Source organism: Ruditapes philippinarum, unplaced genomic scaffold, assembly GCF_026571515.1.
Source record: "Ruditapes philippinarum isolate M1 unplaced genomic scaffold, ASM2657151v2 ctg527_1_1_1_1, whole genome shotgun sequence".
NCBI classification, from domain to species: Eukaryota; Metazoa; Mollusca; class Bivalvia; order Venerida; family Veneridae; genus Ruditapes; species Ruditapes philippinarum.
Window position 1 is genome coordinate 424,614 of NW_026865278.1, and position 72,089 is coordinate 496,702.

General features: G+C 33.1%; 3 protein-coding genes across 6 annotated transcripts; 1 reads left to right on the forward strand and 2 right to left on the reverse strand.

Annotated features, from left to right (window-relative positions):
* The first annotated feature begins 2,145 nt into the window (after nt 1-2,145).
* On the forward strand, nt 2,146-39,087 carry LOC132728489 (probable protein phosphatase 2C T23F11.1). 3 transcript variants are annotated; one of them, XR_009625491.1, is made up of 12 exons: nt 2,146-2,282; nt 12,230-12,448; nt 13,408-13,491; nt 14,758-14,799; nt 25,567-25,632; nt 26,618-26,683; nt 27,364-27,437; nt 28,924-29,065; nt 29,647-29,730; nt 31,187-31,332; nt 36,797-38,208; nt 38,251-39,087. XR_009625491.1 is itself a non-coding variant. In XM_060714120.1 (11 exons), the coding sequence occupies exons 2-11, from the start codon at nt 12,346-12,348 to the stop codon at nt 36,989-36,991; spliced, it is 1,002 nt and encodes a 333-aa protein (XP_060570103.1). In that variant the 5' UTR covers nt 2,146-2,282; nt 12,230-12,345; the 3' UTR covers nt 36,992-39,087. The 3 variants fall into 3 exon arrangements, 2 of the variants coding, with proteins under 2 accessions (XP_060570103.1, XP_060570104.1); XM_060714120.1 differs by having other exon boundaries at nt 36,797-39,087; XM_060714121.1 differs by lacking the exon at nt 14,758-14,799 and having other exon boundaries at nt 36,797-39,087.
* Nucleotides 39,088-48,944: 9,857 nt separating this feature from the next.
* On the reverse strand, nt 48,945-58,784 carry LOC132728495 (GH3 domain-containing protein-like). The gene is made up of 7 exons (XM_060714135.1): nt 58,636-58,784; nt 57,815-58,018; nt 55,599-56,505; nt 53,524-53,651; nt 52,340-52,485; nt 51,731-51,807; nt 48,945-50,646 (listed from the first exon to the last, which is right to left on the reverse strand). Exons 1-7 carry the CDS (start codon nt 58,641-58,643, stop codon nt 50,416-50,418), a joined length of 1,701 nt encoding a protein of 566 aa, XP_060570118.1. The 5' UTR covers nt 58,644-58,784; the 3' UTR covers nt 48,945-50,415.
* Nucleotides 58,785-63,760: 4,976 nt separating this feature from the next.
* Nucleotides 63,761-67,421, reverse strand: LOC132728488 (arylsulfatase B-like). 2 transcript variants are annotated; one of them, XM_060714117.1, is made up of 2 exons: nt 67,272-67,421; nt 63,761-65,439 (listed from the first exon to the last, which is right to left on the reverse strand). In XM_060714117.1, exon 2 carries the CDS (start codon nt 65,428-65,430, stop codon nt 63,895-63,897), a length of 1,536 nt encoding a protein of 511 aa, XP_060570100.1. In that variant the 5' UTR covers nt 65,431-65,439; nt 67,272-67,421; the 3' UTR covers nt 63,761-63,894. The 2 variants fall into 2 exon arrangements, with proteins under 2 accessions (XP_060570100.1, XP_060570101.1); XM_060714118.1 differs by lacking the exon at nt 67,272-67,421 and adding an exon at nt 65,839-65,866.
* Nucleotides 67,422-72,089: the final 4,668 nt, after the last annotated feature.

Genomic DNA, 72,089 nt, shown 5'->3' on the forward strand with positions numbered 1-72,089 from the left:
ACTGTGCCTGCGTACTCCAGGATTGGTCTAACATGGGTGTTGTAGGCCTGGGCCTTGATGTCTTGTGGTTTCTTCTAAGGAATGATAGAGAGTTGTTGGCCTTCTTGTTGATAGATTGTGTGTGTATGTTCCATGAGAGATTATTTGCGATGTTCAGTTGATACCAAGGTACTTTCCACTTTTGATTGACTGAAGAGTTTATTGGTGGACCTTGTAGGCATAAATGATGGGGCTTCTTTTCTTGGTGATGTGTATTACTTCGCAATTGCTGAGATTGAAAGCCATCTTCCACTTGCGCTCCCATTCCTGGAGTCGATCAAGATCTTCTTGGAGGGCTAACGCGTCAGCTTCTGATTTGATTTTCTTGTAGATCAGGCTGTCGTCAGCAAATAGGCGGCTGGTGGAAGTCACGCATCCTGGTAGGTCATCGATGTAAAGGAGAAATAGTAAAGGACATAGTACTGTCCCCTGGGGTATCCCGGATGTGACTGGGGAGGATGCAGACGAGTGGCCTTCAACGACAACCTGTTGGCTGCGATCAGACAGGAAGCTCTCGATGCAGCTTCTGACTGTCCCTCTGATGCCGTAGTGATCCACCTTGGAATGGAGTCGTTGGTGAGGCACAACGCCTTACTGAAGCCTGTAGTATGGCATCTACTTGTTCCCCTTGATCAAAGGCTGATGACAGGTCTTGAAGAGAGAGAAGAAGCTGACTTTCAGTTGAGCGTTGTTTTCTAAATCCATGTTGTTGATTTGACATGATGTTGTTGTGGTCAAGGTGTTTCATAATTTGGCTATGTACATGTAGGATGTGTTCTAGGAGTTTGCTGCATACTGATGTGAGGGAGTTTGGCCTGTAGTTGGCGGAGTTGCTGCGGTCACCTTTTTTGAAGATAGGTGATACATTTGCCTTCTTCCAGGCTGAAGGTACATGTATACCGTTCCTTGTTGAAGAGAGGCGTTGATCAAGAGGGTGAGAGCCCCCTAGCACCGGCTTTAGCAAAATTCAACATGCAATGGTAAAATTTTTGATTTAGAAACATCCGCAGATGAGTTCATACGGCGGTTATCATGGAACCTTCAATGTGACACTTTCATAAAAAGCGGCGTATGGTCCCCAAGTAATAGAAAGTGTGAAAACAAAAAATGTGCAGAACTAAACAAATTGGAATTTTGAAAGGGATTCAGAGGTTATGAAGCCTGTATATCACAGATAAGACGTCAAAAGACTACATGTAAGTGAAAAGGCAAGCAACATATCCTGATTCAACATTATCTAAGTAGGAATATAAAAACCACCCAACTTGAAAATGACAAATATTGAAATTTAAAAATACCTCAAACACAACAATAATGTCGTGCTGAACGATCCAAGCCTTAGTCTAGATAGCGTGTCCGAGTCGCAATTTTGTATATTTAACTTTTATCTAAATATAGAGAGATCAGGCGTACATATATATATACATAAAAAATGATATGATAAAATATTACACATATTTTTTAAACATTTATTTTTTTGTCTCATTTCAGAGCTTCAGTCTCATTTTGTCTTAATTTAGACTGATTATGTTTTAGGTTCTTACCTGAATTTTATTATTTATGTGGGTCTTTTTAACTTTTTTAAACTACATTTGATTTGAATTTGTGACTTGAGCAATATTGATGTTTTAATTTATTTTTTCTTTTAAATATTGTATCATTTATTTGGTTATATTGTACAGTACTTTTGAACGTGTCAATGTGCATGAAAAAAGTGCTTAAGAAGTTTGGTATATAATAATAATAATAATAATAATAATAATAATAATAATCTATCTACTCTGCAAAACCTCTCACGAGTACAGTTGGCACGTCAAGACGCTAAGGTGTGTGATAGATTTAGTAAAGAAAATCTTAGGGCGTTTGTATAATTAATAATGGGCAATGTGGCATTATCAAAGTGTGGAATGTTTCGGTTGAAAACGGTCTCCGTTGTTTTACACCTTTTTACTTATTAATTTTGCGTACTTTATCCGAAAGTAAATACATATATCGTATAGACATTTTGGAATGGAAGCCTTATATGTACTGTAAAAGGTTTGACGTCTCTGCCTAACGTATCTTAAATTGATTGCTTAAAATTAGTCTTTTACAACCCATCAAATATTTAGTAATCCCACGACGTGTATATCTTACGATGAAATTTGAGGCGCCCCCTACTTCCTGTAACCATCGAAACATTTTCGCAAAATCTTTCTATTTGTGAAACTAGAAGTTATTCTTTGGATATCATTATTTTTATTGTAAGTAATTTAGTTAAATCCGATAACACAACTGTGCACCCGTAATGCATTGTCCTCCTTTCTCTATAAAAATGATAAATTATGTGTAAAAGAGGATCACTTTCTGTTTGAACCTTTCTGACTTTTGGATGAAAATTATGTTGAAATGAAAATATTTTTATCTAGACTAAAATAACTATCATTATGTCATTTATATCTTAGAAAATTCGAAAATTCTAATAATTGTAATTAAAGCAAAGCCACTTAATTCGTCATGCATGGAAGGGCAACGGAAAAGTAAATCACAACACGAGTTCTTGCTTGGTGCTAAGCCTAAGGTTTTTGATTTTTTCTGCATTCCCCTACTCTGCAAGACTCCAGGACCAGGTTTGAGACCTGTAGTAACCAAAAAGAAAAGATCTATTTTAATGGAATTGTAGAATCTAGATTAATTGTTATCAGGGCTTCTGTTAATGGGCGTACGGCTGTAAATTACGCCCGAGAATGGTATCTATACGCCGAAAATTAAGATCAGAGACGTGCCGCTGACTTCCAAAAATTAAGGAATATGGCGAAAATCGTAAGTTGCGACGTACGCCACGACTATTTTCCAACCTTTTCTCGCTTTCGGGGCGTACGATTGGATTATTCATTTAACTCCGCCCCTTGAATTGAATGGTTGACATGACAGCGATGGGTGAAATTATGCGAATGCACCTGGCGGGTGACGAATTAGCGAGTGTTGATTTATGACCTTGATAAGCGTGAAAACAAAGTGATTGGATTAATTGTTTGTTTTTTACGGATAATGGACAGGCAATTGACATAAACTGTGGTAGGTCATATCTGTTTTTACTTTAATTACCGGTAGATAAAATGATATTATTCAATGATGTGCATCGGCAAATTTTGCCGAGTCGGCAAAGTGTGTTTTTGTCATTTGATTTTTTTTCCGAAAGTTTGCCGAGTTGGCGAAGCGTGTTTTTGTCATTTGATGTTTTTTTTCCTTTTTGAAGTTAAAGACGTTTAATTTTCACACATTCTATTGATCATGATTTGATTGTTTAATTTATATTTTTTTCACTCGTTAATTATAAGAAGCAAAGTTACATTGATTCATTTGATACACTGAAATTGTATTGGGTAGAAAATAATTTTAAACACAAAAGATATTTAAAAAACAATTTTAGTTTACAAATAAAAATATAACGATGCTAAAAGATGTCATGTTTTTATGCCACCGCAGCATCTGCGATGCGGTGGCATATAGCGATTCACCTGTGTGTGTGTTTGTTTGTGTGTGTGTGTGTTATATAGATTATATAGTGAACTTAAAAAATCTTCTTGTGAAAAACCACTAGTCCAATTTCAACTAAACTTGGCAGGATTGATCCTTGGGGTGAAGGGCTTCCAAAGTTGTTCAAAGAATTTCATTCCATGCAGAAATCTGGTTGCCATGGCAACCAAAAGGAATTATAAGAATAAATTTAAAAAATCTTCTTGTAAAGACCCAAAGGCCTAGAGCTTAGATATTTGCATAAGGCATTGTCTGGTAGAACCTCTACCAAGATTGTTCAAATTATAGCCCTGGGGTCAAAATAGGCCCCGCCCCAGGGGTCATTGATTTTCACTATATGTACATATAGTAAAAAACTTTAAAATACCTTCTTGTAAAGACCCAAAAGGCCTAGAGCTTAGATATCTTGCATAAGGCATGTCTGGTTGACCTCTACCCAGATTGTTCAAATTATAGCCCTGGGGTCAAAATCTGCCCCGCCCCAGGGGTCATTGGTTTTCCTTATATGTATATAGTAAAAACTTATAGTAAAACTTAGAAAAAATTTCTTCTATCAGTTGACAAATGCTAAAGGGTTAGATATTTTGCATGAAACATTGAGAAGTGAACTTCTAGCAAAGTTGTTCAAATTATAGCCCTGGGGTCAAAATTGCCCGCGCCTCGGGGGGTCATTGATTTTCAATATATACATAATAGTAAAAAAGTCAAAAAATCTTATCATCTGAAAGTACCAAGGCTTAGAGCTTTAAATATTTGTTAAATGATATCATCTATAGGTACTCTACCAAAGTTGTTCAAATTTTGTCTCTAGTGTCAAAATTAGCCCCGCCCTGGGAGCCATAGGTTTTCCTTATATGTATATAGTAAAAACTTAAAAAATCATCTTCTCTTAATTTACAAATGCTAGAGTTAAGATATTTTGCATGAAACAATTGTGTAGTCGAACGCTCTATAATGATTGTACAAATTATAGCCCTGGGGTCAAAATTGCCCCATCCCAGGGGTCATTGATTTTCACTATGTACATATAGTAAAAAATTCTAAAATCTTCTTGTACTGAAGGTACAAGGCTTAGAGCTTTGATATTTATATATTATATCATCTATGGTCCTCTACAAAAGTTGTTTTAATTAGGCCCCTACGTGTTAAAATTGCCCTGCTCCAGAGGCGATAGTTTTTCCTTATATGATAAAGTAAAAACTTGAAAAATTTTCTTCTCTGAATTGAAAAATCTTCTTCTTTGAATGACATAGGCTAGAGGTTAAATATATGGCAATGAGACTTTGCGAAGTGAACCTTTTACCAAGATTGTTCAAATTATAGCCCTGGGTCAAAATTGGTTCCGCCCCGGGGTACATTGATTTTCATTATGTACATATAGTAAAAAATAAAAAAATATTTTTGTCTGAAGGTACAAGACATAGATTTGATGTTTGCTATGTAATATTATCTATAGGTCCTCTTCCAAAGTTGTTCAAATTTTTCCCCTGGTGTCAAAATTGGCCCTGCCCGGGGGCAGTGATTCTCAGTATGTACACATAGTAAAAACAGAAAAATAAAACAAATGTTTCTGAATGGGAGAAAGCTACAGCTTATATATTTGACTTGAAATGTTGTTTGGTGGACCTGTATCAAGATTGTTTTGAATTAAACCCTTGGGTCAAAATGTTTTGCCTTGCCCAAGGGGACAGTGACCTACTTTCTTGTCCTTTGATGTTTACAGCAATGAAATTTTGACCATGTGCACAGTTTTAGTTGTAAAATTGAACTTTATATCAGGTGACCTAGATTTTGATGATGTGACCTACTTTCTTGTCCTTTGATGTACAGCTATGAAATTTCGAACCATGTGCACAGATTAAGATGTAAAGTGAACTTTGATTTCAGCTGACCTAGATTTTGACAAAGTGTCTTACTGTGTTGTCCTTTGATGTAGTCATGAAATTTAGGCTGTGTGAAATATGACCTTCACCACCAAATTCACTAGACTCGCGTGCATTGATATATTCCTACTCTGATCTTTTATTGAGTTAACAACAGATTTAACCACTTATCTGATAATAAGAATTAGATTATTTATAAGGTCAGGGATCTATGCATTATGACAATCTTCAAAATTGTATAGAAACAAAAAAAACTGTTCCTACACCACTATTTAGTATTGTATTAATGCGGTGGCATAGCATTTTTCTCAAATGCAATCTTGTTTTTTATTTATGTCAGGAAATCTACAGAGATCCACAATGAATCCAAGGACCACAAACATGCTGTGCAGGCTGATCACATGGACAACAGCTGTATGGGTAGAAAAAGAAGAACCCTTGTACTATAATGTTTGAAAAATGTTTGATAATGTAGTTCTTCTCATTTATGATTGTTAAATTTGTAATTTGTATGCTATGTTTATATGTACTTGTACCATGATTGATAAAAGAATTAAAAGTATTTTGAAAATATTATTTTTTTTTGTTATACCACTTAGCAAATGTTTGAATGATATCACTAAGAGGTTCTACATGGTAACCACTGTCCTTAAAATTTAAATAAAACAATACAGTCCTTTTTCAGGGTAATGTTCTTAGTTATTTACCCAACAAACATGTGAAGGTATCTTGAACTTAATACTTAAGATAATTGCTGTTACCTGTATCATCCTATACTATAAATCAAACATTGAAACATGAAAATTATACGAGAAAGAACAACTGACTTCCAGAAATTATCCTCATGACTTCCAAAATTCCTTGACAGGAAGTCCTGACTTCCTAAAAAAAAGCCTAGTGGAAGCCCTGTGTCATAGGACCCCCAGATAAGCATGGTATGTGTGTAAACACAATTAAAAACAGCCCAATACTCAAACGGTATGACTTAATACTGGATAGGACATCTATCCGCAGATGGGACTAAATACTGGATAGGACTGATAGTTTCAAAGTAGTTGTTTTCTTGGTATTTTTTCTTGATATTTTGATTTTTAATGTTAAAATAATAATAAATGTTTTCAAAAGATCGTTAAATTTGACCCATAATTATTTTTTTTTTAGCAATTTACTTTGCGCTTACTGTAAAAGTCCTTTCCGTGGAAGAAAGAAGATATCGGATAGGACTGACAGTGAGCTTGGTCAACCTTGAAAATAAAACTCCATTATTGAAATTTTACTTGTCTACAAATGAATGAGATATATGCAACTCAGACAATTGATTTTGCAGGCCCTCTTTTACCCATTTTCATTGTGCCTCCAAGTCTCGATAAATTTTTTGAGGGCACTTGTCCTGTTGGGCGAGTGACCCTTTAAATTTACCTACCTGCATTTTGAAGGACAAAATTTGTTAAAATCAAACATAAGACTAATTCACTATTTACCGTTGCCTATATCGGTAAAATTGACTTTATTTATTTACAAATTGTAAAATATTGTTTATAATACTTCTCGTTCTTTTAATTTATGTAATCTGCAACATAACCTAAATACTTATTTCTTTTGAATTCTTATGCACGTGCCAACTCTGCTTAAATATTGACCTCATGGCTAAGTATAAAACATTACCGGACATGTATCACTATGTATAAAACATTGTCTAATGCTGCTGTCGCAACGGAATCAATTTATCATACCCGTTTGGTAAAGTTTTATACCTAGCCATGAGGTAAATTTCCGGTTTTCCTTGACAGTATTATGATTGAAGTGTTTGGTAAAGTTTTGTACCTTGTCATAAGGTAAATTTTGGTTTTCTTTGACAGTATAAGGTTGAAATGGTGTCTGCAGTTTGATTTTTTCACGGAAAAACTTCATTTTCATTAAATGGTTAAAGAAACATTATTTTGATCAGGAGAAACTTTCACTCACAGATGCGATCAGGCGAGTGGATTTGTTGAGGCTTGACCTCTGAAAGCTTATCTGGAGCTCTATTTAGGATCCAGTGTTCTTCCAAAGCTTGTTTTGTGGCTCTTTCTTTCCCTTAACCAACTGGTGCATTTTTGTTGCACAGAAATTATTTGTTGTCATTACAGTACTTGACTCACAAATTCACAATAAGTCTAAAGTGTGCTTCTGTGACAAACATGGCTTTAGCCACAAATCACTTCACATATCATTTTGTGATAAGTGTTGAATGTTAACTCTACTGTACAAAATTAGATAACTTAAACACTTCCCTGGAAAATATATTAAAAATTTAAAAAATATATTAAAATAAAATATTACTGTAAAATCATTATTATTCGTGGGGCACAAATTTTCGTGGTTTTCGTGGGTAGGTCAATCCACGAATTTAAGATCCGACGAAATTTTATCCCAGCAAATACTTCTTACCCTGTCTCTGTTCTATATTTTACAAACATGCGTCGGCTTTTTCAAACCGATTTGTTGTGAAATGGACGTATATACATACATCTAATCAGGTTAGTGACAGATTAAATCCGTTTGCAATATTTAAGAAACTTGAAAGAAAACTCGATTATATGTTCTCAATTTACTGTCACAAATGTCGGTCGCATATACACACTTGATTGTGTAAACAAGAATACTTGACATAATCGAGTACATATGGGAACCCAGGCAATGCAATAATTAGCGCTTAAAAAAATTTTCAGTTTGCTCTTGTTAATTAAAAAAGTCTGTAAGTACACAAAACTATAAAAAAAAAATACAATCGCTCTAACAAATGAATTGTACATTCTTTTGTCGTTTTTAAATGATCCAGTTTAATTTTTAGTTGAATTTTAATCTGTATTTGTGCGCATGCTATTCCATAAACATCAAAGACGCCACCGAGTTTTACTAGATCCACACAGTCATACTCTTGTTATTTACTCAGTTTAATTTATATGCATGTAAATTTACATAGTGGCTGTGACGTTACTGTCAAATGTAGTAAGACCAATTCAGGGTGTAAACTTTTTTTAACTGGCTGGTTAAAACGTGTCAGGTGTCGTATAATTATGCGATGTTTACATTGGCGAATTACAGGGGAAGTGTGTCCAATGGAGGTGCATATCATGTCACATAAATGTGTTAATTGCAACCAATTATCGGCATTAACTGTGGTATATAAGAGTTATGCCCAGAGGCAAGGATTAAATTTATTGACCAAGTGCTGTGTGACACATATAGATATGTACATGTTGTAAGTAAAAATGTTTGGCGATTAAGTTTAAGATTACTTTGCATTAGGTTACTGATTTTTTTACAAGAAACTGAAAATCCACGAATTTAAGAACCCATGAAAATGCCTGTTTTGATAAAACCACGAAATTTCATGCCCACGAATATAAGTGAATTCACAGTATTTTAGTTCCAAAATGTGTAAAAGTGTCGAAGAATTAAAAAAAACAACACCAAAATAAATCATAATGCAAACAAATGGCTAAACAGAAAGACAGTGAAAAGAAAAAGGCTAGTCTAAACATATAGATTTAGTACAGAATATTTCATACATGAGAATTATATTCTGATTAAAATTTTTTCATTCATTATTAATATTCAGTAATGCAATAATGCAGGTTTTGACACAAAAATACAAGTGTTGTACATTGTAAATAAACACAAGTATTAATTGAAGTAGGTCAATTTTAATACAGGGCATTGTTTCACAGGTAGTGGAAGGGACCAAATCCCTTTAAATTTTGCGTAAAATAACAGTAAACAGGGTACTTAAACAGAGACTAAAAAAAACAACAACTTCATATTGATATTATAATACGGGGAAGTCAAAGACCGGGCCCGCGAAGCAGGTCCGGGCTTTGGCTTGCCCGGCTATAGACTACACGTGTATATTTAAAAGAAAATCAAATAAAAAACATTTCAAAAATATATAGAATTCTATACCTATCAATGAAATTTTCAGTGTCAGTTCTACTCGGGCGCTGCCATTTACAATGTAACTCAATGATAAAAGGCGTGGTATTCCGATAACGGAACAAATCTCAACTTTTCGGATAAATAATAAACGTCGAGTGTTCCGAGTGAAAACGGAAGCGGTGCATGTAATACCGAATGACAATTTTAAAACGGAAAGAATGAAAGGAATTTTTTAACGACTTCCCCGTTCATAGGCTTTGCCTAATTTCATATTAGGAAGCAATGATAAATTTGCATGCCAGACACAGGCCATGCAGCTCTAAAACTGAAGGTACATGTAGGGTCAGATGTCAAATACATGTACATGTATTTGGTCAGCTTTACATGCTTTTTCAATGACTTTGTCATTCCAATGAAATTTACATGTTGGTTTTGTAATATTTGGCATGTTAAGGTGGTTTATACAAGAACCTGCAAGCCTTGATGCAATCAAAGGTAAAAAATGGGATACCTGGATCTTTTGTTTTAGGTCCTGTATTCCATAATTTTGTCATTCCATGAATGGACTTTGAAATTACTCAAAAAATGATCACAAGCAAGATTCAGGTCCATAGTTGATTAGTTCAAAGGTTATGTGTCTGTTCAAAATGCTGTCAATAAGATTGCTTTGTAATTGAACTGTTTATAAACGTTCATACAAACAATATTGTCCTCAGAGAGTAAGATATTGAGTTGTGCAGTCTTTGAACAGTACTGTAATTAACTTGAGGACAAACTTGTTATCATCATATAATCATGAAGCTTGCACATACATGCCAGGCTCTCATTAACTACATTTATTGTGGACATTTCCATCCAGTTGACAGTGCTGTCATTCATTTTATAACAAATCAGATACTGATAGTAATTTATAGGTTTTGTACATATACAGTATTGTCACAGACAAACTGTTTAATCTGTTGTAAACAAAGTGCATTTTGTTTTTCTTTGGCCTTTTGTGCAAACAATAAATTGAAATTTTTTTATATCTATAATGATTTTATTAATGTGAAAGTATGTACATGTATTAATTTTTATATGCATTGTAAATGAGGAAGATAATACTTAATTAAATATAGATCACTGAGAGTAAGATCTTCAGTATGTTAGTAAATGTGTATTGGAAATATGTACATGTTTCTGAATGCCTTTTTATACAAACGAAGATTCTGGTATGCTACATTTTATATTATGTTTTGAATATAAATCAAATGAAATAAAAAAAAGAAATTATTAGATATATGAATTTATTTTAGAGCAGAATTGTAAGCTGCACCAATGAGTTATTTATCTATATTATATGTGACAGTGAAACTGATGGCATTTTCTTATTTACAATGTACAAGATACATGTACCTCTAATAAAAACTATAAACCTACAGTACATGTATTGTGCATTAACTTTGATACATTGACTCATAATGTTTATATAGTGTTAATTCTTAAGTCATAAACAACTCATTGTTTAATATTTTATTAATTACAACAATCATATTGATATATCAAACTTATGTGGGACTGTTGCGGGGACAAATATTTAAATACAATGTACATTTACAATATAAAACATATTATTGTCACAGTATAATATTACATTTATTTGTAAAACAGTAATGATGCTTACCAGTTAACTATAATAACTAAAGTAGATACCATCTCTGGGCCGGAGTCCTGATAATGTTGTTGTTACATTTCTGGCTTTAGTGACTATATAAGTGTGAATTTTCTTAGGTGTTATTTTAAAGATAGCTATTTAGTTTGCCTCACAATTATAGTTTTGCCAGAAATTGTGCAATTTTAGTATAATTGTTTCAGTGAGACATGTAATGTTAATGTATGTGAATGGCTTGATACTTGAATACATGATTGTGAACTCGGGGGAAATATGCTCTTTTTGAAAACAGGCCCTAGATAGTCTTGTTGCGGAAAGGGGATTATAGGAATGACCTCTGTCAGTCCGTCCATCTGTCGGTCCGTTTGTAACACTTTCGTGTCTGCTCCATAACTTTTAAACCGCTGAATTTTTTTTAAAATAACTTGGCACAAGTGATCATTAAAAGTCTTCATTTCATAATAAAAAGTCTTCATTTCGTGTCCGCTCCATAACTTTTAAACCACAGAATTTTTTTTTAAAATAACTTGGCACAAGTGATCACCATAATGAGACGATGTGCAAAGCGCAAGAATTGGGTTGCTGTCCCCAAGGTCAAGGTCACACTTAAAGGTCAAATGTTAAAAAGTCTTCATTTCATGTCTGTCCCAAACATTAAACCGCTGCAATGATTTTAAGATAACTTGACAAAAATGATCACAATTATGACGCCATTGGCAGAGCACAATAATCAAGTCACAACCCTGAAGGTCAGGGTCACACACAAAGGTACAATGTAAAAACATCTATTTTTCATGTCCACTCAATAACTTATTGACAATTCAAAGGTTTTAAAATTACTTGACACAAATGATCCCTACCATAACACAACCTGCAGAGCTCAACATCCAAGTTGCTTCCCCCAAGGTCAAGGTTATATGTTCTCCATAACTTTTTGACTTTGTGGAAGATTTTAAATAGCTTGGCACAAAGGCACAACATCAAGGTCATGGTTGGCAAAAGGTCAAGAAGTACACATTCATGTTCACTGCGGAAGGAGATTTAGCTGTTCTTCAGACTGCCTTGTTATCAATACATACATGTAATGTCAATTATATGCAATACTAACATTAAAACTTTTTGCTCTTAGAATAAAAATACTGCGCTTTAGCATAGTTGTTGAGCAGGAATTAAGACTGTTGTTATATTGGCATTGTATATTTTATTATTTCCATTACAGGTAAAAAACACTTCATTGCCATCACCATGTATTTGCACTAGAAGTTTAGAGAATAGAAAAGCAGAGAAATCCTTGCAACTGGTTCACTGTGAAAGTATTTCAACAACAAATGAGGAATGGGTCAGACATTATCAGAACCAGTTACCACAAAGGAGACATCATGCTGCCAGAACAATCAAGTGAAAGTTGGTGTTTCATGCATGCAGGGATGGAGAATAAGTATCCTTTAACCTGTTTGTTGTTGCTCTATTGTCATATTTCAGACAGCCAAGGATGCGGCACTGTGAAAATATCAATCTGTTTTACTTGGACATGATTCCTTTATATTTGCATTGGGCATCCGTGGCTGAGTCGTTATGGTCATTGACTTCCAACCACTTGCCCCTCACCTCTGTGAGTTCCAATTCCAACAGGGATTTTGGATTCTATTAAGAGAAAAAGTTATCAAGTTAGTTTATGGAACATAAGTGATTCTACTCAAGTGCCCATTAGTGCCTGAAAAAATGCACAGTAGGACACCCATGGTATTCCTCCATCAGTAAAAGCTTGGAAGTTGCCGTATGACCTATACTGTGTTGGTGTGTCGAAAAAACCCAACAAAATAAAAAAGAAAAAAAAACATCTTTTATCTCCACTGTGGTCAAAAAGCATAAAAACATAAATAAAATTTTTTACTGCATGTAAGATCAACTGGGATAAAAATGGGAAAATATGTTAAAACAGATAAAGAAATACACCCTGAAATAATTTAGAAATTTATTTAGTGCCTCTTAGTAGGATTTTAAATTAAAAAAGTTTCATTTTCAACTCTTTATTTTCTGGTCATTTTGCAAAACAAGGTAAGTGAATGATCTAAAATTTTGCACACAGTGTATGGTTCATGCCTACAGCAAATGGTTTGAGATTTTTAAAAAGATTTTTCCATGTCTATTATGTAAAAAAAGCCTGCTATTTGAGTCCTTTTAATACTTTCAATTAAACTCATTAATGAGGTAATGTTCATAATATTGTACTAGTTAAAAGCAATCTAAAATTAATTAATTTTGTTACTGGGAAATTGAACTCCTTTGAATCCTTACTTAACATGAAGGCATAACCATAATTAAAGGGAAGTGAATGTGCACTTTGTTTTACTTGTACTATTTCATGAGAAGTTTTTTGCCTTAACTTACTGTAAGATATGGAGGATGCTCACTGTCAGCTGTTGTCATTACCTGGAGACAAAGATGCCATGTTTTTTGCAGTATTTGATGGGCACGGAGGTAATTTTATTTCTAATACTTATGGATAGAACTCTATATGACCCGAACCAGTCTGATTCAAAATATCATATTAGTGCATTATGATTAGAATTTCACCACAAAGTGTTTGTTAACAAAAGAGCACTTGTCAATGTTTGTGGTTAGATTTATTGATAATTCAAAGAAATGGTCAGAGTAGGGATCTATCAATTGAACATCATGCTTTTTCAAGCTTTTACAAAATGGGTGGACTTAACAGGCACCTGTAGGTTTCCTCCACAAGAAAGTGGGAAAGTCACCATATGACCTGAACAGTGTCTTCTTTGTTTATAAACCATACCAAAAATAAACATGATACATAAATCATTCGAAATGAGCCCAGTGTTTAATAAATTTATTCATAAATTTGGCCAATAAGTGATATTGACATTCATTGTAAAATTTTCTTGATTCAGGAAATTTCTCATTTATTTTGTTATGTATTTACAGAGATTTGCTTTAAACCCAGCTATATCTAACTTCTCTACAAAAGCTTTATTTTCTCATGTTAAATTTATGGAGTATGTTTTCAGCCTCATAATCAATAATTAGTTACCGGGTAGATGTTCAAAATTCAGGAAAATTGACCATAACATACATGTAGGGATCCTTGTAATACAAACACATTTGGATAGAATCAAGTCTAGTGGACCCTAGAAATAATCAAATGTGAACTTTTATTGTAATTTTATAAATAAATATGTAAAAAAGCAAGTTTGTTAACATTGTTTATCTTCTAGGTCCACTAAACTTAAGATTTGTTCAAACATTTATCTTTGTTAATATTTGCCTTAAAACAGGTATTTGATGCTTGATGTAAAAACACTAAATTTATGATATTGTTATCTGTAGTAGGGAGCCCTTGCCATATATTGTTGGATATTTTGTTGTAGAAAACTTTTGACTTTTTTTAATTCAATGGTCAGCAGTACTCTTTTATCTTATTCATTGTATATATGAGCCATGCCATGACAAAACCAACAAAGTGTGTTTGCGACCAGCATGGATCCAGACCAGCCTCCGCATCCGCGCAGTCTGTTCAGGGTCCATGCTGTTCGCTAGCAGTTGCTCTAATCTAATAGGGTTTGTAAGCGAACAGCAGAGATCCTGATCAGACTGGGCGGATGCGCAGGCTGGTCTGGATCCATGCTGGTTGCAAACGCATTATGTTGGTTTTGTTATGACACGGCTCATATTATCTTATTCATTGTATATGTTATACATGTATGTATGTCTGTATATGTTTAGAAGACCAACAAACAAATCCCAAAGATGTGAAAAACACTCGTGGTATGTATACAGAATTAATGAAAACTGTCCCATTAGTCAGAACATTTCTGGGGGTGGGGGTCTTTTTCATTTGTACATAATTATAGTGTACTTTAGGGTTTTTTTTAGAAATAAAAATAAAGTTAATGTTAATATTATAATTATGTTAAAGGCCAATTATGCCTCAGAAATGCTTATTTTTATTTCTTAAAAGCTATTTAATTTTGGTGTACTTACATTAAGTATCCAAAAAGATACTCATTGGATAATTACCGGAACCATCTTTTTCATCTACATGTATTTCTTTTTAGCAATAAGTAAAATTCAGTAAATAAGTTTTTTGTATGGAAGTCAAAATACTACTTTGTTTACATTTTGATACTTTTATGACAAATTATTTCTCATTTACCGCTAATTATAACAAGAGAACATCATTTCTCTAAAATCATTATTTAAGTTTTATAAAATCCATGTTTGCGTAAAATTGATTTGCTTCTGACGCACAATGTGCCTTGAATATTTAAAAAAATGTATCTCAAGCTGAAAGCCAGAAACTAAATTTATGTCACGTCAAACTCAGATTTTAATTTATTCAGTAGTGCATTCATTATGTTAATAGAAATTTTATGAAATGATGTAAAATTAAATTTTTGAAGTATTAAGGATTTTGGAAATAGACCACATTAATTAGTTTAAACATATTTTATTGTATATAAATTTTCACAATTATACATAAGTACATTAATGTAAATATACAAAAGGGTTGTGCCCAAAGTTATAAAAACATTATTGGGGGCCATCCTATAAATACATTATTACATAAATAATTAAAGTATATAAAATGGTTATTGTAACAAAAATAAAGAAATTAAGAAAAAATCAAGTACCTGTAAGTGTAATTGGGAAGTTACTTTGTTGAAATGTGTGCCTAGAAATTCACACTGCTATTTCAGAAGATTATGTTATGGTTTTTATATGCCCAAAAGAATTTTGGTCATATTATGTTATATCCCCTGGCGTCCTTCTGTCTGTCCGTCTGTTAGCAATTTGGTTTCCGGAGTATAACTTAAGTTCCATTTGGCCCAAAGTGTTACAAACTATATAGGATAATTATCCATATTGGGTAGAAGACTTTAGGGTAACAAGGTCAAAGGTCAAGGTCACTATTACTATCGAACTGAAAACAGTTTCCGGAGCTTACTTTAGTTCTATTTGGCCCACAGTGTTCAAACTTCATAGGATAATTGTCCATATTAGATAGAACACCCTTATTGATTTTGGGGTCACAAGGTCAAAGGTCAAGGTCATATATCTTTCAAACTGAAAACAGTTACTGGAGCATAACTTAAGTTCCATTTGGCCCACAATATTCAAACTTCATAGGAGGATTGCTATTTGAATGAGGTAATACTTTATTTAATTCCCATGTCTTACAAATGCTAAAACAAAAACAAAAAAACTTTCGGGCATATAATGCTCCGCCTAGCGGTGCTCTTGTTTTTGTTATATTTTTTTTATTGCTGTAGTGTGTAGTACTATGTTTTATATTAATGTTTTATAACTTTATTTTAATACTTATTTACATGAACTTTAGTGTGGGTTCGAATCCCTACAGGGACTTTGTGTTCATTCATGTGAGGAAGCTATTCAGAATATTAGTGGTTCTACTCGGGTGCCAATGCGTGCATGAAATGATGTCTTCCTTCACAAGTAAAGCTGGAATGTCGTCATATGACCTTTACTGTGTTGGTGTGATGTAAAACCCAATCAAACAAACAAACATGAAGTTTGGATAAAAATTGAACTAAAAATCACAGAGTCAATCATTTAACCCTTCTTCAGCTACAATTTTTAGTCCAACTTTTCAACTTTGATTTTTATAAGAATGAACCTCTACATTGGTTTCCCAAAAGCCTAACTTTATTAATAACTCTTATGATTATTAAAAAAAATAAGTGTGAATATGAATGTTTTTATTTACATTTGCACTGCCTATGACATTCACCCTATGTGCTGTGCCCCTCTTAGACTACATGTAACTGTTAGAAAATCAAAAATATCCTTTAACTTTAATAACAAATCACACATTTCATGTATTTTTGCTTAATTTCAAATTATACTTGCATTGTACTAGGCAGACAATATTTTCAGCTTTTATACAAAAATCTGTTTTCTGCTATTTATAAACTGTTTGGCACTTTATCATTTTGTAGGTCAATGTACAAACATTATTTCACTCTCAATGGAACACAATTCAAGTTGGATTTTTTTTTAGCTCACCTGTCACAAAGTGACAGGGTGATCTTTTGTGATAGCTTTTCATCCGCCGTCCATCCGTCCGTCGTTCGTCCGTCCGTCCGTAAACTTTTGCTTTAAATGACATCTCCTCATAAACCACTGAGCCAATTTCATCCAAACTTCACAGGAATGTTCCTTTGGTGGTCACCTTTAAAAATTCTTCAAAGAATTTAATTCCATGCAGAACTCTGGTGCCATGGCAACCAAAAGAAAAAACTTTAAATATCTTCTTTTAAAAAACCATAAGAGCTAAAGCTTAGATATTTGGCATGAAACATCTTCTAGTGAGTGTCTACCAAGTTTGTTCAAATAAAAGCCCTGGGGTCAAAATTGGCCCCGCCCCTGGGGGTCATTGATTTTCCCTATATGCATATAGTAAAAACTTAAAAAATCTTCTTTTAAAGAACCGTAAGAGCTAGAGCTTAGATATTTGGCATGAAACATCTTCTAGTGAATGTCTACCAAGTTTGTTCAAATAAAAGCCCTGGGGTCAAAATTGGCCCCGACCCAGGGGGTCATTGATTTTCCCTATATGCATATAGTAAAAGCTTAAAAATCTTCTTTTCAAGAACCCAAAGAGCTAGAGCTAAGATATTAAGCATGAAACATCTTCTAGTGAATGTCTACCAAGTTTGTTCAAATTAAAGCCCTGGGGTCAAAATTGGCCCCGCCCCGGGGGTCATTGATTTTCCCTATATGCATATAGTAAAAACTTAAAAAATCTTCTTTTAAAGAACCATAAGAGCTAGAGCTTAGATATTTGGCATGAAACATCTTCTAGTGAATGTCTACCAAGTTTGTTCAAATAAAAGCCCTGGGGTCAAAATTGACCCCGCCCCAGGGGGTCATAGATTTTCCCTATATGCATATAGTAAAAACTTAAAAAATTTTCTTTTAAAGAACCCAAAGAGCTAGAGCTAAGATATTTGGCATGAAACATCTTCTAGTGAGTGTCTACCAAGTTTGTTCAAATTAAAGCCCTGGGGTCAAAATTGGCCCCGCCCCGGGGGTCATTGATTTTCCCTATATGCATATAGTAAAAACTTAAAAAATCTTCTTTTAAAGAACCGTAAGAGCTAGAGCTTAGATATTTGGCATGAAACATCTTCTAGTGAATGTCTACCAAGTTTGTTCAAATAAAAGCCCTGGGGTCAAAATTGGCCCCGACCCAGGGGGTCATTGATTTTCCCTATATGCATATAGTAAAAGCTTAAAAATCTCCTTTTCAAGAACCCAAAGAGCTAGAGCTAAGATATTAAGCATGAAACATCTTCTAGTGAATGTCTACCAAGTTTGTTCAAATTAAAGCCCTGGGGTCAAAATTGGCCCCGCCCCGGGGGTCATTGATTTTCCCTATATGCATATAGTAAAAACTTAAAAAATCTTCTTTTAAAGAACCATAAGAGCTAGAGCTTAGATATTTGGCATGAAACATCTTCTAGTGAATGTCTACCAAGTTTGTTCAAATAAAAGCCCTGGGGTCAAAATTGACCCCGCCCCAGGGGGTCATAGATTTTCCCTATATGCATATAGTAAAAACTTAAAAAATTTTTTCTTTTAAAGAACCCAAAGAGCTAGAGCTAAGATATTAAACATGAAACATCTTCTAGTGAGTGTCTACCAAGTTTGTTCAAATTAAAGCCCTGGGGTCAAAATTGGCCCCGCCCCGGGGGTCATTGATTTTCCCTATATGCATATAGTAAAAACTTAAAAAATCTTCTTTTAAAGAACTGTAAGAGCTAGAGCTTAGATATTTGGCATGAAACATCTTCTAGTGAATGTCTACCAAGTTTGTTCAAATAAAAGCCCTGGGGTCAAAATTGGCCCCGACCCAGGGGGTCATTGATTTTCCCTATATGCATATAGTAAAAGCTTAAAAATCTTCTTTTCAAGAACCCAAAGAGCTAGAGCTAAGATATTAAGCATGAAACATCTTCTAGTGAATGTCTACCAAGTTTGTTCAAATTAAAGCCCTGGGGTCAAAATTGGCCCCGCCCCGGGGGTCATTGATTTTCCCTATATGCATATAGTAAAAACTAAAAAAATCTTCTTTTAAAGAACCATAAGAGCTAGAGCTTAGATATTTGGCATGAAACATCTTCTAGTGAATGTCTACCAAGTTTGTTCAAATAAAAGCCCTGGGGTCAAAATTGACCCTGCCCCAGGGGGTCATAGATTTTCCCTATATGCATATAGTAAAAACTTAAAAAATCTTCTTTTAAAGAACCCAAAGAGCTAGAGCTAAGATATTTAGCATGAAACATGCTCAAATGGGTGTCTACCAAGTATGTTCAAATAAAAGCCCTGGGGTCAAAACTGGCCCCGCTCGGGGGGGGGGGGGTCATTGATTTTCCTTATATGTGTATAGCAAAAACTTAAAAATCTTCTTTGGAAAAACCCAAATAGCTAGAGTTTAGATATTAAGCATGAAACATCTTTTAGTAAATATCTACAAAGTTTGTTAAAATAAACGCCCGGGGGTCAAAACTGGCCCTGCCCCAGGGGTGACATTGTTTTTAACTATATGTGTATAGTAAAAACTTTAAAAATCTTCTTTTAAAAAAGCCAATGAGCTAGAACTTAGATGTATGGCATGAAACATCTTCTTATGGGTGTCTACCAAGTCTGTTCAAATAAACAAATAAAAGCCCTTGGGTAAAAATTGGCCCGGGGGTGGGGGCCTATATACAGGTGAGCGACCTCAGGGCTATCATGGCCCTCTTGTTATTTTTTTTTTTAGAAAATGGGACTTTAATATGTTAATTAAATAATTAATCTGTTACTAACTCAAATTGTCAAATGCTGTTGTATATTATCATAATCAAGTGATTTAGAAAAAAAAGTTAGCCATTTAAAACTCCTACTTACGGTATAAAAATACTTGAGATAAGTAGAGATATAACAATATAAACAATTGATACATACTTGAAAATTACCCTGAACATTGAAGAATCACATGCCCACCATAGACTAAGTCTCTCTCGGTCAAAGTTTTAATGTCAATGTACATGTATATTAAAATTTCTTTAAAAAAACTTTGCCTTTATTTTAGTTTCCATATCTAGTCAACTGGAAAACAGAATGTTATGGTAACATGGTGAAATAACATAGATTACCTACCGGCTCTTTTGTTAAAAGCGATCTAGTAAATCACTTACCGACTGCTTAACAGGTCTGCAAATATATACCGACCTGTTTTTGTTCTATTGTTCTCTATATAATAGAAAATATGTGAAGTCGAGTAACTTGTGTATAACAGTACATAATATTCACCGTAAAATAACGCTGAATTGTGGGGGGGGGGGTTGTTATGACCACTTTGAATAGGAAAAAGGGTTGATATATATTTTAAAGATTAATAGAAATAAATTAGCGCATACGGCGGTAAGGACCCTCATATATTCCAGATTTGTGAGACAAACGAACTGGCTACTGTTCTGGCGTTGAAGTTTGTGTTTCGCCGATATTAATGAGTAAAACAACGCTCATTTAGCCTTTCTTTATAGTACCTAACACATTTGTCGAACTATATAGCTTCATAAGATACTAGTTTTCGGCATTTATTTCCACAACTATGTATGAATTTGCACAATCCTGCATTATTTAACAATTCTGCATTATGGGATATATACGACGATTATATTATTGGTGCATATCGAATCAAAGTCAACTTCTGCTTCTTTCTCTCCCAAAATATAACTTTCAGTGAGAGTATAGTTCATCAAGTATAACACCGTTTTTAGCTCGACTTTTCTATGAAAAGGGGAGCTATCCTACTCGCCCCGGCGTCGGCGTTGGCGTCACACCTTGGTTAAGTTTTTCGTACCACCCCACTTTATTTCAGAAGTATTACAAGTATGGCTTTGAAACTTACCATACTTGTTCACCATCATAACCTCCATCTACAGACAAGAGTACATAACTCTGTCAAGGTTTTTGACAGAATTATGGCCCTTTTTTGACTTAGAAAGTGTATTGAGCTTGTTTAAGTTTTTTGTACCACCTCACTTTATTTCAAAACCATTGGAGGTATTGCTTTGAAACTGACCATACTTGTTTACCATCACGACCTTCATCAACAGACAAGAGGACATAACTCTGTCAAGGTTTTTGACAGAATTATGCCCCTTTTTGACTTAGAAAATACATTGAATATGGGTAAAATCCACTTATTGCCTTAACCCTTTGAGATATTGCTTTGAAACTTTGAATGCTATTTCACATCATTACCCCCATCTGTACGCAAGAGAAGGTAACTCTGTCAAGGATTTGTTTTAAAAATTAAGGCCTTTTATCGACTTAGAATCTTGGTTAAGTTTTTAGTACCAGTCCACTTTTTGACTGAACTGTTTGAGATATTAATTTGAAAGTTGGAATACTTGTTTACAATCATGATTCCCAAACATGTCCAGGAGAAGGTAATTCTGTCAAAGATTTTATTTGAATTATGGCCCTTAACTGTCAATGTTTTGTATTATAGGCAAGCACTAAAAAACTTAAAAAATCTAAAAAAATTCATTCCTATCCACTTGTTCACTTTACCATAAATTATGTCATATAAACATTGCTGTAATATTCAAGGGTATCAAACAACTAGTTCACTTTAAAAATACAGAGATTCTTGTATTGCCTTTTACTGCAAAAACATTTTTTATTGGCAAGCAATAAAAAAGTCGAGCGCGCTGTCTTACGGACAGCTCTTGTTATCATTTTTTTTCAGTTATTTTTACATTACAATTTTAATTTTGTATACCAGGACTCGCTTGTTCTTCGCAAGAATACAACTTGCGCTTCCATTCTAGACCGCGTGCTTGCATGCGGTCTTATCAAACATATGAATAACGGATGATGCTTATTAAGAATACATCGAAAGAAAATTCTTCCAAACATGGATGAAATTCTAAGAACATTTAAAATCAGCTAACATAAAAAAACAACTACAAAACCCAACTCACATGACGGTGTAACTACATACATAACTAATATTTATTCATAAAACCTCGTCTTTTACTTTCCTTTGAAAAAAATCGTATATTTTAATTATATAAGAAATAGCCTGATCATCTATTTAGGTATATGTACCATGAAATTTATTATATATAAAATTAAAGTGTTCCGTTTTTATGATAAGAAAACATTTTTATCTTCCTCAATATTTGTTTATATTATTAATATGTTATTTATTCACATATCAAAGTAATGATCTTACCTTTCCCTACTCGACAAGTTCTGTTTTCATTTTCTGTGACTCATCTCAACAAGTACATTACCTGACCTTATTACATAATGAAACCCCACGAAAATCACGAACACTTGATTTGTGAACAAATGAATTACAAGAGCGCAGCGAATGGTATCTTTGCTTGGCTTTGGAATGCTTTCTTAAACATGATAAAGTACATACCGGTAAATAATATGTTTCTTGTGAGTAATATTAATAAATACTTAGTTAAAAACTGATTTATGGATAGAAAGACAAAAGAGTATGTAGGTAAGATAGTTACCGCACTCGGAATATTATAGGTCTGCATAGTATTTACAGACCCAGTGGCCTTTTAAAAACCTTGATCGCTATGCTCTCTCGGTCTTCAAATCGCCACCCGGGTTTGTAAAAACTATGCAGACCTATTCCTCATACGGTAACTATTACCTACTATATAATATTAATCAAGTAATCAAGTGATCCCTGAGTTGTTTGGTTTACTGGCTCTTAGTCATTACTGGATTTAGAGAAATATTAGTCTAGAGTTTAGACAGGTTGTTGTTTTCACAAAATATACATATACATCCATATGCAACAGTGCTAAATATTTGAAAGAATTTTCAGTTCATTTTCTTTTTATGAAAACATCACTCAGTATTGGTAGGTAAACAAAAGGTAAAACAAAAGATGAAATGATCTGGCAAATGTGGCAAGGGGCTCTTTAATGTGCTGTTTTTCTGACTTTCTTCACCTTGATAATTAATGTTAAATGTATATGCTGTGATATGGTAATAATAACTTACCTGAAGAGTGTCTTCATATTGTGTATCTAATCTGTGTTTACAATTTCAATGAGTATTTTAAACAATACACACATTCAATCTGACTAAAGTTCTGATCTACCTATTTCTGTTATGTAGGTCTGATTATGACCGTATATGTTTCGCCTTCTTTATAATTTGGATTTCCAGAGAAAGCTATTTTAGTCATGCAATCAAACAGGTTTTTACATATGTCATAGGCATCAAAATACTGTTATCCGTGGAAGTTAAACAAGTTGTTGATTTTTGTTAGTAAAAAATTGTTTGAAGTAATTTTTAACAAATTATCTTGAAATAAAAGAGTCAATATTAATTGGCAAGATTGTTTTGCCAGTTTACCTGTTGGCTATATATGAACAACAGCAAGTTTGTTCTCAAATCCTGACAATATCCTATAATCCTACTCAGTATTTGTTTTCCCAGGGTTAAAATTTGGAAACCGCATCGCTTTCAAAATTATGAAAGCTCACCGATGATTGGCTATGTGAAAGATCACAAGAAATAACTTTGTAATTGGTCACTGGTAGATCTAAAAGCGAGTGTTATTTAGACCTTATTTTAATCAGATTGTACACACATTGTAGAAAAAAATAAAAAATGAAAAAAATATATACTGTAACTATATCATCTCACAAGAAATTTTCATTGTGTTAAGATTTATTTTTAAACAAAGTGTTCAGGAAATACCTTCATTTAATTTTTGATAAACACTTTACATTTGTATTTAAGCATACCTCATAGTTTAATGTCGCTATTTCTCATGTTTTTGAGCCATTTAACAACTTGATTGCAATTTGTGACGATTTTCAAAGAAAAGATAATTTTTGGCTTAATGAATATCAGATTCAAAACTGTGTAAAAATAAAGAATCGAAATGTTAGCAACTCTATGTGATAAAATACATATAAAGCCATTTCTGAAAATGGTACTTAAAATTTCGATAATTTTTGAAAGTGCCTCTTTATAATTCTGAATTTTTTTTTTTTGAAGCAGCAGTTCATGTTGTATAATGCTCGGAGTATCTAGTTATTCCAGAAATAATAATCTATGGGTGTAACATCTGTTGATTGTAGAAGGAAAATCACCAAAAAACCAACGTAATGGGTTTGCGACCAACATGGATCCAGCCTGCACGGCCGTGCAGTCTGATTAGGATCCATGCTGTTCGCATACAAACCCTATTACAAGTAGAGAAACTGATAGGGAACAGCATGGATCCTGATCAGATTGTGCGGCTGCGCAGACTGGTCTGGATCCATGCTGGTCGCAAACGCATTACGTTGGTTTTGTCGTGACGCGGCTCATATATTATATTCTTGATATCATATGCTGTAAATTAATCAGTATTAAACATTGTAGTCTATCACAACTCTAAGTTTGTACTATCATCATTGTGTGACTGTCACATTTCAATTAACCTTTAACCTGCTGGAACCAAGAGTGATAAAACATTTTCCAAGCCAGGTACATGTACTATACCACTTAAATTTTCATCTTGATTAATGAATAGATGGAAGCTGGACAAGTCCATTTAAGATTTTTTTATTCTGCAGGTTTAGGGTTTAATATCTCACTATAATCAGACTATTGTAATATATTTCACTGTTTATAATAAAAGGGATGGATCTGAGTGACATTAATACTGTATGTCTCTGCTATTACATGTATTTATGAACGGTCACTGACATTCTGTTGGTTTATTGAGAATTTTAATTTACAGTTAAGAAGATGATTTGTCTGTAGGTGAGATTTGTAAGGGAAAAAACTAATTTATTAACCTCCAACTAAGCTAAGGAAGGTTGCTAGATCTACCCAGGGGTGACAAAACTAAACAAAATCAATAAAAATTGTGACTTTTGTGTGAAGATTGGGAACATTAGTTTTGAATATAAGAATAACATTGGTTGAACTTGAGTATATATGAGCGGTGTCACGACAAAACCAACATAGTGGGTTTGCGACTAGCATGGATCCAGACCAGCCTGTGCATCTGCGCAGTCTGATCAGGATCCATGCTGTTCGCTAACCAACTCTATTACAAGTAGAGGAACTGATAGCGAACAGCATGGATCCTGATCAGACTGCGCGGATGCGCAGGCTGGTCTGGATCCATGCTGGTCTCAAAGGCACTATGTTGGTTTTGTCGTGACACGGCTCATATATTCTTTTTATTATTTGCTTGAAGTGTGAGCTTATGCTTAGTACCATTTTAGTCGTAAAACTCCTGGTGTGACCTAAATTTTAAGTTTTTAGTTTGGAATTTTGTATTTTTCAGAACAATGTCAATGGTTTGTTTAACATTCAGATCCAGGCATGATAATCTTTATCTTATATACATTACCGATGGATTAAAGCATACAGCAGCAACAAGACCATTCAGTTTAGTTGTTATATTGCCAATTTGATTTTATTATGATACAGTAATATACAAATATATATTGTATATTATGTACTTTATATTTTCAGGAGCAAAGGTGGCACAGTATGCTAGCAATAATCTTTACAAGAAAATTATTATGCAACCAGGTTATGGTAAGTTATGGATGTGACAAATTTTGAAAAATTGTATCCGCTAGAAAGGAAAAGAAAAAAAAGAGAAAAAAGAATCATTACTATATGGTTTGAAATTAATATGGCAGGAAATGACGGCCTTCCTTACAAAGAAAAAATGCAGTATGTTGTTTTTCACATGTCATTTGGTCAGTGCATGTATGTGGATAGGCTTAAGACCTCTAATTTTCATGTAAAAATTATAAGTAAAGAATGATTTCACAAACTGCAGGCTGATGGCTGTTGTTGGTAAGGAAACCATGTGTGGCTGAGGGGTTGCCTTTAAGGGTTAAGGCATCAAAATTGTAGTCACCATGTACCCCTGTGTAATCGTAAGAGGCGACTAAATGGGTCCGAGTTACTGGAGTCTATCCATCTCTTAACTGCAGGTGTTGTGGTTTTGACTCCTAATGCTGCTTTATGTTTGTAACACCTGAGGTTAGCCAAAGTCATCTTAAAATTGAACTGTGTTGGTGCACCATAAAACCAAACAAAACAAACAAGTAAGGAAACATTCTTTAAAAATACAGAAAGTCTTTGTGTGTAAAGTCCTTGTATGTTAAATGAACTGCAAATGCACATCTTTTGAACAGACTTTAAATGGATATTACATGTGGTCATCCTAAGTTGCATATTATTTATTGTAGTCTTAGGTTAGGATAATGACTTTCACATAGAAAGTAGAAAATAGTGTCAGTGGTGAACAGTTTAGTCAAGGGTTGTTAAACCTTTAATTATGATTGCCATTGGTTAGTAGATGATCCAAATATTTTGAGGCTCATTTATCCATGGTAAAAATTGCAAATGATTATTCATGCTATTGTGTTTTTGGTCCTTTAGTTTGACGGAAGGGGATTGTCTAAATTGAAGAAATGATTATAATTATCTGTCAAACAATTTGTGTTGATTGAATTATTTATTGATTATTTTAAGGCTCACTCTTGTGTTTTGTTTGTTTATTTCATAGCACAAAACCGTATTGCAGAGGCTCTCAAGGGAGGATTCCTACAGTTGGATCATGATATGACCCAAGGTAAGTAGTGAGCATAATAAAAATATATTTATTATCCAGAGAGGCACAAAAAGAGTATAGTTGGGTTTGTCATTTCATGACTGTTTTACCTTTTTAAGTGTAAGGGCTTTTTTCCATAAATTCTAGATAATTCCCTTTCTGAATTGTGAATGACTATTTTGTTAAAATTGTGATGTTTATTTTCCTTTTAATTGTGAAAGAAGAAGTGCAATATTGACAATGATTTTAAAAAGTTAATTTACAGCCCACATATTTATTTATTTAATAAAAGACTCATTTACTTAAGATATTTCAATATGAAATTTTTATGTAGCTCTGATTTCATCAAGTAGTAAATACATGCCACCCTATAATAACGCTAACTTCAGTATAATGCTCAGGCCTTGGCTCCCCCCAAAAAATGTATTTTTTGCTGATTATAATTTTTCCATTTTCATTTATAATATAATTTTTCCATTTAACATTTACAACGTGCAGTATCTGCTTTAACATTTGTTTAATGTGACGGTCATGTACTCATTTGATATTCTCTTTTATTCTTAAGCAATTTTCTTTATACTTCATGATGTTGTTTTTTTTCTCCCCTATCTCATATATAATATGATTGAGCTAAGTTAACTTTGTTGCTTTTTCTACTCTCATTTGAAACTAGATTAATTTATATATATTTTTTATTTCAGATGAAACAATGAAAGATGAACTGGCAGGGACTACAGCTATTTCAGTGCTCATAAAAAACAAGAGATTATATTGTGTAAGGGTATTGTATATAAAGTAATACATGTAATTATCTTAATTATCGCAATTGTAATACATGCAAAACCTTATTTGTTACACTTCTATAAGCAGAAATATCTCTTCTTTTATTGATTCCCTGCTGTGTAACACTGAAGTGGATAATAGGATAGGCATCCGTCTGTCAGTATGTCTGTTCATTACATTTAAAGTTCAAATAATGGTCACCTAAAGGTCAAATATAAAAGTCCTTATTTTTTGCCTGCTCCATGTCTTTGAATTGTGAAAAAGTTTTAAGAATAACTTGACACAAGTGATAACAATTAAGAGACAATGTGCAGAACTCAAAAGCCAAGTTGCTACTACTTATATCAAGGTCAGTCCAAGGTTAAAAAAAATGTATCGCAATAGGAGATCTCAACTTGTTAATATGATTTGTGCTTAAAGTTAAGATTATCATTTCTAAGATATTATGGTAAAAGAATTCCTGCCTTTCCTGTTATGTTTTATAAACATAAGTCAATTACAAAAGGAGATATTACTATAAAGTTTAAAACATTACTGGTTTTTAGGAATTTTAACAAAAATAGCAAAAAAGCAACAGCTAGCTTATAGGGATTAAGCGATGATCGAGTATAATCGAAAATTGATCGTTTATAGAACCGATCGGCGATGATCGATTACAAAGTTTAATAATCGATTATCGTTTTTTTTTTCTTGCTTGTAACTTAATGGACTCACTGTATTATAACAACACTTTAAATTAAAGCCAGCTTTGGTTGGAACAATAATTTTCACTCAAATCAATATGAAAGCATACTGGTGACCATGGAGTTAATAGTTGACAGTGAGGCATTCTAGTTTAAAGATATACTATGCTCAAATTTGACATCAGAAAATATTTAGAATTGCTACACAGTCTATTTGTAAATTTAAAATAAACATGTTTTGACTTCCCACAAAGAAGATATGTTATGTATGAAATTGTTTTACACACTAAAGATGGTTGCAATATCAATATATAGTGTCATTAAAAAAACCTGGCAGTTTTGTTTTAACTTGTTCCCATACATAGTTTTTTCATTCCTTTATTGATATTGAGACATAGTAAATGTAATTTCATACGTTTTAATGAATTTATTTGATTAAAATATTTTACTCAAGGATGAGCATAGTAGTTTATCTTTAAACTAGTTTATTTCAGTTGATAAAGTAGTAGCTATACAAAATATAGAATATTAATGGAATTCTTATAAATATTAAAGCATGATATGTACATTGTACATATTTACTTTGTTTTTGTAGATGTTTCGATTATATAATCGATGATTGATCGAAAAGGGTTGTCCGATTATTTTCGATGATCGATTATGATTTTTGTCCGATTAAGAAACCCTACTAGCTTAGTTACAGCATTGCTAAAAATTTCTTATAATATTCTATGTGATTATTTAACAGTTAAACTTGTAACATTACCAGAGTTATATGTATACCTGATATTTTAGGCGAATGTAGGAGATTCTAGAGCTGTAGCTAGTGTAAGGGGTCGTGCTGATGTACTGTCACATGATCATAAACCCGGTAACGAGGCAGAGACAAGGAGAATCATTGCTGCTGGTGGCTGGGTCGAATTTAACAGAGTTAATGGTGAGTGCTTTTTAAACAGGACTTCAGACAGAAATAATTTACCCCTGGTTATTGAATTAGTGAATGTTAACAATCTGGTAGGCAGGAGGCTAGCTTTAACAATTTAAGTTTACACCTTTTTCAATATTTGTTAATTAGTTTCATCAAACTTTAACATGATGATTGCCATCAAATGTCATGGGGCATATTGTTGGGATTTTATGGTTTTGGGAAAATTTTAACTTACCTGAGCACTTAAGTACTCATAGGTGTACTGTTGTAAAAAGCTTAAAAATGATGCACCCAGTATGATCTTTAATAGTAAATGCTCTCAGGGGATTGATCAAGGGCCATCATGGTTCCTTTGTTTTACATTTATGCATGTAAAATTGGCAGAAAACTTGATTCTGTGACAATTTTCTATCACTTTTTCCTAGTTTAAGTCTTTTGTTGGGTTTTCATATTTAATAATATTAGAAGTTATTGTCTTATTTTTAATGGAGTTTGGTAGAATTTGTGTAAAACTGTAAATTGTTATGAATACATTAGTTTTTAGTTAATTTAACATTTTAAAAATATGTTGACTCTTTATGTGATTTCAGGTAACCTGGCTTTATCAAGAGCCTTAGGTGATTTTGTCTTTAAGAAAAATGATAAAAAGGGACCAGATGAACAAATAGTGACAGGTAAACAAACATATTATTGAAATGTTTTTCTAATTGAGCTATATAGTCCTTAAAGCTAGTTAAATGAAATATGTATTATTCAATATGTAGTTTGAATTTAGTGTACTGTATTTGAAATGAGATTGGCTGTAAAGTTAAAGTGTTTTAATCTGAAGGATGCTGAGTATCATTATTATACTCCAAAGTGAAATCTCTTACAGTGTTATGAAATTATATCATCAGAATAAAGTCTTTTCAGAATTGTAGATGAATATGTACATTTTGTATGTGTCATTTTTCTGTGTATAATGTGCCGCTCATGACTTTCTTTCATATACATTTTTTATGTGGCATACATGTGTACACAAATAATGTTATTGATGTTGTTACAATGCTAGTACAGTGGAGCCTTGCTAATCCGAACCCTTCTAATCCGGAATCCTTTCTTATCCGAACGAAGTGTCCGGTCCCGATTTTATTCGTTCTATTTTCAATAGTAAAAAACCTTTCGGATCCGGAACCTGTCTACTCCGAATTCCGGACGATTTTTTCAATTTTTGTTCTTATTTTACTCTAAAATTTACCTCTCGGATCCGAACAGATTTTGCCAAATGTCACACCTTCATTCAAAATAACAAATAATCGCACATATAACAGGTGTAAACATACACCAAACTGATAAGAGTTATTTCGCGTGATTAATGGGTGAAACGTATGATCTGCGAAGGTGTGAAAATTACACTTAGCTTGCCTTGATATCTTCTATAATTGCTTAATTGATTGTTTTTCGTCAGCTTCTATAAATATTTTGATATAATGCAATAGAAATATCTTTGAATCCTTTGTATAGGATTCAATGATACGTGATTAAGTAATGAAAATTAATGGAAACTGTCAGCGAATTCGGATAGTCGCTGAATCGGATACGAGATTACAAACAACTGACAAATGCTGGTACGAATATCAAATCATGTCTCGGCCTCCTGTTTAACATCGTAGGTTAACTTACCCTTGAGGACATAATATTTTTGCTTATTGATTTATTTTTATTTCTTTATTTTTGCATTCACATGTAGTAAAATGAACGATAAGAGACTGCAAAAATAAAATATCTAAATTGCAATTTCAAATGCACTCCCGTTTTCTTACCTTAAACTATTTTGCAAATGACATGCAAAAAACATGTAGAAAAACCTCCTAATTCGGAAACCTTTCTAATCCGGAAACCTTTCTAATCCGAACTTTTCTTCAGGTCCGGACGAGTTCGGATTACACAGGTTCCACTGTATGTTATTTGCCCTGATGATACAGGTCGGCATTATATTATGAGGAAAATTGGTATTGGTATTTGGTATTTCTTGAACTTTGACCCTGAAAATTTGCAGTCAAAATTGTCATTGGGTTAATTATATGTACAAGGAAAATCTGAAGCTCTTGTATTTAAGAGATATAACTAATAGTTGTATTACAATTTCAGCTTACCCCGATGTACAAGAGAGGGCATTGACAAATGATTATGAATTCATAGTACTTGCATGTGATGGTATATGGGATGTATTAACCAATCAAGAAGTTATTGACTTTATAAGAGCAAGAATAGCCCATAGAATGGAACCAGAAACTGTAAGTACCTATTGCAAATAATTTATGTGACATTGTAATTTTGTTACAGTATTTTGTCATGATTAAACTTGATAAGAATGCAAGTTTTACATTTCTTAGAAAGGAAGTTAAGTTTACCATTGTTTTTGATTTTGTGTGATTAAGGTCTTGCCACATACATAGTTTGAAGATATAGTTGTGGTTTAAAATCATTGATTTTATAGTTGTGGTTTAAAATCATTGATTTGCCCTATCTTTCACCTGAAGAACCCTCTGCATCCCAGTTCTGTGCATGCTGGTTACATATCCAGTGGTCCTTATTGACTATTTTTGGGGCAGTGATCCGTGAAACTTTGCTCTACCTTGTTGATCTTTATTCTGATATTCATCATTAAAAACAATCATTTAAGGTATTAGCACCCTAATGCATTACCTCCGCTTTGAAGAGTATTCAAATAGGCTAGAACTACTGTTAACTACATTGAAAATGAGGGCCATGGGTTCAATCCCCAGAAGGGTCAACTTTTTTTTTCTTTCTTTTTTTCTTTTAACATTATTTATGTATCTCTCATGTCCCATTTGGAAAGAAAAAAGTGTTTAATTTTGATTATTTAATTTATATAGGTATTTATTGGCTAAATTATGCTAAATATAGTAATAAATATGGTACCTGATATTTTCAAAGTGTAATATAATCAAAACTAGACGGTAAAAGTATTTCATATTTTACAAGATCAACCAATATACTTTTTAAAAAATTTAGGGAAACTTTGAAAACAGGCACTCATTTGGGTAAATTTTTAAGTTTTTTAAATTAGGCTCCCTAAGTAGAAAAATGGTCAGACACGTGGTAAAAATTGGTGGGGTAGGGTAACATTTTTATACAGATTTCATAAATTTTAAGTAGAAACCATAATTTTGCTTATTTGGATTGTTAGCTGAATGGTACTATTTGTTTCTTACCAAAAATTAATGGGAAAACATTTTTCATTAGAATGTTATTGCAGATTATTTAAAGGTTCCTACTTTCTAAAAAAGGGCCCTCATAACATCCTAGCTTGAGTTCAGAAAAGTGGCCATAACTTGATTTCCGTACGGTAAACTTTGTTTAAATTTTGCATACAGGTGTACTTTAAGGTATACAACTGACTTTTTTAGTTCCTGATAGTGCCCATTAGGGTCCTAATACCTTAACTCAGAATCAAACAAGAATCTGTAAACCAGACCAGCTTAATGAAGATGAGATGTCATTTATTTAATTGCATATGTAATGAATATCTCAATAACATAATTTCCTTTTGAAATTGAGCTTATACATACCTTTAAACATGAATTATTTTCTTAGATAAACATAATATTTACTGAGGAACATCAGGGTCCAAGGTTATAAAGAAGTTTCCTATGCTCATACTCAGATCGCAGGCATTTGATTGGTCAAAAACCAGCATGAAATTTATGTTGACCAATGAAAACCCTGAGATTTGAGAATGATATCAGAAAATAGTTTTATAACCTCCTGGCCAGGGTCTGAGGTTATAATAATAGAATCTTACATTGGCTGCCGGTACAGACCGGAATTTCTAGCTTGAGGGTAACTGTTTACGGCGGTAACGAGGCTTTGCCGAGTTACCGCTAAACAGTTACCCGAGAGCTAGATATTCCTGTCTGCACCGATAGCCGGTGTTTGGTTCTTTTTAGCTCACCTTGCACAAAGTGCAGGTGAGCTTTTAGGATGGCCAACCAAATGGCGTCCGTCGTCTGTCGTCCGTCCACATTTTAAATATTCTAAGGACATCTTCTATGATACCGCAAGGCCAATGTTAATGAAACTTGGCAGGAATACTCTTTGTATGAAGCTCTATCAAGATTGTTCAAAGAATTACATTTCATGCGGAACTCTGGTTGCCATGGCAACCGAAAGAAAAATCTTTAAATATCTTCTTTTAAAGAACCGTAAGAGCTAGAGCTAAGATATTTGGCATGAAACATCTTCTAATGAGTGTCTACCAAGTTTGTTCAAATAAAAGCCCTAGGGTCAAAATTGGCCCCGCCCCAGGGGGTCATTGATTTTCCCTATATGCATCTAGTAAAAACTTAAAAAATCTTCTTTTAAAGAACCCAAAGAGCTAGAGCTAAGATATTTGGCATGAAACATCTTCTAGTGAGTGTCTACCAAGTTTGTTCAAATAAAAGCCCTGGGGTCAAAATTGGCCCCGGCCCGGGGGGTCATTGATTTTCCCTATATGCATATAGTAAAAACTTAAAAAAATCTTCTTTTAAAGAACTGTTAAAGCTAGAGCTTAGATATTTGGCATGAAACATCTTCTAGTGAATGTCTACCAAGTTTGTTTAAATAAAAGCCCTGAGGTCAAAATTGGCCCCGCCCCAGGGGGTCATAGATTTTCCCTATATGCATATATTAAAAGTTTAAAAAATCTTCTTTTAAAGAACCAAAAGAGCTAGAGCTAAGATATTTGACATGAAATATCTTCTAGTGAGTGTCTACCAAGTTTGTTCAAATAAAAGCCCTGGGGTCAAAATTGGCCCCGCCCCGGGGGGTCATTGATTTTCCCTATATGCATATAGTAAAAAGTTAAAAAATCTTCTTTTAAAGAACCGTAAGAGCTAGAGCTTAGATATTTGGCATGAAACATCTTCTAGTGAATGTCTACCAAGTTTGTTCAAATAAAAGCCCTGGGGTCAAAATTGGCCCCGTCCCAGGGGGTCATAGATTTTCCCTATATGCATATAGTAAAAACTTAAAAAATCTTCTTTTAAAGAACCCAAAGAGCTAGAGCTAAGATATTTAGCATGAAACATCTTCTAATGAGTGTCTACCAAGTTTGTTCAAATAAAAGCCCTGGGGTCAAAATTGGCCCCGCCCCAGGGGGTCATTGATTTTCCCTATATGCATATAGTAAAAACTTAAAAAATCTTCTTTTAAAGAAGTCAAAGAGCTAGAGCTAAGATATTTAGCATGAAACATGTTCTAATGCGTGTCTACCAAGTATGTTCAAATAAAAGCCCTGGGGTCAAAACTGGCCCCGCCCCGGGGGTCATTGATTTTCCCTATATGTGTATAGCAAAAACTTAAAAATCTTCTTTGAAAAAACCCAAATAGCTTGAGTTTAGATATTATACATGAAACATCTTTAAGTAAATATCTACAAAGTTTGTTCAAATAAAAGCCCAGGGGTCAAAACTGGCCCTGCCCCAGGGGTGTCATTGTTTTTAACTATATGTGTATAGAAAAAAACTTAAAAATCTTCTTTTAAAAAACCCAATGAGCTAGAACTTAGATGTTTAGCATGAAACATCTTCTTATGGGTGTCTACCAAGTCTGTAAAAATTGGCCCGGGGGGGGGGGGGGGGGGGGGGGGGGGGGCTATATACAGGTGGGCGACCTCAGGGCCATCATGGCCCTCTTGTTTCTTGTGTATTATAATTATTTTCAGAACAGAAATTACGAAAACATGTATTCTCATTACGGACTTTTTAGCTCACCTGTCACAAAGTGACAGGGTGAGCTTTTGTGATCGCTTTTCGTCCGGCGTCCGGCCGTCCGTAAACTTTTACTTTAAATGACATCTCCTCATAAACCACTAAGCCAATTTCATCCAAACTTCACAGGAATGTTCCTTTGGTGGTCACCTTTAAAAATTGTTCAAAGAATTTAATTCCATGCAGAACTCTGGTTGCCATGGCAACCGAAAGAAAAAACTTTAAATAGCTTCTTTTAAAAAACCATAAGAGCTAGAGCTTAGATATTTGGCATGAAACATCTTCTAGTGAGTGTCTACCAAGTTTGTTCAAATAAAAGCCCTGGGGTCAAAATTGGCCCCGCCCCGGGGGGGTCATTGATTTTCCCTATATGCATATAGTAAAAACTTAAAAAATCTTCTTTTAAAGAACCCAAAGAGCTAAAGCTAAGATATTTAGCATGAAACATGTTCTAATGGGTGTCTACCAAGTTTGTTCAAATAAAAGCCCTGGGGTCAAAATTGGCCCCGGCCCGGGGGTCATTGATTTTCCCTATATGCATATTGTAAAAACTTAAAAAATCTTCTTTTAAAGAACTCAAAGAGCTATGGCTAAGATATTGAGCATCAAACATGTTCTAATAGGTGTCTACCAAGTTTGTTCAAATAAAAGCCCTGGGGTCAAAATTGGCCCGCCCCAGGAGGTCATTGATTTTCCCTATATGCATATAGTAAAAACATAAAAAATCTTTTTTTAAAGAACCAAAAGAGTAAGAGCTAAGATATTTAGCATGAAACATGTTCTAATAAATGTCTACCAAGTTTGATAAAAAAAAAGCCCTGGGGTCAAAATTGGCCCCGCCCCGGGGGGTCATTGATTTTCCCTATATGCATATAGTAAAAACTTAAAAAATCTTCTTTTAAAGAACTCAAAGAGCTATGGCTAAGATATTTAGCATCAAACATGTTCTAATAGGTGTCTACCAAGTTTGTTCAAATAAAAGCCCTGGGGTCAAAATTGGCACCGCCCCAGGGGTCATTGATTTTCCTTATATGTGTAAAGCAAAAACTTAAAAAATCTTCTTTCAAAAAACCCAAATAGCTAGAGTTCAGATATTAAGCATGAAACATCTTTAAGTGAGTCTCTACCAAGTTTGTTCAAATAAAAGACCTGGGGTCAAAATTGGCCCTGCCCCGGGGGTCATTGATTTTCTTTATATGTGTATAGCAAAAACTTAAAATCTTCTTTGAAAAAAACCCAAATAGCTAGAGTTTAGATATTAAGCATGAAACATCTTCTAGTAAGTGTCTACAAAGTTTGTTCAAATAAAAGCCGTGGGGTCAAAACTGGCCCGGCCCCAGGGGTGTCATTTTTTTTAACTATATGTGTATAGTAAAAACTTAAAAAAAATCTTCTTTTAAAAAGCCCAATGAGCTAGAGCTTAGATGTTTAGCATGAAACATCTTCTTATGGGTGTCTACCAAGTTTGTGCAAATAAAAGCCCTTGGGTTAAATTGGCCCTGCAACGTTGGCGGTGGGGGTTGGGGGGCCTATATACAGGTGAGCGACCTCAGGGCCATCATGGCCCTCTTGTTTCTTATAGTAGCGTATGAACTTACAATTTCATTCATAACGGTTAAGTGACGTAATCCTAAGAACGCGATTTATTCATAAAAGGCGCGCGGCAATGACGTCATCTAAAGCACACGACTTGTCTTACATGGGGGGGTGTAAGATAGAGTTTTCTAGCACTGGTATAAATGGTAGATAATCCTGTGTCATGTGCAAGAAAGAAATTTGCTAAGCTCAAACTCAGATCTCAGGTATTTGATTGGTCAGCACTGCCACAGAATGACCAATGAAAATCTTGAGATTTGAAACAGAACTCAGAAAATAGTTTTAAGACCTCAGGACAAGGTCTTAAACAAAATTGGTATTATCATGCTTACTAACAGTATCATAGAGATGGTTTATTTATGCTTGTGTTATATGATTTTATAATTAGATTTGTGAAGAACTGATGGCACGATGTTTAGCACCAGACTGTCAGATGGGAGGCCTGGGGTGCGACAACATGACTGTGTGTATAGTTTGTTTACTACACGATCGAGCATATGAGGACTTGATTCGTCGGTGCTCACAGCCCAGTATAGGTGGGCCTGTACCACACCTCAGTAATTATAACATGGATCTAAAATAGCTAACTCTCCAATCTTTACAAGTCTGTTCTCCGTGCTCTGCGATTGTATAACAAAGATGGGCTCTTTGTAAATATAACAACAGGATGTGTGATAATATTTTAGATTTTTTCCGGCAGTTACATGTATATACACATGAACAGAAATTGGACAACAAATTTTATAGATGGATTAATAACGTTCTTGATCCAAGAAAGATGAAAGAAATCCTTCAAGTCATAATATTTAGTGTTAAAAATGTTGTTTGTTACAGTGTGTATTACAGAATTATTTCTGTTACTGTTAACTTTGCTATGGTTTGAGGCATATATTTTTATCAAAGCTATTTATGTTCTTATATTTTTACTGTTATTTAATACACAAATGCTCTATGCAGTTAAATGCTGGGGATATACGGGGACATAAGGGGAAATAGTAAAAATTAAACTAGTCTTAACTAATTCATTCAAACGTTCTAAGAAATTAATCAAGAAGAGACAAATATGAAAGGATTCCATGTTTCTGTATGTATTTTTTATTATTTCAGACTATTGCACAGCATACAGGTAATTAACTGAATAAATTGTTGATATATTGACAGTGTACTCTAATGTTATAAATATTTTAATATGTAAGATTTTATTGTTGATTGTTTTTTGTTGTTGAGCCATGGACTAAGTCTCAATAATACATTGTGACTGTTAAAATTTATTGTTATAATATTTTTAACATATTGGATAGATTGTGTAATAAAATTTCATATACTATATGTACATTTTTGTATTTCATCGTTTCATAGTGAAACTTTTGTATTGTTTTTATCTTGAAAGGTATTAAGATATAAAATTTTCATTATGAAATATAAGAAAATATGTAAATAAGTTTAGTTATCTGTCTCAGTGTGTGTTAGAGTGAAGTGTTGGATTTTATTTAAGTTGATTTATTTTTTAGGTGTGAGTTGAAATTTTGTTATACATGTAATTAATTGGCGATGAAAAGAAAAAAATACTTCTTTATAGGTTCTGCATATACATGTTTTCTCATTTTGTAACGGACAAGATAATGGTTGGGTAATTTTTTATTTTTTTTTATTGAATAACAAAGGTCATTTAAGGGTTAATGATAATCTAGTGTATTTTATGACCATCAAGCAATTAAGAGAGATTGGCAGTTTAGTCTTTACTGGTGTCACCTCATAAAACACTGGTACCAGTTATTACAGGAAGTTCATTCTGTAGAGGTTAAAGTTCACACTATAGAGGTTAAAGTTCACTCTGTAGAGGTTAAAGTTCACACTATAGAGGTTAAAGTTCACACTATAGAGGTTAAAGTTCACACTATAGAGGTTAAAGTTCACACTATAGAGGTTAAAGTTCACACTATAGAGGTTAAAGTTCACTCTGTAGAGGTTAAAGTTCACACTATAGAGGTTAAAGTTCACACTATAGAGGTTAAAGTTCACACTATAGAGGTTGAAGTTCACACTATAGAGGTTAAAGTTCACACTATAGAGGTTAAAGTTCACACTATAGAGGTTGAAGTTCACTCTATAGAGGTTAAAGTTCACACTATAGAGGTTGAAGTTCACTCTATAGAGGTTAAAGTTCATTGCGTAGATGTTGAAATTCACTCTGTAAAGGTTGAAATTCACTATAAGATTAAATTTTATTCTGTAGAGATAAAAGTTCACTCAGTTGAGGTTAAAATTCACTCAGTAGAGGTTAAAGTTCACTCTGTAGAGGTTAAAGTTAGCACTGTAGAGGTTAAAGTTAGCACAAAGCTTTCATCTCAAGATAAAGTTAATTGGTTCAAACTTCATTTATCAGTGTTGTTTAAAAATCGTTGACATACCTGTGAAACAAAGTGAGTTTGCTTTTTTAAATGTTCAAATGTATATATAACAGAGAAAGATGATTAAATAGTAAGAAATTCCGAGGCCAGTCTGTTATTCGGTGGTATTGTGTGCAAGATGTCTATATGACTGTATCCTTTCATGGTTTAAACAAGTGTACTGCATTTTATAAAACTATTGATTTTGTGTAGTATATTGCTTAAATTTTCTTTTTAGGTGTAGAAATGTTTTGAAAGAAATGGCACATTTTTTTGCATCAATTTTTTTTTAAAGAATTGAATGAGTTATAAATTCATCATTAAATGACTAATGAGTATGCAAGGTTACGTGGTATTTGATGTATTAATGCATGTGAGCAGTATACTTGAATGTTTTGGCAACATTTTCAGTTTCATAATTTGATTGACAATGACATATGCAATACAGATCAATCAGGACATGACCCTGTTTCCTCCCCAGTACATACAGAAAATGCTCGATTATTCTATGTCCATGTAGTTGTTTTACTTGCAAGTTGCTGTTTCTTGTTATATTTATAACTACATTATTTTATTTTTGTCTTCAAAGTTATTTTAGAGCAAAAAAAGAAATAACATTGATCTCAAGAGTGTGAATGTTGATTTGAAATTAGATATTATCATCTTAACAGCATACTGTTTTACCTGCCTCTTCATGTATGTGCAGTTGTACACTTTTAGCCTGTTATACCGCACCTGTTATAATGCTTAACTCATTGTAATGCTCAAGAGTGTGGGCTCGCAAAAAACAGTTATATTTTTCACCAATTGTTATAAATAACATACAATTGAAAGGTAAATTGTTAAGTATCCATGACAGTGTGTTTTTTTAAACATGTCAGACAAGATAAGCAGTATTTGTCAGAATCGGTTGAAATCATGGTTTGGCAGCTAGGACCCTAACTTGAGCATAATAATGGTGTGCCAGTGTAATAATTTTATGCTGATTTGACATTAAGTTAGTTACAGTTGTGTGCAACCTTGACAGAAATCCAATTTTTTGCATATTATTTTGTTTCCCAGGAAATCCAATTCTTCATACATGAGCTGTTTCATGATAAAACCACTGTTAATGACATCTATTAATTACAAAATTATGGTCAAAGTTAGCAAATTATACAATTTAAACTTATCTTCATTTGACATTATAAACAAATTTTATTGTACCGTAATTGACTCTTAAATTGACCAGATGATTTCTTAATTTCAAGATATGAATACAAAGTAAGGAGGTATTGAGTCTATAAAGAACTGTTTAGTTGTTCAAGTTTCCCATAAATGCTCATCATATACCTTAAGACTTAAATCATTTTCTGAATAGATTGAAGGGGGTTTGTTTACAGCTATGGATCACATGCTGTGCATTTGAAAAATGTTGCTCACATCACAAAAATAATATGATGTCTAATACTATTCCTCCTTCATCAAGGTTTTGCGTTAATTTTACGAAAAACTGAATTTCATTAACAGGACATTGAAAGCACTGGTACTAGATTGGGATTATATTTGTCATTTTTTTTTTTTTAATTTTTTTTTTAAAAAGGGTTTTTAAAAAAACCCAAAAAAAAAAAAAATTTTTGGGAAAAAAAAAGGTTTTAAAAAATTTTTTTAAAAAAAAAATTTTTTTTTGGGGGTTTTTTGGGTTTTTTCCCCCTTTTTTTTTAAAAAAAATTTTAAACTTTTTTTTTTAAAATTTTGGGAAAAAATTTTTTAAAATTTTTTTCCCAAAAAAAAAAAAGGGTTTTTTTTGGGTGTGTTTTTTTTTTTTTTTTGGGTTTTTTGGGGGGTTTTTTGGGAAAATTTTCCAAAAAATTTTTTTAAAAAAAAAAGGGGGAAAAAAAAATTTTTTGAATTTTTTTTTTTTCCCTTTTTTTTGGAAAAATTTCCAATTTTTTTTTTTGGGAAAAAAATTTTTAAAAAAAATTTTTAAAAAAAACCCCTTTTTTAAAAAACCCCAAAAAAAAATTTTAAAAAATTTTTCCAAAAAACCCTTTTAAAAAAAAAAAAATTTTTTTTTTCCCCCCCCGGGGCCCCCCCCTTTTTTAAATATAAAAAAAAAAATTTTTTTTTAAAAAAAGGGGGAAATTTTTCCCAAAAATTTTCAAAAATTCCAAAAAAAAAAAAAAGGGGGAAAAAATTTTTTTAAAGCCCCCCGGGTTTTAAAAAGGGTTTTAAAAAAAAAATTTTTTAAAAAACCCCCGGGGAAAAATTTTTTTAAAAAAAATTTTTTTCCCCAAAAAAAAAAACCCCCGGGGTTTTTTTTGGCCCCCCTTTTTTTTTTAAAAATTTTTTAAAAAAAAAAAAAAACTTTAAAAAATTTTTTGGAAAAAAAAAAAATTTTTTAAAAATTTAAAAAAATTTTGGGGTTTAAAAAAGAAAATTTTTTAAAAATTTTTCCCGGGGTTAAATTTAAAAAAAAATTTTTTTTAAAAAAAAAAATTTTTTTAAAAAAAATTTTTTAAAAAAAATTTTTTAAAAAAAGGTTTTTTTTTTTTAAATTTTAAAAAAATTTTGGTTTTTAAAAAAAAATTTTAAAACCAAAAAAAAAAAAAATTTTTAAAAAAAGGGTTTTTTTTAAAAAATTTTTGGTTTTTTTCAAAAAAATTTTTTTTAAAAAATTTTTTTTTTTTTAAAAAAAAACCCCCTTTTTTTAAAAAATTTTGCCCTTTTTTCCCAAAAAAAAAAATTTAAAGGGAAAACCCCTTTTTTTAAAAAAAAATTTTTAAAAAAGGGGGGTTTTTTTTTTTTGGGGTTTTTTTTTTAAAAAACTTTTTTTTTATTTTAAAAAAAAAAATTTTTTTTAAAAAAATAGCAAAAAAAAATGCAAAAAAATTTTAAAAAAAAAAAAAAAAAAAAAGGGGGGGGATTTTTTAATAGTAAAAAAAAATTGTTTTTTTTAAAAAAATTTTTTTTTTTCAATAATTTTAATTTTTTTTTAACATTTTAAAAACAAAAATTTTTTAAAATGGATTTGGGTTTTGGGTTTTAAATTCCCGATCGGCCCATTGTTTGGGGCCAAATTTTTTATATAAAAAATTAAGGGGTCCCAAAATTAAATTTTTTTTAAATAGCCAACAGTGAAGACTCTTTTTTAACTTTCCAAACTGATTGGGGATATTTGGTCACAAAATTTAAAGCCAGCTGAAAGTAATTAAGGTTTTAATGCCGGGGATTCTTTTTAAACCCTTTGGGTCATACTAGAGACACTGACTAGTCAGTTTTTCCCCTAAATAAAGGGTAATAAAAAAGATTTTTTCTCTAATCTCCAAATTTTTAAAACATTGTGTACATTACTAGTGTTTCAAAATTTTAAAACCAGCAAAACCCAAATTCAAAAATAATAGGTTAGTTTCCAAAGAAAATCCAAAAAAATTTTACACCCTTATTCAATTCAAAGGGAAATTTAATTTTTTTAAACACTTTACGAAAAAAATATTTATCTGAAAGTTTAAAATTCAAATTTTTCATGAAAAATCCCCCATGTGCATTTTTTGAGTTTAAAAATATCTTAATTGTGAAAAAAAACCAAAACCCTTTCAAATTTCCCCTTCATGCAAAAATTAAAAAAGCTTTTACTTTTGTTTTATTTGTTTTTTTTTTTTTGTTTTTGGGGTTAAAAAATACAGATCCAGGTGTACATCAACATTTTTTTATGGCCCTTTTCATCCAAAAGGTAATTAAGCCCGCTTTTTTGGCTCTTTTGGGGGTATTGAGCTGAGAAACTTTACTTCCCCTTTCATTTTTCCGGTAAAATTGCTTCCCCTTTAAAGAAAGGGATTTAAATTGAATTAAGAAAAATTTAAAAACCAAAGTTTTAATTTTTTTTAGACTAGATTTTTATTTAAGATTTTTTGGTTTTCTACCGTTTGTTTCCAGTGTGGTGGGGTGAACGCACGAAATTTTTTTTTTAAATCCCCTTTAAAACGGATTTTCCCTTTTTTTTCCCTTTACTGTGTTGCTTGATTCAATCCTTACATTTAAAAATTTGATAAATTTAAAAATTTCCCGCTGAATTTTTTTCTAATTGCCAAAGTTTTTAAATAATTTGTAGTAAAAAAATTCTAAATTTAGCTCCCGTGAATTTTTTAGGCAGATATGTTAACTTTTGTTTAAACCCAAAATTTTGGGATCCCCCAAATAAACTCAAATTTTTTGTAAGATAGAAAAAATTTAGTCAAATAAACCCTGTGATAGAAAACCAATGGCCCTTTTTTTTAGAAATGGAAAGCACCTTAAAAGAGAAACAAAACCCGTTTTTTTCTGAAAAACCCTTTCCCTTTGTTTTGATATAATTATGCCCTTTGAAAAATTTTTTATTGAAAATTTTTTTTTTTTTCCAGCATTATAAAACCTTTTACTATGTTAAAAAAATTTTTAAATTTTAAAGAAATCAAAAAAAAAAAATCCTAAATTTTTTTTCCCCCCTTCCCTTGTATCCATTTTATTTCTGATGTAAACATGTAGAGTAAAAGCCTCGAATATTTACAGTCTATTTGTGCTCTAAAAACTTGTCTTTTTACCAAAAAATTTTTTTTTCCTTCTTTTTTTCTCCCTTTAGAACTTGGGTTTTTTTCTAAGTCTTTTTTGGGAAAGGGTTTGTAACCCAAAAAAAGAGCCAAACTTAAATGATTTAAAATTTTATTAAAAAAAAAAAAGGTTGGGAAAAATTTTTATTTTGGGGAAAATTGGTGTCTGGTTTTCCCAAGGCAATGTAATTTGGAAACATTGAGGCTTTATTGTACATGACAGAAATAATGAGAATACATACTTGTCAGTATTAGAAACTATAGAAAAATTAGTCAGCAATAGAACAGTTCACATTTTTTTGTTTGATTTATTGTTGTTGATGTAATATTTTGGTTGGCTTAGCAACCAAGTTTTTGGAAGTGCTTCATATTTTTTTTTTTGAATAAATGTCCATTTTTACTTTTCTTTTTAAAATGTTTTGTGTACATTATACATGTAAACCTCAGTTGGGCAGCAAAGTGCAGAACAACAAATGAGCCGCATCACGACAAAAAACCCAACGTAATGCGTTTGCGAAAACCAGCATGGATCCAGACGCAGCCGCCGCATCCCGTGCAGTCTGGTTCAGGAAATCCATGCTTGTTCGCTATCAGTTTCTCTAACTTATAATAGGGTTTGTAAAGCGTGAACAGCCATGGATCCTGATCAGACTGCGCCGGATGTGCAGGCTGGTCTGGATCCATGCTGGGTCGCAAACCCATTATGTTGGTTTTTGTCATGACGCGGGCTCAAATTAACTGAAACATTACGCTGAGTGTTAATAGGGGTTTAAAAATCCTGTTTAAGTTGTTTCATTACATAAAATTTTTATAAACCCCCTGGAAATTTAAAATTCCCCCATTTTTTAAACAACCATTCCTTTATCTTTAAATTTGGTTTTTCAGGGGGGTTGTGGCCAAAAAAACCGGAAAACCTTTTCCCCAAAAAAAAAATAATCCAATGAAAAGTGGTGTTTAAAAAAAAAAAAAAAGTTCAATTTAAAAAGGTTGCAAAGCCAAAAAGTTAATGTCCTTGAAAAAAATTTGTTTTTTAACGAGGGCCAAAATTGGCAAAAAAGAATTTAAGGTTAAAAATGAATTTTCAAAAAATTGTTTTAAAATAAATTTTAAAAAGGGAGAAACCCACTCTTTGGAAAAAGAAAATTTTTGAATAATGTTAAATCAGGGTTTTAAATTACTTCTAAATAAAGCCCGCCCTTTCAGTGATCATTTATTAACACGATTGACAAAAGCATTAATATTTTTCTTGATTTATAATATGCCTGTTAATACCATATTTACACAATAAACATGGTGACAAAAATTCACTACCTCAGCATTCCATTTAACTGAAATACACAAATGTAGAAATACCCCTATTACAGGCATATAAATATTTAGTTAATTTGCCAAAAAAAAAAAAAAAGATAAAGCTTTAAATATTGTTATTATTGCTAAGGTTATGTTACTAAATTAGTTAATTGTCAAAGCCAAAAAACAGTTACACACACAATATGTACCTCAAATAATTTCACATGCATAATTTCTTGTTGAGATATTTACTTCATAAACCATTGTGATAAATCTAATTTTATCTTGCCACTGGGAATTAAGAAATAAATGTTTACCAAAACTTTTGTTTTTGCTTTTTTAGCTCACCTTGCACAAAGTGCAGGTGAGCTTTTAGGATGGCCAACCAAATGGCGTCCGTGGTCTGTCGTCCGTCCACATTTTAAATATTCTAAGGACATCTTCTATGATACCGCAAGGCCAATGTTAATGAAACTTGGCAGGAATACTCTTTGTATGAAGCTCTATCAAGATTGTTCAAAGAATTCCATTTCATGCAGAACTCTGGTTGCCATGGCAACCGAAAGAAAAATCTTTAAATATCTTCTTTTAAACAACCCTAAGAGCTAAAGCTTAGATATTTGGCATGAAACATCTTCTAGTGAGTGTCTACCAAGTTTGTTCAAATAAAAGCCCTGGGGTCAAAATTGGCCCCGCCCCAGGGGGTCATTGATTTTCCCTATATGCATATAGTAAAAACTTAAAAAATGTTCTTTTAAAGAACCCAAAGAGCTAGAGCTAAGATATTTGGCATGAAACATCTTCTAGTGAGTGTCTACCAAGTTTGTTCAAATAAAAGCCCTGGGGTCAAAATTGGCCCCGCCCCGGGGGGTCATTGATTTTCCCAATATGCATATAGTAAAAACTTAAAAAATCTTCTTTTAAAGAACCATAATAGCTAGAGCTTAGATATTTGGCATGAAACATCTTCTATGAATGTCTACCAAGTTTGTTCAAATAAAAGCCCTGGGGTCAAAATTGGCCCCGTGACCAGGGGTCATTGATTTTCCCTATATCATATAGTAGAAACTTAAAAAATCTTCTTTTTAAAGAACCCAAAGAGCTAGAGCTAAATATTAAGCATGAAACATCTCTAGTGAGTGTCTACCAAGTTTGTTCAAATAAAAGCCCTGGGGTCAAAAATTGGCCCGCCCCGGGGGGTCATTGATTTTCCCTATATGCATATAGTAAAAACTTAAAAAATCTTCTTTTAAAGAACCATATAAGAGCTAGAGCTGAGATATTTGGCATGAAACATCTTCTAGTGAATGTCTACCAAGTTTGTTCAAATAAAAGCCCTGGGGTCAAAATTGACCCCGCCCCAGGGGGTCATAGATTTTCCCTATATGCATATAGTAAAAACTTAAAAAATCTTCTTTTAAAGAACCCAAAGAGCTAGACCTAAGATATTTAGCATGAAACATCTTCTAATGAGTGTCTACCAAGTTTGTTCAAATAAAAGCCCTGGGGTCAAAATTGGCCCCGCCCCAGGGGGTCATTGATTTTCCCTATATGCATATAGTAAAAACTTTAAAAAATCTTCTTTTAAAGAACTCAAAGAGCTAGAGCTAAGATATTTAGCATGAAACATGTTCTAATGGGTGTCTACCAAGTATGTTCAAATAAAAGCCCTGGGGTCAAAACTGGCCCCGTCCGGGGGGGGTCATTGATTTTCTTTATATGTGTATAGCAAAAACTTAAAAATCTTCTTTGAAAAAACGCAAATAGCTAGAGTTTAGATATTAAGCATGAAACATCTTAAAGTAAATATCTACAAAGTTTGTTCAAATAAAAGCCCGGGGGTCAAAACTGGCCCTGCCCCAGGGGTGTCATTGTTTTTAACTATATGTGTATAGTAAAAACTTTAAAAATCTTCTTTTAAAAACCCCAATGAACTAGAACTTAGATGTTTAGCATGAAACATCTTCTTATGGGTGTCTACCAAGTCTGTTCAAATAAACAAATAAAAGCCCTTGGGTAAAAATTGGCCCAAGGAGGGCTATATACAGGTGAGCGACCTCAGGGCCATCATGGCCCTCTTGTTTCTTCCTTGTGCCAAATGATACGAGAGGGCAAACTTCTGCCACTTCCTTGTGCCATATTTATTTATATCTTGTGATGAGAATGATAATCAAATGGAAGAAATTTGTGAAATTTGTAAAATTTCAGTTTCAGATTGGTTAGTTACAGTTGCTGACATAGAATTACATACACCTCACCACTGGTCATATGCAAACACAAATATAGGTTGCTGGTTCTACTTTGACAAGGTCTTTATTCTGCTTGCTATTCAAAAATTATGTGTATAAAGAAGAAAAAGGTGGCAGATTTATGAACCTTGTCATGTATGTCCATGTATTACATACTATGTGATGTGGATGATGAAAAGTTTTACTTAATAAAGTTTGAAGTTAATCTTTTAAAAACAGAACAGAGTATGTCAAACTTTAAAACTTCAAAGACATCTGGTCTGTGACTATAAAGTATAGTGTCTAATTTATAGACAGGTTTGAGTCGTAGATTCGAATATTTACTTTTAGCATTAAAGGTGTAACGAAAGAAATGGCAGTTATTTTAGAGTGTAACAATATGACTGACTCATAAAATACGGTGCTGAATTTTCAGACAAAATTTCGAGCTGTCACATATGCTAAATACCCTAACAAAATTTCAAGCCATCATATAATTTATTTACAAAAAGCATTATTTAAGTTGTGACAATAGAAAAAGGTGGTACCTTAACCATATTACAGTAAAAACATTCCTGTGTTTTTATCTTGTGACACAAACACGTCATGTCATGATAAGTAGTATTTATTGTAACCCTTTGTGTTTCTATTTGAACCAGATAGCAATCAGTGATTGCAATTAAAGTATATTTTCACACATACAACTCGCATATAAAGACGTTAAAACACATACCGTGTGTAATAAAAAACTGCCATGCAAGTTGATCAGCAATCATATTCTTGCCTAGAAACAACAGCTGACGGAGGACAGCAATGCTTGACAATTAGACAGCTTTGTCACAGGGGTGTTTCATTGAGTATAGTAATGCGTACCTATATGAATAGTATTACACGAAATTGTCCCAAAAAGGTACAAAGGCTTGTTATTAGATGTTTTATTGAGTAAATCACTGCTTGTTTATTATGAATGCATAAAATTGTCACAGCACAAGCCCTTCAGTAGTTATCGAGATATCAGCTTACAGGCAAAAACTTGACGAAGAATTTATAAGTTAAAAAAGGGGCTTAATTATGCAAAAAAGCAGAGTTATGATTCTTGTACCAATCATGTAAGATAATCACAGAAAAGAAGCATATGAAGTTTCAATCCATTCCCTTCCATAGTTATGCTTACAAAACTTAACCAAGAATTTCCGAGTCGAAAAAGGAGCATAAATATGCAAAAGAGAGCAAATCAGAGTTATGGGACTTGATAATGTTATATAATCACAGAGAAGAAGCATATGAAGTTTCACTCCTTTCCCTTCCGTAGTTCTGGAGAAAGCAGCTTACACGCAAAAACTTAACCAAGAATTTCTAAGTCAAAAGGGGCCTAAATATGCTAAAAAGCAATCAGAGGTATAGGACTTCTGCCAATCATGTTAGATAATCACATAGAATAAGTGTGTGAAGTTTCAATTCATTCCCTTTAGTAGTTATAGATATACCAGCTTACATGTAAAAACTTAACCACAGGGACTCTGCTGCTGACAAATGGGTGACTGTATAGCTCAAGTATTCTGCAAATAGTCGAGCTTTAAAAGTGAGAAATATCACATGATGATTGATTTTGAGTAATTTAAGGTAAAATTAACTTTGAAATATTGTAATACTGTACAGACCAAATAAAAATTTTTGACACAAAAATTTGACTTATAATAAATATAGGTTTTCATTAAAAAAAAAAATGTAATAATTTGGACTTTCAGCTTTAACTTTGATACACTGAGAAAATCAATCTATCAAAGTTCAACACATATAAGTATGATAAGCATATTTCAGCCTATGTTTAACACAGTGCCTGGCTGTTATGAGGGCGGCTCTCGAAATAACTATGTATAGTGCAGTCACTATACGAGAAATAACCTCTAGACAACTTCCCAAAGTAACACTTCACAATGACTTTAACCTCTGTAGAGCAACAAACAAAATCTTTGTTTCTGGATGATGCTCTGTAAAGTTTGTACTGTATATTCAAGTCAAAACTGGTTAATTTTCAGATTATTTATTTTATAGAAAAAAAATATAATAATTATGCACTTTACAAAATGTAGAAAAAACTCAATTTTAACTATGACATAAAAAAATTTAGTATAAACATTTAAGCACAGCAAAAATGTTTCACATACTAATTTTTGTTTTTCAACAAAATATCACATTTTAGGTCTTTTCCAATGACTGTTTTCAATGTACATGTTTTTGTATTTAAAATAAGAAAAACTGGAATTTATATTGAATAAATATTTATCTTTGTCCATGTCCATGTCTAGTAAATTATATCAAAATTGATCAGAATAACTTTAAAATGGCGATCTCAAGTGTAAAATGCTTAGCTAATAAAGATTCTGAATCTTTGACCATAAAATATGTTTCCTCTCAAATAGCATCATAAATAATAAAAACACTATTGTTGCAGGAAACAAGAGCCTAAGTCCGCCAGCCTCCTGCTACATTATTACTACTCATTTAAATTAGGTGATAAAAATGGATTTCTTTGTTTATATAAAACTAGAACTGAAGCTGGCAGCTTTCAAACAGTAAATTAAAAATAGTTAACATTATAGTGCTGGAAAAAAGCTGAAAATTTACAAATAACTAGAACAGTGTATATTTAATGTTATAAGGTAGATTTCCTTATAACATAAAGGAAACGACAATAAACTCATAAAGGTGCTTTTCATTTCCTTATAAAATTTAGAGTAAGAACAATAAACTTACAAAAAAGTGCCTGTAAATTCCTTATAACATGAAAGTAAAAAAAAACAAAAAAAACTTTCAACATACACACTCATTTTCATGTAAACCAAGAAGCAGTAATGGGGCACATTGGCTTATAAACTGTTATGCAAACCTTAATGTATGGAAATAAGATCATCAGAAAACTACTCTGCAAATGGCCATGAAAGAAATTTGTTCATTGAAGGTCAAATGAAAATCATTTATGGCATTATCCTGAAATTCTTTCAGCTTGTTTGTACTTGTAGTGAACGGAAGTCTGAAAGGTGACCTCATGAAAATAGCAAATATAATCTTAATATATGTTTAAAACTTTAAACTCTGCTATAAATAAATTATTATATCAAATATCAATTATAAAACAAGAGTACAAGTTCTTTTGGTATAAAACAATACAGTGCCAAAAGTACTTAATTTCAATAGCTACATTTGTACATACTTTAAGAAGTCTTACCAAATCAATGTTTGATCTGGTACAATATAAGTTTTCAAACACAACAATTAATGTAAAATGACCAAACACTTTTAATCAATAAACATGATATGAAAAAATATATAATTAACCCTGTAAATATTTAAACTCTAATTGTTTCATCATAAAAATTTAACAATTCCAACTTGCATTGAAAAAATAAGTAAATTTCTGAACCAAACATTGCTGTGAATTGAGATCTTAGAAATTGGTTTGCATTTCTTCCACTCCATACAATTTCCTCAACCATAGGGGAAAGAATACAGTTTCTTCAATGATAATATATATTACAGCAGACAAACGTCAATTTTCTCCATGATGAATTTGACAGCTTCTGGTTTCTTCAGCACCCTTGGTACCTTGTACTGATTCGGTGAACCAGTTGTGGTGTCAATCATAAACGATCGCAGCTCAGTAAATGTACCTGGTTTTACAACGTATACCTTCATAGGTGCTATACTTCCCTTACGACGGAATGATGCATAGACGTATGACAGTGCTTTCAGCTCCTCATCAATCTAAGAAATAAAGACAATAAATTTGAGCCGTGTCACGACAAAACCATCATAATGGGTTTGCGACCAGCATGGATCCAGACCAGTCTGCGCATCCGCGCAGTCTGATCAGGATCCATGCTGTTCGCTATCAGTTTCTCTACTTGTAATAGGGTTTGTAAGCGAACAGCATGGATCCTGATCAGACTGCGCGGATGCGCAGGCTGGTCTGGATCCATGCTGGTCGCAAACCCATTATGTTGGTTTTGTCATGGCGCGGCTCATATGTATGTTATAGGACGTTACAAGAATATCAGTTCATATACACTTATTTTAAACAAGTATAGGAAAAGCTCTGAAGCGAGCCTGTGGCGACTTTTATAACATTTTTAAATTAATTTGATTTCAGTTTTTATCATTATATTTTCTTATAAATTAATTTTTTTTGTTTGTTTTGGGTTTTACGTCACATCGTCACAGTATAGGTCATATCGCGACATTCCAGCTTTACTGGTGGAGGAAGACCTCAGGTGCCCTTCCGTGCATTATTTTAGGCACGAATTGGCACCTGAGTAGAACCACCGACGTTCCGTAAGCTAGCTGGATAGCTTCCTCACATGAAAGAATCCAAAGTCCCTGTTGGGATTCGAACCCACAGCGGTGAGGGGCAAGTGGTTTGAAGTCAACGACCTTAACCACTCAGCCACGGACGCCCCATTCTTATAAAGTAATATTACAATTGTCATAAATATAAATCTTAGTTTTTGAACACTATTTTGAAATGACTCCAAAACTGTCTTGAAATAGTGTTATTTGAACGAAATAAAAATTACTAGTAAATGGAAGAACAAGTACTTCATCTGCAAAAGTAAAATATGGCTTTTGTTACATATAATACAGTATAGGAATATGAAATTATAAACTTCCAGGGTTATCAGTTGTTGGTTAATTTAACAACAAACGGAACAATTATCCTCCAGCTATACTATTATCATATTGCATCAGCAGACATACATGGAGAAAACATATCAACTCTGAATTTGTGAATCTATATCTTTCAAGAAATTCACAAAGATACAAATAAATTGATACATAATTATATACTTACTTCTAGTTTAGAAGAGACTGTTTCACCTTTTTCCAGTTCAATAAACACATGGTAGCATGGAGCAGCAGATGGTTTATCTACAACAACAACAACCAACAATGTACATTTGTTCTGTTAGTTTGGGTTTGTTTTTTTTTCAATTTCTGGCAACATTACACAATTTTACAACTTAATATTGGAGTCAAATTTCTTATAGAAATTAAAATATTTAATATCAGTAGAAATTCTTACATATGTTAATACCAATGATTGATTAATCACTTGATAAAGCTGTAAAAAACGAGATGGATTATAGGTCTACATATTGCTTAAATGTTATCACAGTACAAACATGTGCCACAACAAGCAGTCAATCTCCAAGAATGCTTGTCTATAAACCTTTAGCACCAGCCAGTTGTGACCAGAAACCCATTAACCTACTCGTTTATGTGGTAAAATAAGCTGAGTTTTAAAACCTTCTGTATGCCCCCTTTACTGTCATAGTTCCAGGACTTTCCTTGAACTTGTTAAAGTATCAAATCAAGCTACTAGTATTTCATAGTCTGCAAATAAAATTTTTTACATTAAACATTAAAATCAGAAAAATATAGAAATAAAAATATGCTTTACCATTTGAAACTTGATCGACCATAAGACTTTCTGCACAGCAGTAGTCGACCATGTTGAGTCCTGACTTTTTTACAGCAGATTCAACAGCTTGGTAAAAATAGTTCTCTGATGTCTTCTCTCCTCTTACATTTAAAAACTGTCCCTGTCTGTAATGTGATATCAGATGGTTAAATGTATTTGAGCTGCGCCATGACAAAACCAACATAATGGGTTTGCGACCAGCATGGATCCAGACCAGCCTGCGCATCCGCGCAGTCTGATCAGGATCCATGCTGTTTGCTTACCAACCGTATAACAAGTAGAGAAACTGACAGCGAACAGCATGGATCCTGATGATGATCAGACTGCGCGGATGCGCAGGCTGGTCTGGAACCATGCTGGTCGCAAACCCATTATGTTGGTTTTGTCGTGACACGGCTCATTTACACTATAGTTGTACTATTTTCTGTTTTTACAGGTCCAGAGATCGAAAATTCCACTTGTCTGCTCCTAATTACGTGTAGAATTTAAGAGAACTTGATGCAGGACGAGTAAAAATTTTTGCCTGCACATTGGATTTAGAAGCTACTTGTCCTGCAGGACAAATGACTCTGAAAATAATTTTCAATGCCTGAGGTCTTCATGTAGGCTTCAATGTATTTATAATTTTCATTAATATTAAAAACTAAAATTAGCCAAAAACAAATTGTTTAACTTTTTAATTACAAAATTAAACAGCAATTTGCAAGATGTAATGCTAAAAGATTGCCATTTAAAGTTTTAAAGCAATGTAATTATGAGAATGACTTATAAATGCCAGATATTAAAGAATTGTTTAAATGAGGTGACTGAATGGTGTTCTGGTAAAAATGTGGCTTATTGCCATGATTGAGAGGGTAAACTACCAACACCTACATTGATTAAATTCTGCCTTATATACAATCTCACAGCTACATTACAGGATTGATAATGTTTAGATATTGGTCATATTAGTTAACTGACACACAGACTAACAACCCAACATATGGCAAATCCATGATACTAGAAAATTGTAAAAGATACATAACCATGTTTTTATTGTACTTAACAATTCAAAAGGAACACATGGAGTTTAACCATTCAATTTACTCTCTCATTATTCTTTTTTTTTTCACTATATTTTATATATACAGTGAGTGTATGTGTATCTAATTTCAATAATCTACCTGTACTGGAACTCTACAACTGGACAGGTGTTGTGACGCCCAACAACTTTAACTACATCACCAAATCTGTACCTGTATAATCCACTTGCATTTGTTATCACCATCTCATATACCTGATCTACCTCTACCTTTAAATTAAAACACATTCTTCAATAATTTGCATAATAAATCCCCAAATAACTACCACTGAACAGAAATTTATTCATTAGAGGTTCATACTGAGTTCTGATGACAGTTCACAAAATTTCAAACTCTTATAAAATAATGTTATATTCAAAACAAGCGAATTTATGAAAATAATTCAGACCTTAACTTGTACAGGACACATCACTTACTTCACTCACTTTTGACTCAATTCCAAAAGCTGTGTAAAGTGGCGGCATGGTTGAGTGGTTAACATGTCAGACTAGTAATCTAATGATCCCAAGCCGCATGGGTTCAAACTCTGTCAGGGGCAAGCCGTTGTTTCCCTGATCAAGAAACTTTACACTTCTTGCTCAGTACTGTTGGTTCCAGGAACGGATTCGAAAGTGTGTCTATAAGCTAATAGCTTCTTTCACAATAAAACTAAAATAAATTCTGTATACACCAAAATTGTGTTAAAAAGATTAACTACAATTCCTTGCAAAATTTGTATATATGAGCCGCGTCTTGACAAAACCAACATCAGGGTTCCCACAAAGAAGAGAAATCAAAATTCCCTGACTTTTCCATGACTTTTCCCTGACCAAAACTATTTTTTCCTGACCAATAACAGCATCAAATTTCCACAATCTTAGAGCATTAAATGTATTTTTTATACATGCATTTCGACCTCCTCCTCCTCCCCAAATCAGCCAACCTATTTTCTCCAATTCTTTATTTTAAATTATTCAAGATAAAAAATACATGAATATTAGCGAGCTATTGTCATTAGCTACTTGTCTTGTTTACTTGTACATTTATCCAAAATGTAAAGTATTTGATAATACATGTCATGCTAAAAGATGTTTCATTCTCTTAAAAATACAAAGCAGTGTAATCAATGGAGGATTGACTAAAACAGGCCTGCATTTTACTAAAATATATGATAATAATCAATGGAACACTGGTGTTGGACAAGAAACAATAAGACAGGTAATAAAATGGCTAAATAAAAAGCAAAATGCAGTAAAAGCTAATAATACTACTAATAAAACTAACTATGGCAGTTAGTATCTCAAAGTTATGAATTGTCATGTGTACAAAAGCACAGCAAGGCACAAAATATGATTGGTAATTAATCGCAAGGCACAAAATATGATTGGTACTTAATTGAAGTCCACAAAGTGTTATCTCAAGTTTCTCAATTTCTTTACTGGATTCTTTTATTACTTTTCTTTGACCTTGCCCCTGAAGGCATTGCACTTGCCATTGGACTTCACAAGCAAGTCCATTTTTATCTTTTACAGCCTCCTGTGCCAGATTATCAGTTTCTTTCACAAGAACAAACCATAAACAGCTCAGGAGGCAAGGGACACCTAAACCCCTTTTTGCTTCTTTCTTAATAAGTTAGTTACTGTTAATGACAAAAAATATCCAAAATCTTCAGGCAGAAGCATAATCATTCTTTAAGAGTAAAAGAATATAAAAATAAGACAGATGCTCATAATCAAAAATAACAATAAAGATACCCAAAATAACGGAAGAAACTGCCTTAGCTTTTACTGATTTTGCTTCTTGCTGTTTGACAAAGAGTTATTTTCTACAAAATTCCCTGACTTTTCCCTGACTTTTGCTTATTTTTCAAATTTCTCTGACCAATTTCAAAATTCCCTGACTTTTCCCTGACCTTGAAAAAAAATCATTTTTCCCTGACTTTTCCCTGACCGTGGGAACCCTGAACATAGTGTGTTTGCGACCAGTATGGATCCGTGCAGTCTGATCAGGATCCATGCTGTTCGCTATCAGTTTCTCTACTTGCTATAGGGTTCGTAAAGCGAACAGCATGGATCCTGATCAGACTGCGTGGATGCGCAGGCTGGTCTGGATCCATGCTGGTCGCAAACCCATTATGTTGGTTTTGTCATGACGCGGCTCATATTATGAAAACTTACTTCATCTAGAAACAGGGTCTTTGGCTGCTCTTCTTCACAATTTTGAACAGGAATGAATTCAAAGAACATTGACTTTGGTGCCAACAAGTAACGACTGGGTCTCTCTTTTGGCCAAATGTTGATACCTAATAAACCCTCTGAAGCAGCATACAGGGGTGAGTAAATAGGTATTCCTTTACAATAAATCTCTCTTAGTCTATTAGCATAGAGTTCAAATGTGCCTGAATCGGCAGTCATTACAAAGTGTAAATTTGGCCATATCCTGGGTGCAAGTCCAGTAACACCTTTAGCTCTGGCTTCACGCAATTCAGCTGCTCTTTTGGGGTCAGGAGACATCAACTTGTTTAATTTTTGTCTTACGCTATCATCAATTTGAATATTTTCACTAACACTGCCACTTTCAATGTCAGATATCAGAGAGTCCCAGTTGGAATCAAGAGCTCTGAAGGATGAATAAACAAGAGATGCAAAATTAGCTTCGATTATGCCCAAGTTTTTATCTTTCAGTCCAAACAACAGATGTATATACAATGCCTCGGGTTCTGACAATACTTCATATCCTGCCTCTGGGGTTGAGTACATGCTTAGAATCCTTTTTGAATTTGCAGGAGAGGAAGAGTTTGGTCCGACGGGTATGCCACATTCTGATGTCCTCAGTTTCGGAGTGTAGAAGAATTTCATATCTTTCTGATTATTTCCAAACCCAGGGAAAGCATCACTCATACATTTAAAAATTACACATATACCCTGTAAGAAGAATGTTTTCTGTTGGCTGCTAAGCATTGGAATGGTTGAGCTTTTCCCCGATGTTCCAGATGTCACAGCAAATATTACCGGCTTATCTTTAGTGAGAACATTCTCCTCCCCTTTCATCATTCTCTCTATATAAGGCTCATAGTGGGGGTATCTGAAAATAAAAACATTTTTATTAACATTATTTTGTAAGTAAGTCCACTAACTTTTTTTTCAATTTTTTATAACAACCTATGGCTCTCTGAAGGGGAAAATATAGCATGATTAATCAGAAAAGGATGAAAACTTGAAATCAAATTCCAACAACTGAGAATGGAATTTACCCACACATTTTACAAAAACTTCAATTTCAATTCAATTTAACATGCCTGGCACACTCTTTTTCAGTCGATTAAATTTATCAACTAGCTGATATAAGGCAGACGCTGTTAAGTCATGGTTCTGGTGAAGAATGATCACGGGGCATTTATGGGGGAAAATATTACATTTTTAGGGGAAAATATACCAATTTTTTGCTAGGGGGAAACAGCCTTAATTCTGTCGTAAAAAATAGGAAAAATAATCACTGATGTCAGAACCTTTTGATTGATCTTATAACAAGCAGATGGGTGTCAAAACAGAGACATGGTTTTCATTTATTTGTGATGCAGTGCCAATGAAAAAACAAATTTGGTCAAGGGGTATATTTTAATCTCAGGCTGATAATACAACTGATTTTAATAGCATTTCAACCAAAGATATAGATCACCAATCTGTTATTAATGAAAACCCTGAAAGATATTCAATAACAATGAAATTTGAGCACATTCTAACAGTTTAACACAAGTCACTACCGCTATATCTCAATGAACTGAAAAGGCTAGAAATGTCAGGATATTGTATTATAAAGACCGTCATTTTTCTTATTATTAAATGAAATACATGAAGTTGTCAAACCAATATTGCTCATTTTTGTAGCCTTTCATATCTATGGTACCATGGTACTTAATGTTTAAATGAACAAAATACTGAAATATAAAATTTGTCTTTCATGATTATTTTCCAATGCTAATGGTATAAAATTCTTGCTAAAAGACCTAATTAAATTTTTTTAATACTGTATGTACTGTGTAGTATTTTCTGTACTTTAATTGCCTTCCTCTTTTCACATCTCATACTGTCATTCCTTATATTATCTTATTATCTTTTTCTCATTAAACAATGCCTTCCCTGTTATCTATTTCAACTACCATAGTTATCATCTCTAATTGTATTGCCTTCATTCTATCCTTGTGCTTCCCCTCCTTCCATTCCCAATTGTCTGCATATCTTATCTCTCACACTTCTGACCCCCAACTAACTTATCAATCAATCAATCAACCAACCAATAAAAACAATCATTCAAATCAATCAATCAAATCTGTCAAAATCAATCAATCAAATAGTAATTATCTTAAGCAATCTTAAGCAAGATAAGGGCTAACCTTGTAAGTGGATGGTTCTTCACAAAGTCTTCCCTCCCTGTTATATCTTTGAACAGAAATCTTTGACCATATTCTGTATCAGCATTTTCTTTAATTCTATTCATCAAAGTTTCATGCTGAGTTTTGGTTACATCTTTAGTTGACTCCTCCAACTCTCTCCTCTTGTACCAACCCATCCAACTCATAACTGTCATGTTGATATACCTAAAACAAAATCTTACTTCAATATAAATCCATTAATATGCTACAACAGGCAAAGCAAACACCACAATCTAGATTTTTACAAGAAAACTCTTACTTTAGTTTATTAATAAAGTATGAATAAAATCCTGCTTAAATTATTTCCAAATATCATGGTTTTCTACTTTTATTATCATTTTACTTTCTATAATATGTTCAAAAGAATTTTAAAGGGGTAAATATTTAATTTATATAGAATTTATAAACCTAACATATAATATTTATAACAGTAAATTTGTATGTATACATTAAATTTTCTATTAAGAACATTCAATCTTTAGTTTATCAAAGTAAGACTCTCTGGGGAAGTGGATAAACTCATATCATTCTTTCTTTCAATTGATATAACTTAAGAATAATGTAAGCTATTGGATAATATGGAAACAAAATGGTTATGTTCTATAAATGGATATATATTGCTTAGAAGGCAAGACATACTACATTGTATTACGATTTATTTGTATTTTATACTTAAAAAATGCATCATTTTTGGCACACAAAAAATCAACATTTTTGGCACACAAAAAATCAACATTGATCAGGAAAGTATCATTTTGAATAATATAGGACAAAGTTTATACCTATTCATTATGTCTTCATAAAGCGCTATGCATTACTCATTGGAAGACACAATAATATGAAACCTGCACCAACCACTCTGATTCAATCTGAAATATAGTAGATCTATACATTAAAATCATAAAGAATATAATTGAAAGTGAAAATCTTACTAAATTACAAGTGGTTATTCAATTTTTGACATCCTTAGGTGCGAGTATACTCCTTGTGGAGTGATGCAATTACTTGAGATGATGATGATGATGATGATGAATGCATGATGGATCCCTGACCTGTGTTATTCTAATTATTGGATGGGAAGATACAATAAAATTTCACAACATATGTGTTAACAGAAGACCAGATGCCAATGTTTGTGGTTAAAATGTAGGATGATTCTGGGCTCTGATGGAAGGGCTTATTCCTTTTTTATTATTCAGTATTTGTAGGCCCTAATTCTAATAAAAGGTCAGTTTAAGGATCTAACAATTTATGTAAGACACTTGAAACTTAAAATAGCTCCGTCTCTGGTGTAAAAAAACCATTCTTATTTGTATTGTCTCACCAACATAGCTTATCGTTGATTTAATGACATTATTAACTGATTAAATTTGTGTCGAATAGGGATGAGGCCGAAACAGCAGATCATGCTTCTGGAATTTGACCTCCATTATAATAACTGACACTTTACTACATCTTATTCAAACTTTTCTCGCGTACAGGCCAACTGAGAAACCTGTAAAATCTACTGACACATAGATTTGCATTATAAATTATTCTATTTACCTGAGCTGTCCTAACGCAATTTACGCAACCGGTACGAGTTATCGTTCCTTACAGGTATGACTGAAATACGAAAGTGACTTTTTTCTGACGAAAGTGAGCGAAAGTGGCTTATCAATACTAAATATAGCGTTTGGATAGATTTTTATATTGAAATTGCAGTTTGTAGACATATCATCAAAAATGATTAATATTAATTTCAAAAATAACCGTTATGATGGTTTAATCTTCATTTATTTGCACAAGTTCAGATCGAGAGTCTTTAAATCTTTGTTTCTGGCTAATGTAAAGGAAATACACGTACTCTTTCCACTCCAAGTGTATTCTGACATCTGTGACAGGTTTAAATATGTTTAAAACTACGACTGATGAAATATGAAACTTAGGCGGATGCTTGCCCTACATCTTGTAAACATGTTTTTTTCTCAAACATATAAGCAGCTGTTACAATTTAATTGACTTGTATCATAATATATATGAATGGACAGACTGCAGATATCTCAAAAGTAAATACTTAATGCGCATCAGCGCTTTGAAATAATTACGTCCTAGTTAAATTAAATCTGATTGCTAAAATAAACAAGAACAAAACAGATCGAGGATATACATGTACACATAACTTGTGAGTCAGGTTTCACTTTCCAAATGTTTTGTGAATATTGTTATGAACATGGACGAAATAACTTCTCATTTGATGGATTTTGTGTAAACTGTGATAAATACCTCTGCACAACATGTTTAGGAAAACAACATGTTTCGTAAACTCCTATCACAGCACATACTGCAGAACAAAAACAGAATGCCTGTCGACTTCTACGTGGAGAAAGTCAAAAAACACCCTCACGAGTGTCTTACGTTTTACTGCACCTCATGTGAAGATATCGCATGTTTTACATGCAAAACCACAGATCATACAGCATGTAAAGAAATACATCAGCTACCAAGACTAGCTGCTGATGTGGATCTAGTAAAAGAATGGAAAAAACCAGAGGATAATCTTGATCATTTAGAAAACGAAACTGAGGATTTGACACAATTAAATTGTTGTTAATTTTAGCACGGATTTATATAAATCCGTGATTTTAGGCACAAAACTGAACTGATCAGGGCAGTAACAGAACAAAAGCAGGAAGTTGAAAAGATTTCTGATGACTATAAAGAAGAGATTGATAAACTTCGCCAGGCAAATCATAAGACACTTGATTTGAAAGATGGCAAAATTGAACTTCTCCAAGCAGACATTCAAGGTCTAAAATCGGAAATAATGGAATTGAAGAATTCTCATCAAAAGTGTAAGATATACATGACAACCAAAAAGTTAACACATAAAAAAAAAACAATAAAAAATCTGTTAAAACATCTTAAACATCAACTTGGAGAGCCTTTAAGTAATCGTGTATTCAAGCAAACAAGCAAGAGATAGATTCAAGCCTGACCATTTCGGGAAAGTGACATTGAATCCCTTTGGAACTGCAAATGAAAATATGATTCAATGGCTCATTGATCATCTTATGAAAGCAAAGAAGAATATGATTCAATGGTTCATAACTGTTCTTATCATTGCATATGCAACTATGTCTGTGAAGAAAATGCCCATAAAAATCAATAATTGCACAAGAAAAAAAATGTCAGAAAAACAGTTGGAATCCCTCACTTGCTGCTACTGCTGCACGATACTGCTATTGCTGTGATACTGCTAAGTACTGCTGTGCTACTGCCTAATGTTATTGATGTATTGTCCAGGTCAAGCGCAATTTAACTAGCTAGGCGAACTCGTTTGGTCTAAAGCAACAACACAACACAAAGGTTGAATGAAATAGGGCATTTATTAATTTAAAATGACATAAATGACAAATGTTGGTATGTTCATATTTATATCTAAATGACCAAACTGGGAGGTAAAAACCGCCCAAATGGGAACCCTGCCGCCGAATGTCATTTCAATCCCGGAAAACACATTAAAAATCTATTCCATTAAGATGTACTGCAAAAATAAAGAAACTAAAACAATGGCAACAGTAGGGATCGAACCAAAGACCTCAATTATCAGGCATTCACTTAACCGTCTATGTTATTGTGAATAAACGAAAATCTTCAGCGGGTGTGACTTTCAAAACATGATTAATATACTATTATTTCACGTAAATTACATAGGGATCGAATATTTAGATGAGTGCTATAATGTATTCATAATTGACAGGTCAATATATAATCAGACTATACCTGCTTTTGAAAATAAATACGTTTTTTAAACACTTAAAGTTGAATCTGGGTTGACTGATAGTGACCCTTGTTATATACAAGTAGAATACAAAGCAAAGGTGTTATTATATATACCCAATTTAGAAGCGCATATGTGTTATTAAACTCATGAAGGTTATAAGAAGGCGGCGTTTGTAACGTTAAGGTAAGATACCTGTAATGGGTATATTTAGGAACCTGATCAAGCTTAATATTTTATCAAAGTACTCTATTTAACTTATTCAATTGCAACTTTTCAAAGACATTTACCATCAAGTTTTCAAATTATAAGCATTTTTATGTGAATACCCCCTCCCACTAAATTGCCCCCAAAACAGTGGGGGTAGGGGTAAGGAATATGGAATACATATGGAAAAAAAATTGCAGCTTTTACCTACAATGTAAGTGTTTATTATGTTTCAAGACATATATTATGATAACAAAATAACAATAAACTGTTCACAAAATGTATTGATTTCAGCCAATTGACTAAAACCTCATCCAAGACTTCTGAAACTTAAAAAAAACACATAAAAATAGATATAAAATAAGAATTATTATTATTATTTTTTTTAAATATTTGAATTGGGGCAAGCAAATTACTTCTATAACTTTTAATACTCTTCCATAGCAATCAAAATATGGAAATTTCATGACCTCTTTCCACATTACTTTTTTGACAAAAATGTGTTTTACAAAATGATGTAAAAAATTTTCCGAAACAAAAATGTACAGCATAGCTGTTACCTGTCTTACTTATCTCTTGGAAAACAGCAGATTTTGTAAAATATGATTATTTATGTGTTTTTCTAAACAGAGGCTATCTTAATAAATGTACAGTCATTTAAATGAAATCTTCAAATATTGTTTTATAATATTTGTCATGTTCACATTCTCAAAAATTTCATTGCTTAACTTCCAAAATCTAACAGGAAAATTATTGAAATTTATTACAAGAATAACTATTTCATCACAAGAAACTACTTGAATTCATTGCATCCTCTCAGTAAAATATTGAAACAATATTTAAATAATTTCACTTCCAAAATATCAGAACATAATAACACAAAAGCTGATATATAGAGGATATTGAAGGAGTGTTCAATGTTCAATACTGAATTTAGTACTGGCGAGCAAATTATTATTACATTCAACGGACCAAGTTTAGAAATAATTGCAGACATTTTGTTTATATTCACAGGTCATTTTATGGCAATTATTTTACTATTTTAAACGGTATATCTGTATCTGTATATCTGACCGAGTGGTAAAGGTTGCCGACATAAAATCACTTGACCCTCGCCGCTATAGGTCCGAATCTTGTCAAGGACTTATTATCATACCTCCGAATATTTTATTCCATTTCACTTCTATCTTTTACGCCTCTATCTGCTTCTGTTACATCGGGAACGTTTAATATACATTATAATGCACACCCCTGGCTACACGTACATTTATATATACTTAACGAAACTTATAAGTACTCCGACAATTTTTTTTATTATATTGTGTTAGAATAACTATAACTATTCTAAGACGGTACTGTATAAAATTTAATCATTGTATCATCATTTTATAATAGTAAATTCATTTTACAATAAATCAAACTTAACAGAAAATCAGTAACTGAGATCACCATTGTAAAAAAATCAAATACATGTATTTTGAAAACCGGAGTTTTCCTGAAAGTTTGAAATCGGAGTACTTATAAGTTTCGTTAAGTGTATATGCATCTGGTACACTTAATCGTCTTATCTCACATTTGTGACATTATATTTGAATTGAAAACAGAACCAAACATTACTAAAGATCAGTTTGAAAAATATATACATGTATGTTACATATATTTTGTTCAAATTTGGAAATCACGTGTATGAAAATACATTCTCCTTCTGTTTAGATAATCATATAAATGTAGGAAAAATACTTAAATTATTTCATGAATGATTCAATTAAATTGTACCCGACTTAAATCAAGAAATAATTAATTATATATAGCAGATAATAAAACGTTCTGGAACAGAATATCGCTATTATTTAAATAAAATGTTTACACTATAAATCACTTGAAACTTTATCAACATTTTTGCTGAAGAAATGTTTTATATGAATATCCAAATAATATACAGTTTTATTGTTTTATATCAATATTTAAAATACTTATGGAAAATGTGCCTAATGTAGACCAATCATCCTTAAATAAAAACCTATAATTATCATTACATTAATTATTTATTTTGAATGTTTCAGAGATATTGTCAGCACCACCCTGGAGTCCAGAATCCGCCGAAATTTTGCGGGTTGGAACGTGGGTCGTATGCGTATGTTTTTGGTTCGACGTAACTTTTTCTGTACTCGTCCAGTTTAGCTTCCATTTCTTTCACTAACTCGGGATATAATTCACTTAGATCATTGTGTTCGGTAGGATCATCTATAATGTTGTAAAGTCCTTCTCCTTCCCATTTACGGGTATTTTTAACGTCATTTCTTCCCAATCCTCCGCTTTGTTCCATTTCAAATTCAATGACAGGCTCTGTATGGTATCCATGCCAATTCAAATTATCGGAAGTTTCTGTATAAACCTGATCGGGCTTGTACCAGTCCCTATATCGACCCGGATATCCTTGAATGTACTTAAAGTCGCCAACACGTATTGCAGCGTGCCCTTGCGTATCTGGTTGTTCGGAATTATCAAGGTTATATACTAACTCTTTACGTTTTGAATCAACTCCTGTACTAATGGCTTCCCACTGGTTCAAACCATCTATATCATTGGTTTCACTTTTTTTATCAGTTCCACCTGCAGCAGCAACAATAGTAGGGTGCCAATCGACAGCATGCATTAGACCATTATATGTGTAGCCGGACTTTTCCAATCCCGACCCTACTACAAACGCAACTGCCCGTGTTCCACCTTCAAATATCGTCGTCTTTGCTCCCCGCAGCGGATAATTATTACCAGAGGCTAATGGAAGCCCCCCATTATCAGCTGTGAATATAATAAGGGTGTCTTCCAGCATGTCATTTTCAGTAAGAACATCTGTAATATTCCCGATAGCTTCATCCAAAGCGGATACCATACCACTATATTGACGTCTCTGTTTGGTTTTTATGTGTGGATACATATTCTCAAACCGTTCAGGTACTTGAATAGGGGAGTGCACCGACTGGAAAGGCAGGTACAAAAACAATGGTTTTGCTTTATCGTGGTCATTTATAATCTTTTTGGCCCTATCAGCATACAAATAAGCTGAGTAAGTTGTGTCATTAATCTGCTTTTTGTTTTCATGGAAATCAATACCTAGTCCAATAACTTTAGTGTAATAATTTTCCATGCCTTCGTAATACCCTAGGAAAGAGTCGAACCCACGGTACATCGGGGTGCAATTCCAGCTACAGGATCCGAGGTGCCATTTACCAACCATATGCGTGGAATATCCTAGCTTTTGTAGTTTTTGTGGAAAGAATTCGAGACTAAGCGGAGAGCACTCGTTTGTGCCTGGTATAATGACGCCGCGTTGCATTCCAACTTTGAATGGGTACACACCGGACATCCAGCTGTTCCGAGACGGTGTACACAACGGCTGGACGTATGAGCTGTTGAGAATTACTCCCTTGTTCGCAAGTTTGTCGATATTTGGAGTAATTATATCAGGATTATGGAAGCCAATGTCATTCCATCCAAGATCATCGGCTACGATGAAGACAATATGTCTAGGTTTAGCTGAGATGATGGACTGCTGACACAAAACTGCCATAAGTAACATGATGGTACCATTTAATATTCGAGCCATGGCTATACTCTGAAAACAAATATATAGGGAATATTTATATACAAGCGACCAGGAAATAAACAGAAACATGATATAAATATATAATATTCCAGATGTTTTTGGTCAATATTCTTAAAATAAGAGCTTTGCTGAGACGGGGCAATTTACGCCCGAAGGCAAATTTACAGTAAGGTATCATGGACAAATAAATGTGCCTTAAAGAAAGATTACGGTGGCACAGAGGTGAGTTTTTGGTATAAATTGCTTACAACGCAAAAGTTATACTGCGAAAACTATTAACAATTTGTTTGCGGACGTTCTAACATTTTGGTTCAGTGTGACTATTCGATTGTCCTAAAAAGCCATATAAAACACACAAAAAAAAACACATAAAATTTTACGGAATGAATAGGACCAAAGAAAATTTACTGTTAACTATTGTTCCCATAGCCATAAATTTAAACCCCCAAAAAGTTCGCTCAGACAGACAGACAGACGGACGGAGAGCGCCATATCGTAATACGTCCCGAAAGTCCTTGAGCGTATGAAAAGTCGATTGACCTTGATGTATGAAATTAAATGAATAAAACACGGGAGTAAAATATAGTTTATAACATAATCAGTATGATACCATATAAAGTATGAAAATAAATGTTTCAGCAACTCCGACCTGTTCAGCTATCATCTATCAATATGCAAACAATTCCTTAAATCGAGCATCGTATTTGTAGAAAATAGACGTATATACACTTAACAAATCTTATAAGTGTGCATGTATAAATATCTTATAATGTGAGTCAATATTGACCTATCATGCTTAGAATTTTTCCATAAATACAGTTGAGAGACATGGTATGATATTCCAGTTATTAAACTTCATAACAAACACAAATTCAACACACATGTCCAATAAATGTGATGGTGCGTAAAAAGTAAATGTCGCAAAATTATTACATCTGTGGTTTGTATTCTAAATCAACGTATGACTACATTGACTTTAAAAGCAACACTTCAGTCTGGTTTATCATTGTAAATATGATTTTGTGGTAGATTTTAGATTTAAGAAATCTTGGTTCGTTACTGGGCGATTGTCTGAAAATTGCACTCATAGGGAAGTTCAGGAAGACTGCTGTCACTAACAATATGTTCATTAACGGTCATCCCAGTGTCAATCACCACCAATATGATGAACCTCATACTAAGGTTTTATCAAAGTCTAAAAACAACATATGATTGCAGTTTCTACAGGATGTCATATAATAGATACACACGTCCAAAGCGCCAACAATCTTTCTGAACATTTATAAATAACATCAACCTAATGGAATATCACCAACATTTCAAGCTATACTTAAATGTAATAGAAGCTATACGGGGTGAAATGAACACCCCATAAGAAGTTTTGGTGCAATGCCACAAATCATCGCCTACATATATGCGAACATTGTCCAATAGTGAATAAATAAACTCCAATATAATGAAAAATATTGTTTCACATCCATACGACAACGCTGCCAGTTTGTAATCAACAGTTAGGACAGGCTTACAATATTAGAATAATTTTCAATGATACATTTATTTTGTGACATATGCTTTAACGCAATATCACTTTAATTCGGCATTTTCACCAAATTTGTGTTTCTTATGAAATTTAATAATTGCAATTATATATCATGTCTCTCAACTGCATTTATTGAAAATGTCAGCAGGATCTTACCAAAATTGGCACACATATGACACCATTTATACATGCACACTTATAAAATTTGTTAAGTGTAGTATAGAAACATAATTATACATATTTCATCATTAATCAATACATGAATATTACATTTACATTAGTGTCTGGTGTTTAAACTTACCTGTAGTGTTTATAAAATCCTTTTTCATTCCAATAATGACCGTCTAGTTATCAGTACAAAGCTTAGATCTACAAATTACAAAGATTTTCGTCTCATATTACTAAGTTTGTAAATCATCACGCGGAAATTATACAAACAAAATCGATTTTCTTAAATAATTAACGTAATGCGGTTTAAAAACTAGAAGATATTATAAAAGCTAGTTATCTGGGTATTTTAAAAATAGCTAGGTTAAAACTAGTGTCAATTTTCTTCTTTACTGTAAATTATTAATCATTCTCTAAGCATGAGGCCATGGGGCAGGATATTTCATACGATCAAAAATCCGTGTTGTATTCTTTACCTTAACCTTCAAAGGTATGAAACCATGGAAATACAATGCAATAACATAATATTATATGTTAATCTCGGATAAAACAGGATAAACATATATCAAATATCACACCTGTTGCTTGTTTAATGTAGATATATTCTAAAAATAGAAATAAAATAACAATATCGTTTAATTATAATGCTCGGTCAATAATGTATATTGAGTAGGAAAACTAGATCATCATACATTCAATTATAAATCGAATAAATTCTAGTCATCTTAATATTTTTGGCATGTGTTAACTAATACATAGAAAGTTTTACTTTTCCATGATTTGATAAGAATAAAGTAGAGTTATTCTAGTCACCCGAGCATAACTCTAGTCACCAAAGCGTCGACGTCGGTGTTGTTGCCAGCGTAACCACTTAGTGGCGGATTCAGGCCTGGGCTTCAGGGCTGCAGCCCCCCCCCCCCCAGCTTGCCCCCCCCCCCCAGCTCGGCTCAAAGATACGCTTACTAGCTGGGATGGAATATATTGTTGTCAGTTTCAAATTTTATTGGCTGTAGTGTACTCCATTATCAAAACATTTATTGTTGTCATCCAGTTGTTAATCCCCAGCCTGGGGGCCTGGCAGAGATCTTTATCTATCATACTTCAATGTTTATACTGCATAATTGATTGGTTTATTACTTTTCAAAGGTCTAACGAAATTAATAGTCACAGATAGTGCCCTATTAATATTAGTGGCAAATACACTGTAGATGTGTTACATTGTACACCATATTTTACTATCTTTGTTTTTCAATTTTCTTTGCCTATTATTAAGTAATTGAAAATTATTATTTATACATTAAAAAGGTGACAAGTTTTATAAAGATTGTACTAAATGAATCGTGTTTTAAATAATAACTAGTTTTTCTAAGATTTTTATTCAGATGAACTGATTGGTCATTTGCTTTTAATAACTTTTTTATTGCAGTTATATTTTTTTAAAATAAAATTTAAATTGTACTGACCTCTTTAGTGTCTAAAATGGATTCAGTGATGGAAAAAAATCTTATTGAATATATGTGTTTGAAATTATTTTTTTTACAATTGAAAGGCAGTACTTTAATATCTTTGGAAAATCGTCTATTATTCAGAGGAGTACATTGATCAAGTGTTTAAAAATTATTTTTATCAACAGTCGCGCAAACATTGGTTAGTGTGCTGTTAATTATTTTGTAAATGCTTAATACTAAACACCAGGGGAATTCTATTTGAAATACCCTGCAAACACCTGTAAAACCACCCAAAAGGTATCATAAACAGCACTAGAAAGTCAAGGAAATAACACCATTTTCAACCGCATATTTCAAAATTTTCTCAGTCTATGGGAGGGGACACCCCTCCCTGGCCCACCCCAATTATATATATTTTTCTTAATTTCATATCATCTAAATATTTGCAGAAATATTAGTATACACATATATAAGCGAAAGTACATTGCCACTCGTCAAATGAGCTATAAAACACATCAATTACAATTTTTTGTCACATGAATAAGATATTGGCCCAATCTTCAAACATGCACAATTTTCGCCTGTTGCATTATTTTTGTCAAAATCTTCCACCCATATGTCAGCCCCCCCCCCCCCCCCCCCCCCAGGAAACCATGTCTGACTTATGGTAAAGTTTGCGTACCATCTCAAATATTTTCAAAGTCCATTGACATGGCTTTGAAACTTTGCACACTTGTTCACCATCATGCCCACAACCTGTAGACAGGAGGAGGTAACTCTTTCAAGCATTTTGACAGAAGTATGTCCCTTTTTCAACTTAGATTTACGTTGAAGTTTAACCTTTGACCTTGTGACCCCAAAATCTACTACTCAATATGGACAATCATCTTATGAAGTTTGAACATCGATAGCCAAATGGAACTTAAGTTATACTCCGGAAACCAAATTGCTAACGGACGGACGCCAGGTGGTATAACATAATATGCCCGAAATCTTTCGGGCATATAAAAACAGTAAAAGTCACACAACAGAAGTATTCGTGGTTCTTTAGGAGTATTTCTAACAAAGCTTAGAACAAGCCTTTCTAATCGTATTATTGGCAGTCTCACTGACATCCCGGCAGAGCCCCGGTAGACGTCCGGGGTGATCCGGGAATGACCGGGAACAACCGTGGTACATCCGTAACTCTGCCGGCAACGTCCTGGATGATCCGGAGACATCCGGCATTCGACCCCGGATGGAATAATATATTTAATATCACCGGGGTGGTCCGGGATGATCCGGGAAATATAGCTTTGCCGGCTTCATCGGGAACGGCCGGGGTTACACCGGGGAAGCACCGTAGCTCTGTCGGCACAAACCGGGGATGATCCGGGGTATGATATAGCCGGTAGAGCTACGGTAGAGCCCCGATTAATGCCGACAGAGCCCCGTTGGATGCCGACAGAGCCCTGGAGGATGACGATGGAGCTACGGTTGATCCCGGTAGAGCCCCGGCAAAGCCCGGTTCATTTCAAAAGAATCACGACAATTTGCGATGATTGCACTTGTTTGTATTAAAACCCTTCCCATTTCCCTTCTATCCAGTCTTGCATAAGGATTTTTCAGAAAATCATCATAAATTACTTTTCTGGAACAATAGATATTATATTAAATAAAATTTATGTATTAATGTAATCATTTTCATCCACCGGGGTTCTACCGAGGCTCTGCCTGGATCGTCCTGGGCTCTGCCGGGGCTCTGCCTGGATCGACCAGGGCTCTGCCTGGGTCAACCGGGACTCTTCCGCCCTGCTATCCTAGTACTTGATGGTACATACCTTTATATCCATAAAAGCTCCAGTTTCAAACTTCAAAGAGGTACATTAGTGTTCATAAAGGGAGGTCAAACCAATGATGGTTGTTACTACAATAGGATATATAGTATCTGTTCTTGGCCCTTATTTAGCTGATAGAAAGGTGTTTTAGCTATTTGGGTGTTTTAAAATATTTTCTTTGTTGGTTTTTTTCTATATACATATAAGGAAATTCAACGACCCCTAGGGCTTTTATTTTAACACGCTTGGTAGACACTTACTAGAAGATATTTCTTGCTTAATATCTAAGCTCTAGCTATTCATGTTTTTTTTAAAGAAGATTTTTTAATTTTAACTATATCAAACAAAAAGAAAATCAATGACCCCCTTAGGCGGGGCAAATTTTGACCCCAGGGCTTTTATTTGAACAAACTTGGTAGACACCAATTATAAGATGTTTCATGCTTAACATCTAAGCTCTAGCTTTTTGGTTTTTAAAAAAAAAGAAATTTTTTTTAAAAAGTTTTTCCTATATACATATAACTTATATTATAAGGGAAATCAATTACCCCGGGTTAGACACTCACTAGAAGATGTTTCATGCCAAATATCTAAGCTCTAGCTCTTTAGCTTTTTTTAAAAGAAGACTTTTTAAGGGTTTTCTTTCGGTTGCCATAGCAACCAGAGTTCTGCATGGAATTAGAATCTTTGAAAACGTTTTAAAGGTGACCACCAAAGGAACATTCCCGTGAACATGGATAAAATTGGCTTAGCTGTTTATGAGGAGATGTTGTTGAAAGTAAAAATTTACGAACGGATGACGGATGGGCGACAGACATTTAACATTTTTTAAGTAAAAAAAATAAATTGATGGGGAGATAATTCTTACAATATTAGTGCTAGAGTTATGAATTTTGTCACAAAAGATGTGATTAATGATAAAGAACATATATTTGAAGTATGAAGTTGATCCCTTAAAAAAGAAGAAGTAACAGTGAAAAATAATATTTTTAAGGAAAATTCTGAAAATATTTGTCCTAGAGTTATGAACTTTGTCACAATTAAGATTTGGTTGATAGTAAGAAAGATATATTTGAAGTATGAAGTTGATCCCTTATGAAATAAAGAAGTAACAGTAAAAGATAATATTTTTAAGGAAAAATATAAGTTCAATGGGAGATAAATCTTAAAACATTCATGCTAAAGTTATGAACCTTATCACATATGATGTGGTTGATGATAAAGAACAAATATTTGAAGTTTGAAGTTGATACCTTAAGAAATGAAAAAGTTATAGTGAAAAAAATTTTACTGCACCAAAACTTGAACGTGGACGAGTAACACAGCTCTCCATATAGTTTGTATATTCAAGCTAAAAATGAAAGATCCTATGCATGATAAAAGTGAGATATTGTTAAATAAAAATTGGACATGTTTTTACACACTGTGGTGCATGGAGGTGAACGTCAGGCGATCACAATTGGTAGCTCGAGCCTTGTATTCCGAACTTTGGTAACAATGGGCAATAACTGTTATGATAAGTATCTCGATCAGCTTCCGCTTTCGCTTTTAAACAAAGTCTTGTGATAATTGAAAACTAAGTATTGCAGAATAAACTGAAGAATAAATTTTATTAATTTGATAAACGCAAATACATATGTACATGTATAATATTCTCTTAAAACAGTCAATCACAAATATATTTTA

Bases quoted from the DNA above. Each gene is read 5' to 3' on its own strand.
- LOC132728488 (XM_060714117.1), bottom strand. From the start codon at position 65,430: ATGGCTCGAATATTAAATGGTACCATCATGTTACTTATGGCAGTTTTG.
- LOC132728495 (XM_060714135.1), bottom strand. The intron at 56,506-57,814 runs GTTAGCCCTTAT...TTTTATTTTCAG, and splicing joins AAGAACCATCCACTTACAAG to ATACCCCCACTATGAGCCTT. The intron at 52,486-53,523 runs GTAGATTATTGA...ATCACATTACAG, and splicing joins GTTGTAGAGTTCCAGTACAG to ACAGGGACAGTTTTTAAATG.
- LOC132728489 (XM_060714120.1), top strand. From the start codon at position 12,346: ATGGGTCAGACATTATCAGAACCAGTTACCACAAAGGAGACATCATGC. The intron at 13,492-14,757 runs GTAATTTTATTT...GTATATGTTTAG, and splicing joins AGTATTTGATGGGCACGGAG to AAGACCAACAAACAAATCCC. The intron at 31,333-36,796 runs GTAAGTACCTAT...TTTTATAATTAG, and splicing joins ATAGAATGGAACCAGAAACT to ATTTGTGAAGAACTGATGGC.